We start from the raw sequence: 72089 nt of genomic DNA, 5'->3' as shown, positions 1-72089 counted from the left end.
TATAAGCTACTTCAAATAATTTTACACTAGAGTTGACCTAGTTCTATAAGCTAGTTCAAATAATTTTACACTATAGTTGACCTAGCTCTATAAGCTAGTTCAAATAATTTAACACTAGAGTTGAACTAGCTCTATAAGCTTGTACAAATAATTTTACACTAGAGTTGAACAAGCTCTATAGCCTAGTACAAATAATTTTACACTAGAGTTGAACTAGCTCTATAAGCTTGTACAAATAATTTTACACTAGAGTTGAACTAGCTCTATAAGCTACTTCAAATAATTTTACACTAGAGTTGACCTAGCTCTATAAGCTAGTTCAAATAATTTTACACTATAGTTGACCTAGCTCTATAAGCTAGTTCAAATAATTTTACACTAGAGTTGAACTAGCTCTATAGGCTTGTACAAATAATTTTACACTAGAGTTGAACAAGCTCTATAGCCTAGTACAAATAATTTTACACTAGAGTTGAACTAGCTCTATAATCTAGTTCAAATAATTTTACACTAGAGTTGAACTAGCTCTATAAGCTACTTCAAGTAATTTTACACTAGAGTTGACCTAGCTCTATAAGCTAGTTCAAATAATTTTACACTAGAGTTGAACTAGCTCTATAAGCTTGTACAAATAATTTTACACTAGAGTTGAACTTGCTCTATAGGCTAGTACAAATAATTTTACACTAGAGTTGAACTAGCTCTATAATCCAGTTCAAATAATTTTACACTAGAGTTGAACTAGCTCTATAAGCTACTTCAAGTAATTTTACACTAGAGTTGACCTAGCTCTATAAGCTACTTCAAATAATTTTACACTAGAGTTGACCTAGCTCTATAAGCTAGTTCAAATAATTTTACACTATAGTTGACCTAGCTCTATAAGCTAGTTCAAATAATTTAACACTAGAGTTGAACTAGCTCTATAATTTAGTTCAAATAATTTTAAAGTAGAGTTGAACTAGCTCTATAATCAAGTACAAATAATTTTACACTAGAGTTGAACTAGCTCTATAAGCTACTTCAAATAATTTTACACTAGAGTTGACCTAGCTCTATAAGCTAGTTCAAATAATTTTACACTAGAGTTGAACTAGCTCTATAAGCTTGTACAAATAATTTTACACTAGAGTTGAACTTGCTCTATAGGCTAGTACAAATAATTTTACACTAGAGTTGAACTAGCTCTATAATCTAGTTAAAATAATTTTACACTAGAGTTGAACTAGCTCTATAAGCTACTTCAAGTAATTTTACACTAGAGTTGACATAGCTCTATAAGCTAGTTCAAATAATTTTACACTATAGTTGACCTAGCTCTATAAGCTAGTTCAAATAATTTTACACTAGAGTTGAACTAGCTCTATAGGCTTGTACAAATAATTTTACACTAGAGTTGAACAAGCTCTATAGCCTAGTACAAATACTTTTACACTAGAGTTGAACTAGCTCTATAAGCTTGTACAAATAATTTTACACTAGAGTTGAACTAGCTCTATAAGCTACTTCAAATAATTTTACACTAGAGTTGACCTAGCTCTATAAGCTAGTTCAAATAATTTTACACTATAGTTGACCTAGCTCTATAAGCTAGTTCAAATAATTTAACACTAGAGTTGAACTAGCTCTATAATTTAGTTCAAATAATTTTAAAGTAGAGTTGAACTAGCTCTATAATCAAGTACAAATAATTTTACACTAGAGTTGAACTAGCTCTATAACCTACTTCAAATAATTTTACACTAGAGTTGACCTAGCTCTATAAGCTAGTTCAAATAATTTTACACTAGAGTTGAACTAGCTCTATAAGCTTGTACAAATAATTTTACACTAGAGTTGAACTTGCTCTATAGGCTAGTACAAATAATTTTACACTAGAGTTGTACTAGCTCTATAAGCTAGTTCAAATAATTTTACACTAGAGTTGAACTAGCTCTATAATCTAGTTCAAATAATTTTACACTAGAGTTGAACTAGCTCTATAAGCTACTTCAAATAATTTTACACTAGAGTTGACCTAGCTCTATAAGCTAGTTCAAATAATTTTACACTATAGTTGACCTAGCTCTATAAGCTAGTTCAAATAATTTTACACTAGAGTTGAACTAGCTCTATAGGCTTGTACAAATAATTTTACACTAGAGTTGAACAAGCTCTATAGCCTAGTACAAATAATTTTACACTAGAGTTGAACTAGCTCTATAATCTAGTTCAAATAATTTTACACTAGAGTTGGACTAGCTCTATAAGCTACTTCAAGTAATTTTACACTAGAGTTGACCTAGCTCTATAAGCTAGTTCAAATAATTTTACACTAGAGTTGAACTAGCTCTATAAGCTTGTACAAATAATTTTACACTAGAGTTGAACTTGCTCTATAGGCTAGTACAAATAATTTTACACTAGAGTTGAACTAGCTCTATAATCCAGTTCAAATAATTTTACACTAGAGTTGAACTAGCTCTATAAGCTACTTCAAGTAATTTTACACTAGAGTTGACCTAGCTCTATAAGCTACTTCAAATAATTTTACACTAGAGTTGACCTAGCTCTATAAGCTAGTTCAAATAATTTTACACTATAGTTGACCTAGCTCTATAAGCTAGTTCAAATAATTTAACACTAGAGTTGAACTAGCTCTATAATTTAGTTCAAATAATTTTAAAGTAGAGTTGAACTAGCTCTATAATCAAGTACAAATAATTTTACACTAGAGTTGAACTAGCTCTATAAGCTACTTCAAATAATTTTACACTAGAGTTGACCTAGCTCTATAAGCTAGTTCAAATAATTTTACACTAGAGTTGAACTAGCTCTATAAGCTTGTACAAATAATTTTACACTAGAGTTGAACTTGCTCTATAGGCTAGTACAAATAATTTTACACTAGAGTTGAACTAGCTCTATAATCTAGTTAAAATAATTTTACACTAGAGTTGAACTAGCTCTATAAGCTACTTCAAGTAATTTTACACTAGAGTTGACATAGCTCTATAAGCTAGTTCAAATAATTTTACACTATAGTTGACCTAGCTCTATAAGCTAGTTCAAATAATTTTACACTAGAGTTGAACTAGCTCTATAGGCTTGTACAAATAATTTTACACTAGAGTTGAACAAGCTCTATAGCCTAGTACAAATACTTTTACACTAGAGTTGAACTAGCTCTATAAGCTTGTACAAATAATTTTACACTAGAGTTGAACTAGCTCTATAAGCTACTTCAAATAATTTTACACTAGAGTTGACCTAGCTCTATAAGCTAGTTCAAATAATTTTACACTATAGTTGACCTAGCTCTATAAGCTAGTTCAAATAATTTAACACTAGAGTTGAACTAGCTCTATAATTTAGTTCAAATAATTTTAAAGTAGAGTTGAACTAGCTCTATAATCAAGTACAAATAATTTTACACTAGAGTTGAACTAGCTCTATAACCTGCTTCAAATAATTTTACACTAGAGTTGACCTAGCTCTATAAGCTAGTTCAAATAATTTTACACTAGAGTTGAACTAGCTCTATAAGCTTGTACAAATAATTTTACACTAGAGTTGAACTTGCTCTATAGGCTAGTACAAATAATTTTACACTAGAGTTGTACTAGCTCTATAAGCTAGTTCAAATAATTTTACACTAGAGTTGAACTAGCTCTATAATCTAGTTCAAATAATTTTACACTAGAGTTGAACTAGCTCTATAAGCTTCTTCAAATAATTTTACACTAGAGTTGACCTAGCTCTATAAGCTAGTTCAAGTAATTTTACACTAGAGTTGAACTAGCTCTATAAGCTTGTACAAATAATTTTACACTAGAGTTGAACTTGCTCTATAGGCTAGTACAAATAATTTTACACTAGAGTTGAACTAGCTCTGTAAGCTAGTTCAAATAATTTTACACTAGAGTTGAACTAGCTCTATAATCTAGTACAAATAATTTTACACTAGAGTTGAACTAGCTCTATAAGCTACTTCAAATAATTTTACACTAGAGTTGACCTAGCTCTATAAGCTAGTTCAAATAATTTTACACTAGAGTTGAACTAGCTCTATAATCTAGTTCGAATAATTTTACACTAGAGTTGAACTAGCTCTATAAGCTTCTTCAAATAATTATACACTAGAGTTGACCTAGCTCTATAAGCTAGTTCAAGTAATTTTACACTAGAGTTGAACTAGCTCTATAAGCTTGTACAAATAATTTTACACTAGAGTTGAACTTCCTCTATAGGCTAGTACAAATAATTTTACACTAGAGTTGAACTAGCTCTATAAGCTAGTTCAAATAATTTTACACTAGAGTTGAACTAGCTCTATAATCTAGTACAAATAATTTTACACTAGAGTTGAACTAGCTCTATAAGCTACTTCAAATAATTTTACACTAGAGTTGACCTAGCTCTATAAGCTAGTTCAAATAATTTTACACTATAGTTGACCTATCTCTATAAGCTAGTTCAAATAATTTTACACTATAGTTGACCTAGCTCTATAAGCTAGTTCAAATAATTTAACACTAGAGTTGAACTAGCTCTATAATCGAGTACAAATAATTTTAAAGTAGAGTTGAACTAGCTCTATAAGCTACTTCAAATAATTTTACACTAGAGTTGACCTAGCTCTATAAGCTAGTTCAAATAATTTTACACTAGAGTTGAACTAGCTCTATAAGATTGTACAAATAATTTTACACTAGAGTTGAACTAGCTCTATAAGATTGTACAAATAATTTTACACTAGAGTTGAACTTGCTCTATAAGCTTGTTCAAATAATTTTACACTAGAGTTGAACAAGCTCTATAACCTTGTACAAATAATTTTACACTAGAGTTGAACCTGCTCTATAGGCTAGTACAAATAATTTTACACTAGAGTTGAACTAGCTCTATAAGCTAGTTCAAATAATTTTACACTAGAGTAGAACTAGCTCTATAAGCTAGTTCAAATAATTTAACACTAGAGTTGAACTAGCTCTATAATTTAGTTCAAATAATTTTACACTAGAGTTGAACTAGCTCTATAGCCTAGTACAAATAATTTTACACTAGAGTTGAACTAGCTCTATAAGCTTGTACAAATAATTTTACACTAGAGTTGAACAAGCTCTATAGCCTAGTACAAATAATTTTACACTAGAGTTGAACTAGCTCTATAAGCTTGTACAAATAATTTTACACTAGAGTTGAACTAGCTCTATAGCCTAGTACAAATAATTTTACACTAGAGTTGAACTAGCTCTATAAGCTTGTACAAATAATTTTACACTAGAGTTGAACTAGCTCTATAAGCTACTTCAAATAATTTTACACTAGAGTTGACCTAGTTCTATAAGCTAGTTCAAATAATTTTACACTATAGTTGACCTAGCTCTATAAGCTAGTTCAAATAATTTAACACTAGAGTTGAACTAGCTCTATAAGCTTGTACAAATAATTTTACACTAGAGTTGAACAAGCTCTATAGCCTAGTACAAATAATTTTACACTAGAGTTGAACTAGCTCTATTAGCTTGTACAAATAATTTTACACTAGAGTTGAACTAGCTCTATAAGCTACTTCAAATAATTTTACACTAGAGTTGACCTAGCTCTATAAGCTAGTTCAAATAATTTTACACTATAGTTGACCTAGCTCTATAAGCTAGTTCAAATAATTTTACACTAGAGTTGAACTAGCTCTATAGGCTTGTACAAATAATTTTACACTAGAGTTGAACAAGCTCTATAGCCTAGTACAAATAATTTTACACTAGAGTTGAACTAGCTCTATAAGCTTGTACAAATAATTTTACACTAGAGTTGAACTAGCTCTATAAGCTACTTCAAATAATTTTACACTAGAGTTGACCTAGCTCTATAAGTTAGTTCAAATAATTTTACACTATAGTTGACCTAGCTCTATAAGCTAGTTCAAATAATTTAACACTAGAGTTGAACTAGCTCTATAATTTAGTTCAAATAATTTTAAAGTAGAGTTGAACTAGCTCTATAATCAAGTACAAATAATTTTACACTAGAGTTGAACTAGCTCTATAAGCTACTTCAAATAATTTTACACTAGAGTTGACCTAGCTCTATAAGCTAGTTCAAATAATTTTACACTAGAGTTGAACTAGCTCTATAAGCTTGTACAAATAATTTTACACTAGAGTTGAACTTGCTCTATAGGCTATTACAAATAATTTTACACTAGAGTTGTACTAGCTCTATAAGCTAGTTCAAATAATTTTACACTAGAGTTGAACTAGCTCTATAATCTAGTTCAAATAATTTTACACTAGAGTTGAACTAGCTCTATAAGCTTCTTCAAATAATTTTACACTAGAGTTGACCTAGCTCTATAAGCTAGTTCAAGTAATTTTACACTAGAGTTGAACTAGCTCTATAAGCTTGTACAAATAATTTTACACTAGAGTTGAACTTGCTCTATAGGCTAGTACAAATAATTTTACACTAGAGTTGAACTAGCTCTGTAAGCTAGTTCAAATAATTTTACACTAGAGTTGAACTAGCTCTATAATCTAGTACAAATAATTTTACACTAGAGTTGAACTAGCTCTATAAGCTACTTCAAATAATTTTACACTAGAGTTGACCTAGCTCTATAAGCTAGTTCAAATAATTTTACACTAGAGTTGAACTAGCTCTATAGTCTAGTTCAAATAATTTTACACTAGAGTTGAGCTAGCTCTATAAGCTTCTTCAAATAATTTTACACTAGAGTTGACCTAGCTCTATAAGCTAGTTCAAGTAATTTTACACTAGAGTTGAACTAGCTCTATAAGCTTGTACAAATAATTTTACACTAGAGTTGAACTTCCTCTATAGGCTAGTACAGATAATTTTACACTAGAGTTGAACTAGCTCTATAAGCTAGTTCAAATAATTTTACACTAGAGTTGAACTAGCTCTATAATCTAGTACAAATAATTTTACACTAGAGTTGAACTAGCTCTATAAGCTACTTCAAATAATTTTACACTAGAGTTGACCTAGCTCTATAAGCTAGTTCAAATAATTTTACACTATAGTTGACCTAGCTCTATAAGCTAGTTCAAATAATTTAACACTAGAGTTGAACTAGCTCTATAATTTAGTTCAAATAATTTTACAGTAGAGTTGAACTAGCTCTATAATCGAGTACAAATAATTTTACACTAGAGTTGAACTAGCTCTATAAGCTACTTCAAATAATTTTACACTAGAGTTGACCTAACTCTATAAGCTAGTTCAAATAATTTTACACTAGAGTTGAACTAGCTCTATAAGCTTGTACAAACAATTTTACACTAGAGTTGAACTTGCTCTATAAGCTAGTTCAAATAATTTTACACTAGAGTTGAACAAGCTCTATAACCTTGTACAAATAATTTTACACTAGAGTTGAACTTGCTCTATAGGCTAGTACAAATAATTTTACACTAGAGTTGAACTAGCTCTATAAGCTAGTTCAAATAATTTTACACTAGAGTAGAACTAGCTCTATAAGCTAGTTCAAATAATTTAACACTAGAGTTGAACTAGCTCTATAATTTAGTTCAAATAATTTTACACTAGAGTTGAACTAGCTCTATAGCCTAGTACAAATAATTTTACACTAGAGTTGAACTAGCTCTATAAGCTTGTACAAATAATTTTACACTAGAGTTGAACAAGCTCTATAGCCTAGTACAAATAATTTTACACTAGAGTTGACCTAGCTCTATAAGCTAGTTCAAATAATTTTACACTAGAGTTGAACTAGCTCTATAAGCTACTTCAAATAATTTTACACTAGAGTTGAACAAGCTCTATAGCCTAGTACAAATAATTTTACACTAGAGTTGACCTAGCTCTTTAAGCTAGTTCAAATAATTTTACACTATAGCTGACCTAGCTCTATAAGCTAGTTCAAATAATTTAACTCTAGAGTTGAACTAGCTCTATAAGCTTGTACAAATAATTTTACACTAGAGTTGAACAAGCTCTATAGCCTAGTACAAATAATTTTACACTAGAGTTGAACTAGCTCTATAAGCTTGTACAAATAATTTTACACTAGAGTGGAACTAGCTCTATAAGCTACTTCAAATAATTTTACACTAGAGTTGACCTAGCTCTATAAGCTAGTTCAAATAATTTTACACTATAGTTGACCTAGCTCTATAAGCTAGTTCAAATAATTTAACACTAGAGTTGAACTAGCTCTATAATTTAGTTCAAATAATTTTAAAGTAGAGTTGAACTAGCTCTATAATCAAGTACAAATAATTTTACACTAGAGTTGAACTAGCTCTATAAGCTACTTCAAATAATTTTACACTAGAGTTGACCTAGCTCTATAAGCTAGTTCAAATAATTTTACACTAGAGTTGAACTAGCTCTATAAGCTTGTACAAATAATTTTACACTAGAGTTGAACTTGCTCTATAGGCTAGTACAAATAATTTTACACTAGAGTTGTACTAGCTCTATAAGCTAGTTCAAATAATTTTACACTAGAGTTGAACTAGCTCTATAATCTAGTTCAAATAATTTTACACTAGAGTTGAACTAGCTCTATAAGCTTCTTCAAATAATTTTACACTAGAGTTGACCTAGCTCTATAAGCTAGTTCAAGTAATTTTACACTAGAGTTGAACTAGCTCTATAAGCTTGTACAAATAATTTTACACTAGAGTTGAACTTGCTCTATAGGCTAGTACAAATAATTTTACACTAGAGTTGAACTAGCTCTATAAGCTAGTTCAAATAATTTTACACTAGAGTTGAACTAGCTCTATAATCTAGTACAAATAATTTTAAACTAGAGTTGAACTAGCTCTATAAGCTACTTCAAATAATTTTACACTAGAGTTGACCTAGCTCTATAAGCTAGTTCAAATAATTTTACACTAGAGTTGAACTAGCTCTATAATCTAGTTCAAATAATTTTACACTAGAGTTGAACTAGCTCTATAAGCTTCTTCAAATAATTTTACACTAGAGTTGACCTAGCTCTATAAGCTAGTTCAAGTAATTTTACACTAGAGTTGAACTAGCTCTATAAGCTTGTACAAATAATTTTACACTAGAGTTGAACTTCCTCTATAGGCTAGTACAAATAATTTTACACTAGAGTTGAACTAGCTCGATAAACTAGTTCAAATAATTTTACACTAGAGTTGAACTAGCTCTATAGCCTAGTACAAATAATTTTACACTAGAGTTGAACTAGCAATATAAGCTTGTACAAATAATTGTACACTAGAGTTGAACTAGCTCTATAAGCTTGTACAAATAATTTTACACTAGAGTTGAACTAGCTCTATAAGCTACTTCAAATAATTTTACACTAGAGTTGACCTAGCTCTATAAGCTAGTTCAAATAATTTTACACTATAGTTGACCTAGCTCTATAAGCTAGTTCAAATAATTTAACACTAGAGTTGAACTAGCTCTATAATCAAGTACAAATAATTTTACACTAGAGTTGAACTAGCTCTATAAGCTACTTCAAATAATTTTACACTAGAGTTGACCTAGCTCTATAAGCTAGTTCAAATAATTTTACACTAGAGTTGAACTAGCTCTATAATCTAGTTCAAATAATTTTACACTAGAGTTGAACTAGCTCTATAAGCTTCTTCAAATAATTTTACACTAGAGTTGACCTAGCTCTATAAGCTAGTGCAAGTAATTTTACACTAGAGTTGAACTAGCTCTATAAGCTTGTACAAATAATTTTACACTAGAGTTGAACTTCCTCTATAGGCTAGTACAAATAATTTTACACTAGAGTTGAACTAGCTCTATAAGCTAGTTCAAATAATTTTACACTAGAGTTGAACTAGCTCTATAATCTAGTACAAATAATTTTACACTAGAGTTGAACTAGCTCTATAAGCTACTTCAAATAATTTTACACTAGAGTTGACCTAGCTCTATAAGCTAGTTCAAATAATTTTACACTATAGTTGACCTAGCTCTATAAGCTAGTTCAAATAATTTAACACTAGAGTTGAACTAGCTCTATAATTTAGTTCAAATAATTTTACAGTAGAGTTGAACTAGCTCTATAATCGAGTACAAATAATTTTACACTAGAGTTGAACTAGCTCTATAAGCTACTTCAAATAATTTTACACTAGAGTTGACCTAGCTCTATAAGCTAGTTCAAATAATTTTACACTAGAGTTGAACTAGCTCTATAAGCTTGTACAAATAATTTTACACTAGAGTTGAACTTGCTCTATAGGCTAGTACAAATAATTTTACACTAGAGTTGTACTAGCTCTATAAGCTAGTTCAAATAATTTTACACTAGAGTTGAACTAGCTCTATAATCTAGTTCAAATAATTTTACACTAGAGTTGAACTAGCTCTATAAGCTTCTTCAAATAATTTTACACTAGAGTTGACCTAGCTCTATAAGCTAGTTCAAGTAATTTTACACTAGAGTTGAACTAGCTCTATAAGCTTGTACAAATAATTTTACACTAGAGTTGAACTTGCTCTATAGGCTAGTACAAATAATTTTACACTAGAGTTGAACTAGCTCTATAAGCTAGTTCAAATAATTTTACACTAGAGTTGAACTAGCTCTATAATCTAGTACAAATAATTTTAAACTAGAGTTGAACTAGCTCTATAAGCTACTTCAAATAATTTTACACTAGAGTTGACCTAGCTCTATAAGCTAGTTCAAATAATTTTACACTAGAGTTGAACTAGCTCTATAATCTAGTTCAAATAATTTTACACTAGAGTTGAACTAGCTCTATAAGCTTCTTCAAATAATTTTACACTAGAGTTGACCTAGCTCTATAAGCTAGTTCAAGTAATTTTACACTAGAGTTGAACTAGCTCTATAAGCTTGTACAAATAATTTTACACTAGAGTTGAACTTCCTCTATAGGCTAGTACAAATAATTTTACACTAGAGTTGAACTAGCTCGATAAACTAGTTCAAATAATTTTACACTAGAGTTGAACTAGCTCTATAGCCTAGTACAAATAATTTTACACTAGAGTTGAACTAGCAATATAAGCTTGTACAAATAATTGTACACTAGAGTTGAACTAGCTCTATAAGCTTGTACAAATAATTTTACACTAGAGTTGAACTAGCTCTATAAGCTACTTCAAATAATTTTACACTAGAGTTGACCTAGCTCTATAAGCTAGTTCAAATAATTTTACACTATAGTTGACCTAGCTCTATAAGCTAGTTCAAATAATTTAACACTAGAGTTGAACTAGCTCTATAATCAAGTACAAATAATTTTACACTAGAGTTGAACTAGCTCTATAAGCTACTTCAAATAATTTTACACTAGAGTTGACCTAGCTCTATAAGCTAGTTCAAATAATTTTACACTAGAGTTGAACTAGCTCTATAATCTAGTTCAAATAATTTTACACTAGAGTTGAACTAGCTCTATAAGCTTCTTCAAATAATTTTACACTAGAGTTGACCTAGCTCTATAAGCTAGTGCAAGTAATTTTACACTAGAGTTGAACTAGCTCTATAAGCTTGTACAAATAATTTTACACTAGAGTTGAACTTCCTCTATAGGCTAGTACAAATAATTTTACACTAGAGTTGAACTAGCTCTATAAGCTAGTTCAAATAATTTTACACTAGAGTTGAACTAGCTCTATAATCTAGTACAAATAATTTTACACTAGAGTTGAACTAGCTCTATAAGCTACTTCAAATAATTTTACACTAGAGTTGACCTAGCTCTATAAGCTAGTTCAAATAATTTTACACTATAGTTGACCTAGCTCTATAAGCTAGTTCAAATAATTTAACACTAGAGTTGAACTAGCTCTATAATTTAGTTCAAATAATTTTACAGTAGAGTTGAACTAGCTCTATAATCGAGTACAAATAATTTTACACTAGAGTTGAACTAGCTCTATAAGCTACTTCAAATAATTTTACACTAGAGTTGACCTAGCTCTATAAGCTAGTTCAAATAATTTTACACTAGAGTTGAACTAGCTCTATAAGCTTGTACAAATAATTTTACACTAGAGTTCAACTTGCTCTATAAGCTAGTTCAAATAATTTTACACTAGAGTTGAACAAGCTCTATAACCTTGTACAAATAATTTTACACTAGAGTTGAACTTGCTCTATAGGCTAGTACAAATAATTTTACACTAGAGTTGAACTAGCTCTATAAGCTAGTTCAAATAATTTTACACTAGAGTAGAACTAGCTCTATAAGCTAGTTCAAATAATTTAACACTAGAGTTGAACTAGCTCTATAATTTAGTTCAAATAATTTTACACTAGAGTTGAACTAGCTCTATAGCCTAGTACAATTAATTTTACACTAGAGTTGAACTAGCTCTATAAGCTTGTACAAATAATTTTACACTAGAGTTGAACTAGCTCTATAGCCTAGTACAAATAATTTTACACTAGAGTTGAACTAGCTCTATAAGCTTGTACAAATAATTTTACACTAGAGTTGAACTAGCTCTATAAGCTACTTCAAATAATTTTACACTATAGTTGAACAAGCTCTATAGCCTAGTACAAATAATTTTACACTAGAGTTGAACTAGCTGCATAAGCTTGTACAAATAATTTTACACTAGAGTTGAACTAGCTCTATAAGCTACTTCAAATAATTTTATACTAGAGTTGACCTAGCTCTATAAGCTAGTTCAAATAATTTTACACTATAGTTGACCTAGCTCTATAAGCTAGTTCAAATAATTTAACACTAGAGTTGAACTAGCTCTATAAGCTTGTACAAATAATTTTACACTAGAGTTGAACAAGCTCTATAGCCTAGTACAAATAATTTTACACTAGAGTTGAACTAGCTCTATAAGCTTGTACAAATAATTTTACACTAGAGTTGAACTAGCTCTATAAGCTACTTCAAATAATTTTACACTAGAGTTGACCTAGCTCTATAAGCTAGTTCAAATAATTTTACACTATAGTTGACCTAGCTCTATAAGCTAGTTCAAATAATTTAACACTAGAGTTGAACTAGCTCTATAATTTAGTTCAAATAATTTTAGAGTAGAGTTGAACTAGCTCTATTATCCAGTACAAATAATTTTACACTAGAGTTGAACTAGCTCTATAAGCTACTATAAATAATTTTACACTAGAGTTGACCTAGCTCTATAAGCTAGTTCAAATAATTTTACACTAGAGTTGAACTAGCTCTATAAGCTTGTACAAATAATTTTACACTAGAGTTGAACAAGCTCTATAGCCTAGTACAAATAATTTTACACTAGAGTTGAACTAGCTCTATAAGCTTGTACAAATAATTTTACACTAGAGTTGAACTAGCTCTATAAGCTACTTCAAATAATTTTACACTAGAGTTGACCTAGCTCTATAAGTTAGTTCAAATAATTTTACACTATAGTTGACCTAGCTCTATAAGCTAGTTCAAATAATTTAACACTAGAGTTGAACTAGCTCTATAATTTAGTTCAAATAATTTTAAAGTAGAGTTGAACTAGCTCTATAATCAAGTACAAATAATTTTACACTAGAGTTGAACTAGCTCTATAAGCTACTTCAAATAATTTTACACTAGAGTTGACCTAGCTCTATAAGCTAGTTCAAATAATTTTACACTAGAGTTGAACTAGCTCTATAAGCTTGTACAAATAATTTTACACTAGAGTTGAACTTGCTCTATAGGCTATTACAAATAATTTTACACTAGAGTTGTACTAGCTCTATAAGCTAGTTCAAATAATTTTACACTAGAGTTGAACTAGCTCTATAATCTAGTTCAAATAATTTTACACTAGAGTTGAACTAGCTCTATAAGCTTCTTCAAATAATTTTACACTAGAGTTGACCTAGCTCTATAAGCTAGTTCAAGTAATTTTACACTAGAGTTGAACTAGCTCTATAAGCTTGTACAAATAATTTTACACTAGAGTTGAACTTGCTCTATAGGCTAGTACAAATAATTTTACACTAGAGTTGAACTAGCTCTGTAAGCTAGTTCAAATAATTTTACACTAGAGTTGAACTAGCTCTATAATCTAGTACAAATAATTTTACACTAGAGTTGAACTAGCTCTATAAGCTACTTCAAATAATTTTACACTAGAGTTGACCTAGCTCTATAAGCTAGTTCAAATAATTTTACACTAGAGTTGAACTAGCTCTATAGTCTAGTTCAAATAATTTTACACTAGAGTTGAGCTAGCTCTATAAGCTTCTTCAAATAATTTTACACTAGAGTTGACCTAGCTCTATAAGCTAGTTCAAGTAATTTTACACTAGAGTTGAACTAGCTCTATAAGCTTGTACAAATAATTTTACACTAGAGTTGAACTTCCTCTATAGGCTAGTACAGATAATTTTACACTAGAGTTGAACTAGCTCTATAAGCTAGTTCAAATAATTTTACACTAGAGTTGAACTAGCTCTATAATCTAGTACAAATAATTTTACACTAGAGTTGAACTAGCTCTATAAGCTACTTCAAATAATTTTACACTAGAGTTGACCTAGCTCTATAAGCTAGTTCAAATAATTTTACACTATAGTTGACCTAGCTCTATAAGCTAGTTCAAATAATTTAACACTAGAGTTGAACTAGCTCTATAATTTAGTTCAAATAATTTTACAGTAGAGTTGAACTAGCTCTATAATCGAGTACAAATAATTTTACACTAGAGTTGAACTAGCTCTATAAGCTACTTCAAATAATTTTACACTAGAGTTGACCTAACTCTATAAGCTAGTTCAAATAATTTTACACTAGAGTTGAACTAGCTCTATAAGCTTGTACAAACAATTTTACACTAGAGTTGAACTTGCTCTATAAGCTAGTTCAAATAATTTTACACTAGAGTTGAACAAGCTCTATAACCTTGTACAAATAATTTTACACTAGAGTTGAACTTGCTCTATAGGCTAGTACAAATAATTTTACACTAGAGTTGAACTAGCTCTATAAGCTAGTTCAAATAATTTTACACTAGAGTAGAACTAGCTCTATAAGCTAGTTCAAATAATTTAACACTAGAGTTGAACTAGCTCTATAATTTAGTTCAAATAATTTTACACAAGAGTTGAACTAGCTCTATAGCCTAGTACAAATAATTTTACACTAGAGTTGAACTAGCTCTATAAGCTTGTACAAATAATTTTACACTAGAGTTGAACAAGCTCTATAGCCTAGTACAAATAATTTTACACTAGAGTTGACCTAGCTCTATAAGCTAGTTCAAATAATTTTACACTAGAGTTGAACTAGCTCTATAAGCTACTTCAAATAATTTTACACTAGAGTTGAACAAGCTCTATAGCCTAGTACAAATAATTTTACACTAGATTTGACCTAGCTCTTTAAGCTAGTTCAAATAATTTTACACTATAGCTGACCTAGCTCTATAAGCTAGTTCAAATAATTTAACTCTAGAGTTGAACTAGCTCTATAAGCTTGTACAAATAATTTTACACTAGAGTTGAACAAGCTCTATAGCCTAGTACAAATAATTTTACACTAGAGTTGAACTAGCTCTATAAGCTTGTACAAATAATTTTACACTAGAGTGGAACTAGCTCTATAAGCTACTTCAAATAATTTTACACTAGAGTTGACCTAGCTCTATAAGCTAGTTCAAATAATTTTACACTATAGTTGACCTAGCTCTATAAGCTAGTTCAAATAATTTAACACTAGAGTTGAACTAGCTCTATAATTTAGTTCAAATAATTTTAAAGTAGAGTTGAACTAGCTCTATAATCAAGTACAAATAATTTTACACTAGAGTTGAACTAGCTCTATAAGCTACTTCAAATAATTTTACACTAGAGTTGACCTAGCTCTATAAGCTAGTTCAAATAATTTTACACTAGAGTTGAACTAGCTCTATAAGCTTGTACAAATAATTTTACACTAGAGTTGAACTTGCTCTATAGGCTAGTACAAATAATTTTACACTAGAGTTGTACTAGCTCTATAAGCTAGTTCAAATAATTTTACACTAGAGTTGAACTAGCTCTATCATCTAGTTCAAATAATTTTACACTAGAGTTGAACTAGCTCTATAAGCTTCTTCAAATAATTTTACACTAGAGTTGACCTAGCTCTATAAGCTAGTTCAAGTAATTTTACACTAGAGTTGAACTAGCTCTATAAGCTTGTACAAATAATTTTACACTAGAGTTGAACTTGCTCTATAGGCTAGTACAAATAATTTTACACTAGAGTTGAACTAGCTCTATAAGCTAGTTCAAATAATTTTACACTAGAGTTGAACTAGCTCTATAATCTAGTACAAATAATTTTAAACTAGAGTTGAACTAGCTCTATAAGCTACTTCAAATAATTTTACACTAGAGTTGACCTAGCTCTATAAGCTAGTTCAAATAATTTAACACTAGAGTTGAACTAGCTCTATAATTTAGTTCAAATAATTTTAAAGTAGAGTTGAACTAGCTCTATAATCAAGTACAAATAATTTTACACTAGAGTTGAACTAGCTCTATAAGCTACTTCAAATAATTTTACACTAGAGTTGACCTAGCTCTATAAGCTAGTTCAAATAATTTTACACTAGAGTTGAACTAGCTCTATAAGCTTGTACAAATAATTTTACACTAGAGTTGAACTTGCTCTATAGGCTAGTACAAATAATTTTACACTAGAGTTGTACTAGCTCTATAAGCTAGTTCAAATAATTTTACACTAGAGTTGAACTAGCTCTATAATCTAGTTCAAATAATTTTACACTAGAGTTGAACTAGCTCTATAAGCTTCTTCAAATAATTTTACACTAGAGTTGACCTAGCTCTATAAGCTAGTTCAAGTAATTTTACACTAGAGTTGAACTAGCTCTATAAGCTTGTACAAATAATTTTACACTAGAGTTGAACTTGCTCTATAGGCTAGTACAAATAATTTTACACTAGAGTTGAACTAGCTCTATAAGCTAGTTCAAATAATTTTACACTAGAGTTGAACTAGCTCTATAATCTAGTACAAATAATTTTAAACTAGAGTTGAACTAGCTCTATAAGCTACTTCAAATAATTTTACACTAGAGTTGACCTAGCTCTATAAGCTAGTTCAAATAATTTTACACTAGAGTTGAACTAGCTCTATAATCTAGTTCAAATAATTTTACACTAGAGTTGAACTAGCTCTATAAGCTTCTTCAAATAATTTTACACTAGAGTTGACCTAGCTCTATAAGCTAGTTCAAGTAATTTTACACTAGAGTTGAACTAGCTCTATAAGCTTGTACAAATAATTTTACACTAGAGTTGAACTTCCTCTATAGGCTAGTACAAATAATTTTACACTAGAGTTGAACTAGCTCTATAAGCTAGTTCAAATAATTTAACACTAGAGTTGAACTAGCTCTATAATTTAGTTCAAATAATTTTAAAGTAGAGTTGAACTAGCTCTATAATCAAGTACAAATAATTTTACACTAGAGTTGAACTAGCTCTATAAGCTACTTCAAATAATTTTACACTAGAGTTGACCTAGCTCTATAAGCTAGTTCAAATAATTTTACACTAGAGTTGAACTAGCTCTATAAGCTTGTACAAATAATTTTACACTAGAGTTGAACTTGCTCTATAGGCTAGTACAAATAATTTTACACTAGAGTTGTACTAGCTCTATAAGCTAGTTCAAATAATTTTACACTAGAGTTGAACTAGCTCTATAATCTAGTTCAAATAATTTTACACTAGAGTTGAACTAGCTCTATAAGCTTCTTCAAATAATTTTACACTAGAGTTGACCTAGCTCTATAAGCTAGTTCAAGTAATTTTACACTAGAGTTGAACTAGCTCTATAAGCTTGTACAAATAATTTTACACTAGAGTTGAACTTGCTCTATAGGCTAGTACAAATAATTTTACACTAGAGTTGAACTAGCTCTATAAGCTAGTTCAAATAATTTTACACTAGAGTTGAACTAGCTCTATAATCTAGTACAAATAATTTTAAACTAGAGTTGAACTAGCTCTATAAGCTACTTCAAATAATTTTACACTAGAGTTGACCTAGCTCTATAAGCTAGTTCAAATAATTTTACACTAGAGTTGAACTAGCTCTATAATCTAGTTGAAATAATTTTACACTAGAGTTGAACTAGCTCTATAAGCTTCTTCAAATAATTTTACACTAGAGTTGACCTAGCTCTATAAGCTAGTTCAAGTAATTTTACACTAGAGTTGAACTAGCTCTATAAGCTTGTACAAATAATTTTACACTAGAGTTGAACTTCCTCTATAGGCTAGTACAAATAATTTTACACTAGAGTTGAACTAGCTCTATAAGCTAGTTCAAATAATTTTACACTAGAGTTGAACTAGCTCTATAATCTAGTACAAATAATTTTACACTAGAGTTGAACTAGCTCTATAAGCTACTTCAAATAATTTTACACTAGAGTTGACCTAGCTCTATAAGCTAGTTCAAATAATTTTACACTATAGTTGACCTAGCTCTATAAGCTAGTTCAAATAATTTAACACTAGAGTTGAACTAGCTCTATAATTTTACAGTAGAGTTGAACTAGCTCTATAATCGAGTACAAATAATTTTACACTAGAGTTGAACTAGCTCTATAAGCTACTTCAAATAATTTTACACTAGAGTTGACCTAGCTCTATAAGCTAGTTCAAATAATTTTACACTAGAGTTGAACTAGCTCTATAAGCTTGTACAAATAATTTTACACTAGAGTTCAACTTGCTCTATAAGCTAGTTCAAATAATTTTACACTAGAGTTGAACAAGCTCTATAAGCTTGTACAAATAATTTTACACTAGAGTTGAACTTGCTCTATAGGCTAGTACAAATAATTTTACACTAGAGTTGAACTAGCTCTATAAGCTAGTTCAAATAATTTTACACTAGAGTAGAACTAGCTCTATAAGCTAGTTCAAATAATTTAACACTAGAGTTGAACTAGCTCTATAATTTAGTTCAAATAATTTTACACTAGAGTTGAACTAGCTCTATAGCCTAGTACAATTAATTTTACACTAGAGTTGAACTAGCTCTATAAGCTTGTACAAATAATTTTACACTAGAGTTGAACTAGCTCTATAGCCTAGTACAAATAATTTTACACTAGAGTTGAACTAGCTCTATAAGCTTGTACAAATAATTTTACACTAGAGTTGAACAAGCTCTATAGCCTAGTACAAATAATTTTACACTAGAGTTGACCTAGCTCTATAAGCTAGTTCAAATAATTTTACACTAGAGTTGAACTAGCTCTATAAGCTACTTCAAATAATTTTACACTAGAGTTGAACAAGCTCTATAGCCTAGTACAAATAATTTTACACTAGAGTTGACCTAGCTCTTTAAGCTAGTTCAAATAATTTTACACTATAGCTGACCTAGCTCTATAAGCTAGTTCAAATAATTTAACTCTAGAGTTGAACTAGCTCTATAAGCTTGTACAAATAATTTTACACTAGAGTTGAACAAGCTCTATAGCCTAGTACAAATAATTTTACACTAGAGTTGAACTAGCTCTATAAGCTTGTACAAATAATTTTACACTAGAGTGGAACTAGCTCTATAAGCTACTTCAAATAATTTTACACTAGAGTTGACCTAGCTCTATAAGCTAGTTCAAATAATTTTACACTATAGTTGACCTAGCTCTATAAGCTAGTTCAAATAATTTAACACTAGAGTTGAACTAGCTCTATAATTTAGTTCAAATAATTTTAAAGTAGAGTTGAACTAGCTCTATAATCAAGTACAAATAATTTTACACTAGAGTTGAACTAGCTCTATAAGCTACTTCAAATAATTTTACACTAGAGTTGACCTAGCTCTATAAGCTAGTTCAAATAATTTTACACTAGAGTTGAACTAGCTCTATAAGCTTGTACAAATAATTTTACACTAGAGTTGAACTTGCTCTATAGGCTAGTACAAATAATTTTACACTAGAGTTGTACTAGCTCTATAAGCTAGTTCAAATAATTTTACACTAGAGTTGAACTAGCTCTATAATCTAGTTCAAATAATTTTACACTAGAGTTGAACTAGCTCTATAAGCTTCTTCAAATAATTTTACACTAGAGTTGACCTAGCTCTATAAGCTAGTTCAAGTAATTTTACACTAGAGTTGAACTAGCTCTATAAGCTTGTACAAATAATTTTACACTAGAGTTGAACTTGCTCTATAGGCTAGTACAAATAATTTTACACTAGAGTTGAACTAGCTCTATAAGCTAGTTCAAATAATTTTACACTAGAGTTGAACTAGCTCTATAATCTAGTACAAATAATTTTAAACTAGAGTTGAACTAGCTCTATAAGCTACTTCAAATAATTTTACACTAGAGTTGACCTAGCTCTATAAGCTAGTTCAAATAATTTAACACTAGAGTTGAACTAGCTCTATAATTTAGTTCAAATAATTTTAAAGTAGAGTTGAACTAGCTCTATAATCAAGTACAAATAATTTTACACTAGAGTTGAACTAGCTCTATAAGCTACTTCAAATAATTTTACACTAGAGTTGACCTAGCTCTATAAGCTAGTTCAAATAATTTTACACTAGAGTTGAACTAGCTCTATAAGCTTGTACAAATAATTTTACACTAGAGTTGAACTTGCTCTATAGGCTAGTACAAATAATTTTACACTAGAGTTGTACTAGCTCTATAAGCTAGTTCAAATAATTTTACACTAGAGTTGAACTAGCTCTATAATCTAGTTCAAATAATTTTACACTAGAGTTGAACTAGCTCTATAAGCTTCTTCAAATAATTTTACACTAGAGTTGACCTAGCTCTATAAGCTAGTTCAAGTAATTTTACACTAGAGTTGAACTAGCTCTATAAGCTTGTACAAATAATTTTACACTAGAGTTGAACTTGCTCTATAGGCTAGTACAAATAATTTTACACTAGAGTTGAACTAGCTCTATAAGCTAGTTCAAATAATTTTACACTAGAGTTGAACTAGCTCTATAATCTAGTACAAATAATTTTAAACTAGAGTTGAACTAGCTCTATAAGCTACTTCAAATAATTTTACACTAGAGTTGACCTAGCTCTATAAGCTAGTTCAAATAATTTTACACTAGAGTTGAACTAGCTCTATAATCTAGTTCAAATAATTTTACACTAGAGTTGAACTAGCTCTATAAGCTTCTTCAAATAATTTTACACTAGAGTTGACCTAGCTCTATAAGCTAGTTCAAGTAATTTTACACTAGAGTTGAACTAGCTCTATAAGCTTGTACAAATAATTTTACACTAGAGTTGAACTTCCTCTATAGGCTAGTACAAATAATTTTACACTAGAGTTGAACTAGCTCTATAAGCTAGTTCAAATAATTTAACACTAGAGTTGAACTAGCTCTATAATTTAGTTCAAATAATTTTAAAGTAGAGTTGAACTAGCTCTATAATCAAGTACAAATAATTTTACACTAGAGTTGAACTAGCTCTATAAGCTACTTCAAATAATTTTACACTAGAGTTGACCTAGCTCTATAAGCTAGTTCAAATAATTTTACACTAGAGTTGAACTAGCTCTATAAGCTTGTACAAATAATTTTACACTAGAGTTGAACTTGCTCTATAGGCTAGTACAAATAATTTTACACTAGAGTTGTACTAGCTCTATAAGCTAGTTCAAATAATTTTACACTAGAGTTGAACTAGCTCTATAATCTAGTTCAAATAATTTTACACTAGAGTTGAACTAGCTCTATAAGCTTCTTCAAATAATTTTACACTAGAGTTGACCTAGCTCTATAAGCTAGTTCAAGTAATTTTACACTAGAGTTGAACTAGCTCTATAAGCTTGTACAAATAATTTTACACTAGAGTTGAACTTGCTCTATAGGCTAGTACAAATAATTTTACACTAGAGTTGAACTAGCTCTATAAGCTAGTTCAAATAATTTTACACTAGAGTTGAACTAGCTCTATAATCTAGTACAAATAATTTTAAACTAGAGTTGAACTAGCTCTATAAGCTACTTCAAATAATTTTACACTAGAGTTGACCTAGCTCTATAAGCTAGTTCAAATAATTTTACACTAGAGTTGAACTAGCTCTATAATCTAGTTGAAATAATTTTACACTAGAGTTGAACTAGCTCTATAAGCTTCTTCAAATAATTTTACACTAGAGTTGACCTAGCTCTATAAGCTAGTTCAAGTAATTTTACACTAGAGTTGAACTAGCTCTATAAGCTTGTACAAATAATTTTACACTAGAGTTGAACTTCCTCTATAGGCTAGTACAAATAATTTTACACTAGAGTTGAACTAGCTCTATAAGCTAGTTCAAATAATTTTACACTAGAGTTGAACTAGCTCTATAATCTAGTACAAATAATTTTACACTAGAGTTGAACTAGCTCTATAAGCTACTTCAAATAATTTTACACTAGAGTTGACCTAGCTCTATAAGCTAGTTCAAATAATTTTACACTATAGTTGACCTAGCTCTATAAGCTAGTTCAAATAATTTAACACTAGAGTTGAACTAGCTCTATAATTTTACAGTAGAGTTGAACTAGCTCTATAATCGAGTACAAATAATTTTACACTAGAGTTGAACTAGCTCTATAAGCTACTTCAAATAATTTTACACTAGAGTTGACCTAGCTCTATAAGCTAGTTCAAATAATTTTACACTAGAGTTGAACTAGCTCTATAAGCTTGTACAAATAATTTTACACTAGAGTTCAACTTGCTCTATAAGCTAGTTCAAATAATTTTACACTAGAGTTGAACAAGCTCTATAACCTTGTACAAATAATTTTACACTAGAGTTGAACTTGCTCTATAGGCTAGTACAAATAATTTTACACTAGAGTTGAACTAGCTCTATAAGCTAGTTCAAATAATTTTACACTAGAGTAGAACTAGCTCTATAAGCTAGTTCAAATAATTTAACACTAGAGTTGAACTAGCTCTATAATTTAGTTCAAATAATTTTACACTAGAGTTGAACTAGCTCTATAGCCTAGTACAATTAATTTTACACTAGAGTTGAACTAGCTCTATAAGCTTGTACAAATAATTTTACACTAGAGTTGAACTAGCTCTATAGCCTAGTACAAATAATTTTACACTAGAGTTGAACTAGCTCTATAAGCTTGTACAAATAATTTTACACTAGAGTTGAACTAGCTCTATAAGCTACTTCAAATAATTTTACACTATAGTTGAACAAGCTCTATAGCCTAGTACAAATAATTTTACACTAGAGTTGAACTAGCTGTATAAGCTTGTACAAATAATTTTACACTAGAGTTGAACTAGCTCTATAAGCTACTTCAAATAATTTTATACTAGAGTTGACCTAGCTCTATAAGCTAGTTCAAATAATTTTACACTATAGTTGACCTAGCTCTATAAGCTAGTTCAAATAATTTAACACTAGAGTTGAACTAGCTCTATAAGCTTGTACAAATAATTTTACACTAGAGTTGAACAAGCTCTATAGCCTAGTACAAATAATTTTACACTAGAGTTGAACTAGCTCTATAAGCTTGTACAAATAATTTTACACTAGAGTTGAACTAGCTCTATAAGCTACTTCAAATAATTTTACACTAGAGTTGACCTAGCTCTATAAGCTAGTTCAAATAATTTTACACTATAGTTGACCTAGCTCTATAAGCTAGTTCAAATAATTTAACACTAGAGTTGAACTAGCTCTATAATTTAGTTCAAATAATTTTACAGTAGAGTTGAACTAGCTCTATTATCCAGTACAAATAATTTTACACTAGAGTTGAACTAGCTCTATAAGCTACTATAAATAATTTTACACTAGAGTTGACCTAGCTCTATAAGCTAGTTCAAATAATTTTACACTAGAGTTGAACTAGCTCTATAAGCTTGTACAAATAATTTTACACTAGAGTTGAACTTGCTCTATAGGCTAGTACAAATAATTTTACACTAGAGTTGAACTAGCTCTATAAGCTAGTTCAAATAATTTTACACTAGAGTTGAACTAGCTCTATAATCTAGTTCAAATAATTTTACACTAGAGTTGAACTAGCTCTCTAAGCTTCTTCAAATAATTTTACACTAGAGTTGACCTAGCTCTATAAGCTAGTTCAAATAATTTTACACTAGAGTTGAACTAGCTCTATAAGCTTGTACAAATAATTTTACACTAGAGTTGAACTTGCTCTATAGGCTAGTACAAATAATTTTACACTAGAGTTGAACTAGCTCTATAAGCTTGTACAAATAATTTTACACTAGAGTTGAACTTGCTCTCTAGGCTAGTACAAATAATTTTACACTAGAGTTGAACTAGCTCTATAAGCTAGGTCAAATAATTTTACACTAGAGTTGAACTAGCTCTATAATCTAGTACAAATAATTCTACACTAGACTTGAACTAGCTCTATAAGCTTGTACAAATATTTTTACACTAGAGTTGAACTAGCTCTATAAGCTAGTTCAAATAATTTTACACCAGAGTTACACTAGCTTTATAAGGTTGTACAAATAATTTTACAGTAGAGTTGAACTAGCTCTATAGTCTAGTACAAATAATTTTACACTAGAGTTGAACTAGCTCTGTAAGCTACTTCAAATAATTTGACACTAGAGTTGAACTAGCTCTATAAGCTAGTTCAAATAAGTTTACACTAGAGTTGAACTAGCTCTATAACCTTGTACAAATAATTTTACACTAGAGTTGAACTTGGTCTATAGGCTAGTACAAATAATTTTACACTAGAGTTGAACTAGCTCTATAAGCTAGTTCAAATAATTTTACACTAGAGTTGAACTAGCTCTATAAGCTAGTTCAAATAATTTAACACTAGAGTTGAACTAGCTCTATAATTTAGTTCAAATAATTTTACACTAGAGTTGAACTAGCTCTATAGCCTAGTACAAATAATTTTACACTAGAGTTGAACTAGCTCTATAAGCTTGTACAAATAATTTTACACTAGAGTTGAACAAGCTCTATAGCCTAGTACAAATAATTTTACACTAGAGTTGAACTAGCTCTATAAGCTTGTACAAATAATTTTACACTAGAGTTGAACTAGCTCTATAAGCTACTTCAAATAATTTTACACTAGAGTTGAACAAGCTCTATAGCCTAGTACAAATAATTTTACACTAGAGTTGAACTAGCTCTATAAGCTACTTCAAGTAATTTTACACTAGAGTTGACCTAGCTCTATAAGCTAGTTCAAATAATTTTACACTATAGTTGACCTAGCTCTATAAGCTAGTTCAAATAATTTTACACTAGAGTTGAACTAGCTCTATAGGCTTGTACAAATAATTTTACACTAGAGTTGAACAAGCTCTATAGCCTAGTACAAATAATTTTACACTAGAGTTGAACTAGCTCTATAAGCTTTTAAAAATAATTTTACACTAGAGTTGAACTAGCTCTATAAGCTACTTCAAATAATTTTACACTAGAGTTGACCTAGCTCTATAAGCTAGTTCAAATAATTTTACACTATAGTTGACCTAGCTCTATAAGCTAATTCAAATAATTTAACACTAGAGTTGAACTAGCTCTATAATTTAGTTCAAATAATTTTACAGTAGAGTTGAACTAGCTCTATAATCAAGTACAAATAATTTTACACTAGAGTTGAACTAGCTCTATAAGCTACTTCAAATAATTTAACACTAGAGTTGACCTAGCTCTATAAGCTAGTTCAAATAATTTTACACTAGAGTTGAACTAGCTCTATAAGCTTGTACAAATAATTTTACACTAGAGTTGAACTTGCTCTATAGGCTAGTACAAATAATTTTACACTAGAGTTGTACTAGCTCTATAAGCTAGTTCAAATAATTTTACACTAGAGTTGAACTAGCTCTATAATCTAGTTCAAATAATTTTACACTAGAGTTGAACTAGCTCTATAAGCTTCTTCAAATAATTTTACACTAGAGTTGACCTAGCTCTATAAGCTAGTTCAAGTAATTTTACACTAGAGTTGAACTAGCTCTATAAGCTTGTACAAATAATTTTACACTAGAGTTGAACTTGCTCTATAGGCTAGTACAAATAATTTTACACTAGAGTTGAACTAGCTCTATAAGCTAGTTCAAATAATTTTACACTAGAGTTGAACTAGCTCTATAATCTAGTTCAAATAATTTTACACTAGAGTTGAACTAGCTCTATAAGCTACTTCAAGTAATTTTACACTAGAGTTGACCTAGCTCTATAAGCTAGTTCAAATAATTTTACACTATAGTTGACCTAGCTCTATAAGCTAGTTCAAATAATTTTACACTAGAGTTGAACTAGCTCTATAGCCTTGTACAAATAATTTTACACTAGAGTTGAACAAGCTCTATAGCCTAGTACAAATAATTTTACACTAGAGTTGAACTAGCTCTATAAGCTTGTACAAATAATTTTACACTAGAGTTGAACTAGCTCTATAAGCTACTTCAAATAATTTTACACTAGAGTTGACCTAGCTCTATAAGCTAGTTCAAATAATTTTACACTATAGTTGACCTAGCTCTATAAGCTAGTTCAAATAATTTAACACTAGAGTTTAACTAGCTCTATAATTTAGTTCAAATAATTTTAAAGTAGAGTTGAACTAGCTCTATAATCAAGTACAAATAATTTTACACTAGAGTTGAACTAGCTCTATAAGCTACTTCAAATAATTTTACACTAGAGTTGACCTAGCTCTATAAGCTAGTTCAAATAATTTTACACTAGAGTTGAACTAGCTCTATAAGCTTGTACAAATAATTTTACACTAGAGTTGAACTTGCTCTATAGGCTAGTACAAATAATTTTACACTAGAGTTGTACTAGCTCTATAAGCTAGTTCAAATAATTTTACACTAGAGTTGAACTAGCTCTATAATCTAGTTCAAATAATTTTACACTAGAGTTGAACTAGCTCTATAAGCTTCTTCAAATAATTTTACACTAGAGTTGACCTAGCTCTATAAGCTAGTTCAAGTAATTTTACACTAGAGTTGAACTAGCTCTATAAGCTTGTACAAATAATTTTACACTAGAGTTGAACTTGCTCTATAGGCTAGTACAAATAATTTTACACTAGAGTTGAACTAGCTCTGTAAGCTAGTTCAAATAATTTTACACTAGAGTTGAACTAGCTCTATAATCTAGTACAAATAATTTTACACTAGAGTTGAACTAGCTCTATAAGCTACTTCAAATAATTTTACACTAGAGTTGACCTAGCTCTATAAGCTAGTTCAAATAATTTTACACTAGAGTTGAACTAGCTCTATAATCTAGTTCAAATAATTTTACACTAGAGTTGAACTAGCTCTATAAGCTTCTTCAAATAATTTTACACTAGAGTTGACCTAGCTCTATAAGCTAGTTCAAATAATTTTACACTATAGTTGACCTAGCTCTATAAGCTAGTTCAAATAATTTAACACTAGAGTTGAACTAGCTCTATAATTTAGTTCAAATAATTTTACAGTAGAGTTGAACTAGCTCTATAATCGAGTACAAATTATTTTACACTAGAGTTGAACTAGCTCTATAAGCTACTTCAAATAATTTTACACTAGAGTTGACCTAGCTCTATAAGCTAGTTCAAATAATTTTACACTAGAGTTGAACTAGCTCTATAAGCTTGTACAAATAATTTTACACTAGAGTTGAACTTGCTCTATAAGCTAGTTCAAATAATTTTACACTAGAGTTGAACAAGCTCTATAACCTTGTACAAATAATTTTACACTAGAGTTGAACTTGCTTTATAGGCTAGTACAAATAATTTTACACTAGAGTTGAACTAGCTCTATAAGCTAGTTCAAATAATTTTACACTAGAGTTGAACTAGCTCTATAATCTAGTACAAATAATTTTACACTAGAGTTGAACTAGCTCTATAAGCTACTTCAAATAATTTTACACTAGAGTTGACCTAGCTCTATAAGCTAGTTCAAATAATTTTACACTATAGTTGACCTAGCTCTATAAGCTAGTTCAAATAATTTAACACTAGAGTTGAACTAGCTCTATAATTTTGTTCAAATAATTTTACAGTAGAGTTGAACTAGCTCTATAATCGAGTACACATAATTTTACACTAGAGTTGAACTAGCTCTATAAGCTACTTCAAGTAATTTTACACTAGAGTTGACCTAGCTCTATAAGCTAGTTCAAATAATTTTACACTATAGTTGACCTAGCTCTATAAGCTAGTTCAAATAATTTTACACTAGAGTTGAACTAGCTCTATAGGCTTGTACAAATAATTTTACACTAGAGTTGAACAAGCTCTATAGCCTAGTACAAATAATTTTACACTAGAGTTGAACTAGCTCTATAAGCTTTTAAAAATATATTTACACTAGAGTTGAACTAGCTCTATTAGCTACTTCAAATAATTTTACACTAGAGTTGACCTAGCTCTATAAGCTAGTTCAAATAATTTTACACTATAGTTGACCTAGCTCTATAAGCTAATTCAAATAATTTAACACTAGAGTTGAACTAGCTCTATAATTTAGTTCAAATAATTTTACAGTAGAGTTGAACTAGCTCTATAATCAAGTACAAATAATTTTACACTAGAGTTGAACTAGCTCTATAAGCTACTTCAAATAATTTTACACTAGAGTTGACCTAGCTCTATAAGCTAGTTCAAATAATTTTACACTAGAGTTGAACTAGCTCTATAAGCTTGTACAAATAATTTTACACTAGAGTTGAACTTGCTCTATAGGCTAGTACAAATAATTTTACACTAGAGTTGTACTAGCTCTATAAGCTAGTTCAAATAATTTTACACTAGAGTTGAACTAGCTCTATAATCTAGTTCAAATAATTTTACACTAGAGTTGAACTAGCTCTATAAGCTTCTTCAAATAATTTTACACTAGAGTTGACCTAGCTCTATAAGCTAGTTCAAGTAATTTTACACTAGAGTTGAACTAGCTCTATAAGCTTGTACAAATAATTTTACACTAGAGTTGAACTTGCTCTATAGGCTAGTACAAATAATTTAACACTAGAGTTGAACTAGCTCTATAAGCTAGTTCAAATAATTTTACACTAGAGTTGAACTAGCTCTATAATCTAGTACAAATGATTTTACACTAGAGTTGAACTAGCTCTATAAGCTACATCAAATAATTTTACACTAGAGTTGACCTAGCTCTATAAGCTAGTTCAAATAATTTTACACTAGAGTTGAACTAGCTCTATAATCTAGTTCAAATAATTTTACACTAGAGTTGAACTAGCTCTATAAGCTACTTCAAGTAATTTTACACTAGAGTTGACCTAGCTCTATAAGCTAGTTCAAATAATTTTACAGTATAGTTGACCTAGCTCTATAAGCTAGTTCAAATAATTTTACACTAGAGTTGAACTAGCTCTATAGGCTTGTACAAATAATTTTACACTAGAGTTGAACAAGCTCTATAGCCTAGTACAAATAATTTTACACTAGAGTTGAACTAGCTCTATAAGCTTGTACAAATAATTTTACACTAGAGTTGAACTAGCTCTATAAGCTACTTCAAATAATTTTACACTAGAGTTGACCTAGCTCTATAAGCTAGTTCAAATAATTTTACACTATAGTTGACCTAGCTCTATAAGCTAGTTCAAATAATTTAACACTAGAGTTTAACTAGCTCTATAATTTAGTTCAAATAATTTTAAAGTAGAGTTGAACTAGCTCTATAATCAAGTACAAATAATTTTACACTAGAGTTGAACTAGCTCTATAAGCTACTTCAAATAATTTTACACTAGAGTTGACCTAGCTCTATAAGCTAGTTCAAATAATTTTACACTAGAGTTGAACTAGCTCTATAAGCTTGTACAAATAATTTTACACTAGAGTTGAACTTGCTCTATAGGCTAGTACAAATAATTTTACACTAGAGTTGTACTAGCTCTATAAGCTAGTTCAAATAATTTTACACTAGAGTTGAACTAGCTCTATAATCTAGTTCAAATAATTTTACACTAGAGTTGAACTAGCTCTATAAGCTTCTTCAAATAATTTTACACTAGAGTTGACCTAGCTCTATAAGCTAGTTCAAGTAATTTTACACTAGAGTTGAACTAGCTCTATAAGCTTGTACAAATAATTTTACACTAGAGTTGAACTTGCTCTATAGGCTAGTACAAATAATTTAACACTAGAGTTGAACTAGCTCTATAAGCTAGTTCAAATAATTTTACACTAGAGTTGAACTAGCTCTATAATCTAGTACAAATGATTTTACACTAGAGTTGAACTAGCTCTATAAGCTACATCAAATAATTTTACACTAGAGTTGACCTAGCTCTATAAGCTAGTTCAAATAATTTTACACTAGAGTTGAACTAGCTCTATAATCTAGTTCAAATAATTTTACACTAGAGTTGAACTAGCTCTATAAGCTACTTCAAGTAATTTTACACTAGAGTTGACCTAGCTCTATAAGCTAGTTCAAATAATTTTACACTATAGTTGACCTAGCTCTATAAGCTAGTTCAAATAATTTTACACTAGAGTTGAACTAGCTCTATAGGCTTGTACAAATAATTTTACACTAGAGTTGAACAAGCTCTATAGCCTAGTACAAATAATTTTACACTAGAGTTGAACTAGCTCTATAAGCTTGTACAAATAATTTTACACTAGAGTTGAACTAGCTCTATAAGCTACTTCAAATAATTTTACACTAGAGTTGACCTAGCTCTATAAGCTAGTTCAAATAATTTTACACTATAGTTGACCTAGCTCTATAAGCTAGTTCAAATAATTTAACACTAGAGTTTAACTAGCTCTATAATTTAGTTCAAATAATTTTAAAGTAGAGTTGAACTAGCTCTATAATCAAGTACAAATAATTTTACACTAGAGTTGAACTAGCTCTATAAGCTACTTCAAATAATTTTACACTAGAGTTGACCTAGCTCTATAAGCTAGTTCAAATAATTTTACACTAGAGTTGAACTAGCTCTATAAGCTTGTACAAATAATTTTACACTAGAGTTGAACTTGCTCTATAGGCTAGTACAAATAATTTTACACTAGAGTTGTACTAGCTCTATAAGCTAGTTCAAATAATTTTACACTAGAGTTGAACTAGCTCTATAATCTAGTTCAAATAATTTTACACTAGAGTTGAACTAGCTCTATAAGCTTCTTCAAATAATTTTACACTAGAGTTGACCTAGCTCTATAAGCTAGTTCAAGTAATTTTACACTAGAGTTGAACTAGCTCTATAAGCTTGTACAAATAATTTTACACTAGAGTTGAACTTGCTCTATAGGCTAGTACAAATAATTTTACACTAGAGTTGAACTAGCTCTGTAAGCTAGTTCAAATAATTTTACACTAGAGTTGAACTAGCTCTATAATCTAGTACAAATAATTTTACACTAGAGTTGAACTAGCTCTATAAGCTACTTCAAATAATTTTACACTAGAGTTGACCTAGCTCTATAAGCTAGTTCAAATAATTTTACACTAGAGTTGAACTAGCTCTATAATCTAGTTCAAATAATTTTACACTAGAGTTGAACTAGCTCTATAAGCTTCTTCAAATAATTTTACACTAGAGTTGACCTAGCTCTATAAGCTAGTTCAAATAATTTTACACTATAGTTGACCTAGCTCTATAAGCTAGTTCAAATAATTTAACACTAGAGTTGAACTAGCTCTATAATTTAGTTCAAATAATTTTACAGTAGAGTTGAACTAGCTCTATAATCGAGTACAAATTATTTTACACTAGAGTTGAACTAGCTCTATAAGCTACTTCAAATAATTTTACACTAGAGTTGACCTAGCTCTATAAGCTAGTTCAAATAATTTTACACTAGAGTTGAACTAGCTCTATAAGCTTGTACAAATAATTTTACACTAGAGTTGAACTTGCTCTATAAGCTAGTTCAAATAATTTTACACTAGAGTTGAACAAGCTCTATAACCTTGTACAAATAATTTTACACTAGAGTTGAACTTGCTCTATAGGCTAGTACAAATAATTTTACACTAGAGTTGAACTAGCTCTATAAGCTAGTTCAAATAATTTTACACTAGAGTTGAACTAGCTCTATAATCTAGTACAAATAATTTTACACTAGAGTTGAACTAGCTCTATAAGCTACTTCAAATAATTTTACACTAGAGTTGACCTAGCTCTATAAGCTAGTTCAAATAATTTTACACTATAGTTGACCTAGCTCTATAAGCTAGTTCAAATAATTTAACACTAGAGTTGAACTAGCTCTATAATTTTGTTCAAATAATTTTACAGTAGAGTTGAACTAGCTCTATAATCGAGTACAAATAATTTTACACTAGAGTTGAACTAGCTCTATAAGCTACTTCAAATAATTTTACACTAGAGTTGACCTAGCTCTATAAGCTAGTTCAAATAATTTTACACTAGAGTTGAACTAGCTCTATAAGCTTGTACAAATAATTTTACACTAGATTTGAACTTGCTCTATAAGCTAGTTCAAATAATTTTACACTAGAGTTGAACAAGCTCTATAACCTTGTACAAATAATTTTACACTAGAGTTGAACTTGCTCTATAGGCTAGTACAAATAATTTTACACTAGAGTTGAACTAGCTCTATAAGCTAGTTCGAATAATTTAACACTAGAGTTGAACTAGCTCTATAATTTAGTTCAAATAATTTTACACTAGAGTTGAACTAGCTCTATAGCCTAGTACAAATAATTTTACACTAGAGTTGAACTAGCTCTATAAGCTTGTACAAATAATTTTACACTAGAGTTGAACAAGCTCTATAGCCTAGTACAAAATAATTTTACACTAGAGTTGAACTAGCTCTATAAGCTTGTACAAATAATTTTACACTAGAGTTGAACTTGCTCTATAGGCTAGTACAAATAATTTTACACTAGAGTTGAACTTGCTCTATAGGCTAGTACAAATAATTTTACACTAGAGTTGAACTAGCTCTATAAGCTTGTACAAATAATTTTACACTAGAGTTGAACTAGCTCTATAAGCTACTTCAAATAATTTTACACTAGAGTTGACCTAGTTCTATAAGCTAGTTCAAATAATTTTACACTATAGTTGACCTAGCTCTATAAGCTAGTTCAAATAATTTAACACTAGAGTTGAACTAGCTCTATAAGCTTGTACAAATAATTTTACACTAGAGTTGAACAAGCTCTATAGCCTAGTACAAATAATTTATACTAGAGTTGAACTAGCTCTATAAGCTTGTACAAATAATTTTACACTAGAGTTGAACTAGCTCTATAAGCTACTTCAAATAATTTTACACTAGAGTTGAACTAGCTCTATAATCTAGTACAAATAATTTTACACTAGAGTTGAACTAGCTCTATAAGCTACTTCAAATAATTTTACACTAGAGTTGACCTAGCTCTATAAGCTAGTTCAAATAATTTTACACTATAGTTGACCTAGCTCTATAAGCTAGTTCAAATAATTTAACACTAGAGTTGAACTAGGTCTATAATTTAGTTCAAATAATTTTACAGTAGAGTTGAACTTGCTCTATAATCGAGTACAAATAATTTTACACTAGAGTTGAACTAGCTCTATAATTTTGTTCAAATAATTTTACAGTAGAGTTGAACTAGCTCTATAATCGAGTACAAATAATTTTACACTAGAGTTGAACTAGCTCTATAAGCTACTTCAAATAATTTTACACTAGAGTTGACCTAGCTCTATAAGCTAGTTCAAATAATTTTACACTAGAGTTGAACTAGCTCTATAAGCTTGTACAAATAATTTTACACTAGATTTGAACTTGCTCTATAAGCTAGTTCAAATAATTTTACACTAGAGTTGAACAAGCTCTATAACCTTGTACAAATAATTTTACACTAGAGTTGAACTTGCTCTATAGGCTAGTACAAATAATTTTACACTAGAGTTGAACTAGCTCTATAAGCTAGTTCGAATAATTTAACACTAGAGTTGAACTAGCTCTATAATTTAGTTCAAATAATTTTACACTAGAGTTGAACTAGCTCTATAGCCTAGTACAAATAATTTTACACTAGAGTTGAACTAGCTCTATAAGCTTGTACAAATAATTTTACACTAGAGTTGAACAAGCTCTATAGCCTAGTACAAAATAATTTTACACTAGAGTTGAACTAGCTCTATAAGCTTGTACAAATAATTTTACACTAGAGTTGAACTTGCTCTATAGGCTAGTACAAATAATTTTACACTAGAGTTGAACTTGCTCTATAGGCTAGTACAAATAATTTTACACTAGAGTTGAACTAGCTCTATAAGCTTGTACAAATAATTTTACACTAGAGTTGAACTAGCTCTATAAGCTACTTCAAATAATTTTACACTAGAGTTGACCTAGTTCTATAAGCTAGTTCAAATAATTTTACACTATAGTTGACCTAGCTCTATAAGCTAGTTCAAATAATTTAACACTAGAGTTGAACTAGCTCTATAAGCTTGTACAAATAATTTTACACTAGAGTTGAACAAGCTCTATAGCCTAGTACAAATAATTTATACTAGAGTTGAACTAGCTCTATAAGCTTGTACAAATAATTTTACACTAGAGTTGAACTAGCTCTATAAGCTACTTCAAATAATTTTACACTAGAGTTGAACTAGCTCTATAATCTAGTACAAATAATTTTACACTAGAGTTGAACTAGCTCTATAAGCTACTTCAAATAATTTTACACTAGAGTTGACCTAGCTCTATAAGCTAGTTCAAATAATTTTACACTATAGTTGACCTAGCTCTATAAGCTAGTTCAAATAATTTAACACTAGAGTTGAACTAGCTCTATAATTTAGTTCAAATAATTTTACAGTAGAGTTGAACTAGCTCTATAAGCTTCTTCAAATAATTTTACACTAGAGTTGACCTAGCTCTATAAGCTAGTTCAAATAATTTTACACTAGAGTTGAACTAGCTCTATAAGCTAGTTCAAATAATTTAACACTAGAGTTGAACTAGGTCTATAATTTAGTTCAAATAATTTTACAGTAGAGTTGAACTTGCTCTATAATCGAGTACAAATAATTTTACACTAGAGTTGAACTAGCTCTATAAGCTACTTCAAATAATTTTACACTAGAGTTGACCTAGCTCTATAAGCTAGTTCAAATAATTTTACACTAGAGTTGAACTAGCTCTATAAGCTTGTACAAATAATTTTACACCAGAGTTGAACTTGCTCTATAAGCTAGTTCAAATAATTTTACACTAGAGTTGAACAAGCGCTATAACCTTGTACAAATAATTTTACACTAGAGTTGAACTTGCTCTATAGGCTAGTACAAATAATTTTACACTAGAGTTGAACTAGCTCTATAAGCTAGTTCAAATAATTTTACACTAGAGTAGAACTAGCTCTATAAGCTAGTTCAAATAATTTAACACTAGAGTTGAACTAGCTCTATAATTTAGTTCAAATAATTTTACACTAGAGTTGAACTAGCTCTATAGCCTAGTACAAATAATTTTACACTAGAGTTGAACTAGCTCTATAAGCTTGTACAAATAATTTTACACTAGAGTTGAACAAGCTCTATAGCCTAGTACAAATAATTTTACACTAGAGTTGAACTAGCTCTATAAGCTTGTACAAATAATTTTACACTAGAGTTGAACTAGCTCTATAAGCTACTTCAAATAATTTTACACTAGAGTTGAACAAGCTCTATAGCCTAGTACAAATAATTTTACACTAGAGTTGAACTAGCTCTATAAGCTTGTACAAATAATTTTACACTAGAGTTGACCTAGTTCTATAAGCTAGTTCAAATAATTTTACACTATAGTTGACCTAGCTCTATAAGCTAGTTCAAATAATTTAACACTAGAGTTGAACTATCTCTATAAGCTTGTACAAATAATTTTACACTAGAGTTGAACCAGCTCTATAGCCTAGTACAAATAATTTATACTAGAGTTGAACTAGCTCTATAAGCTTGTACAAATAATTTTACACTAGAGTTGAACTAGCTCTATAAGCTACTTCAAATAATTTTACACTAGAGTTGAACTAGCTCAATAATCTAGTACAAATAATTTTACACTAGAGTTGAACTAGCTCTATAAGCTACTTCAAATAATTTTACACTAGAGTTGACCTAGCTCTATAAGCTAGTTCAAATAATTTTACACTATAGTTGACCTAGCTCTATAAGCTAGTACAAATAATTTAACACTAGAGTTGAACTAGGTCTATAATTTAGTTCAAATAATTTTACAGTAGAGTTGAACTTGCTCTATAATCGAGTACAAATAATTTTACACTAGAGTTGAACTAGCTCTATAAGCTACTTCAAATAATTTTACACTAGAGTTGACCTAGCTCTATAAGCTAGTTCAAATAATTTTACACTAGAGTTGAACTAGCTCTATAATTTAGTTCAAATAATTTTAAAGTAGAGTTGAACTAGCTCTATAATCAAGTACAAATAATTTTACACTAGAGTTGAACTAGCTCTATAAGCTACTTCAAATAATTTTACACTAGAGTTGACCTAGCTCTATAAGCTAGTTCAAATAATTTTACACTAGAGTTGAACTAGCTCTATAAGCTTGTACAAATAATTTTACACTAGAGTTGAACTTGCTCTATAGGCTAGTACAAATAATTTTACACTAGAGTTGTACTAGCTCTATAAGCTAGTTCAAATAATTTTACACTAGAGTTGAACTAGCTCTATAATCTAGTTCAAATAATTTTACACTAGAGTTGAACTAGCTCTATAAGCTTCTTCAAATAATTTTACACTAGAGTTGACCTAGCTCTATAAGCTAGTTCAAGTAATTTTACACTAGAGTTGAACTAGCTCTATAAGCTTGTACAAATAATTTTACACTAGAGTTGAACTTGCTCTATAGGCTAGTACAAATAATTTTACACTAGAGTTGAACTAGCTCTGTAAGCTAGTTCAAATAATTTTACACTAGAGTTGAACTAGCTCTATAATCTAGTACAAATAATTTTACACTAGAGTTGAACTAGCTCTATAAGCTACTTCAAATAATTTTACACTAGAGTTGACCTAGCTCTATAAGCTAGTTCAAATAATTATACACTAGAGTTGAACTAGCTCTATAGTCTAGTTCAAATAATTTTACACTAGAGTTGAGCTAGCTCTATAAGCTTCTTCAAATAATTTTACACTAGAGTTGACCTAGCTCTATAAGCTAGTTCAAGTAATTTTACACTAGAGTTGAACTAGCTCTATAAGCTTGTACAAATAATTTTACACTAGAGTTGAACTTCCTCTATAGGCTAGTACAAATAATTTTACACTAGAGTTGAACTAGCTCTATAAGCTAGTTCAAATAATTTTACACTAGAGTTGAACTAGCTCTATAATCTAGTACAAATAATTTTACACTAGAGTTGAACTAGCTCTATAAGCTACTTCAAATAATTTTACACTAGAGTTGACCTAGCTCTATAAGCTAGTTCAAATAATTTTACACTATAGTTGACCTAGCTCTATAAGCTAGTTCAAATAATTTAACACTAGAGTTGAACTAGCTCTATAATTTAGTTCAAATAATTTTACAGTAGAGTTGAACTAGCTCTATAATCGAGTACAAATAATTTTACACTAGAGTTGAACTAGCTCTATAAGCTACTTCAAATAATTTTACACTAGAGTTGACCTAGCTCTATAAGCTAGTTCAAATAATTTTACACTAGAGTTGAACTAGCTCTATAAGCTTGTACAAATAATTTTACACTAGAGTTGAACTTGCTCTATAAGCTAGTTCAAATAATTTTACACTAGAGTTGAACAAGCTCTATAACCTTGTACAAATAATTTTACACTAGAGTTGAACTTGCTCTATAGGCTAGTACAAATAATTTTACACTAGAGTTGAACTAGCTCTATAAGCTAGTTCAAATAATTTTACACTAGAGTATAACTAGCTCTATAAGCTAGCTCAAATAATTTAACACTAGAGTTGAACTAGCTCTATAATTTAGTTCAAATAATTTTACACTAGAGTTGAACTAGCTCTATAGCCTAGTACAAATAATTTTACACTAGAGTTGAACTAGCTCTATAAGCTTGTACAAATAATTTTACACTAGAGTTGAACAAGCTCTATAGCCTAGTACAAATAATTTTACACTAGAGTTGACCTAGCTCTATAAACTAGTTCAAATAATTTTACACTAGAGTTGAACTAGCTCTATAAGCTACTTCAAATAATTTTACACTAGAGTTGAACAAGCTCTATAGCCTAGTACAAATAATTTTACACTAGAGTTGACCTAGCTCTATAAGCTAGTTCAAATAATTTTACACTATAGTTGACCTAGCTCTATAAGCTAGTTCAAATAATTTAACACTAGAGTTGAACTAGCTCTATAAGCTTGTACAAATAATTTTACACTAGAGTTGAACAAGCTCTATAGCCTAGTACAAATAATTTTACACTAGAGTTGAACTAGCTCTATAAGCTTGTACAAATAATTTTACACTAGAGTTGAACTAGCTCTATAAGCTACTTCAAATAATTTTACACTAGAGTTGACCTAGCTCTATAAGCTAGTTCAAATAATTTTACACTATAGTTGACCTAGCTCTATAAGCTAGTTCAAATAATTTAACACTAGAGTTGAACTAGCTCTATAATTTAGTTCAAATAATTTTAAAGTAGAGTTGAACTAGCTCTATAATCAAGTACAAATAATTTTACACTAGAGTTGAACTAGCTCTATAAGCTACTTCAAATAATTTTACACTAGAGTTGACCTAGCTCTATAAGCTAGTTCAAATAATTTTACACTATAGTTGACCTAGCTCTATAAGCTAGTTCAAATAATTTAACACTAGAGTTGAACTAGCTCTATAATTTAGTTCAAATAATTTTACAGTAGAGTTGAACTAGCTCTATAATCGAGTACAAATAATTTTACACTAGAGTTGAACTAGCTCTATAAGCTACTTCAAATAATTTTACACTAGAGTTGACCTAGCTCTATAAGCTAGTTCAAATAATTTTACACTAGAGTTGAACTAGCTCTATAAGCTTGTACAAATAATTTTACACTAGAGTTGAACTTGCTCTATAAGCTAGTTCAAATAATTTTACACTAGAGTTGAACAAGCTCTATAACCTTGTACAAATAATTTTACACTAGAGTTGAACTTGCTCTATAGGCTAGTACAAATAATTTTACACTAGAGTTGAACTAGCTCTATAAGCTAGTTCAAATAATTTTACACTAGAGTATAACTAGCTCTATAAGCTAGCTCAAATAATTTAACACTAGAGTTGAACTAGCTCTATAATTTAGTTCAAATAATTTTACACTAGAGTTGAACTAGCTCTATAGCCTAGTACAAATAATTTTACACTAGAGTTGAACTAGCTCTATAAGCTTGTACAAATAATTTTACACTAGAGTTGAACAAGCTCTATAGCCTAGTACAAATAATTTTACACTAGAGTTGACCTAGCTCTATAAACTAGTTCAAATAATTTTACACTAGAGTTGAACTAGCTCTATAAGCTACTTCAAATAATTTTACACTAGAGTTGAACAAGCTCTATAGCCTAGTACAAATAATTTTACACTAGAGTTGACCTAGCTCTATAAGCTAGTTCAAATAATTTTACACTATAGTTGACCTAGCTCTATAAGCTAGTTCAAATAATTTAACACTAGAGTTGAACTAGCTCTATAAACTTGTACAAATAATTTTACACTAGAGTTGAACAAGCTCTATAGCCTAGTACAAATAATTTTACACTAGAGTTGAACTAGCTCTATAAGCTTGTACAAATAATTTTACACTAGAGTTGAACTAGCTCTATAAGCTACTTCAAATAATTTTACACTAGAGTTGACCTAGCTCTATAAGCTAGTTCAAATAATTTTACACTATAGTTGACCTAGCTCTATAAGCTAGTTCAAATAATTTAACACTAGAGTTGAACTAGCTCTATAATTTAGTTCAAATAATTTTAAAGTAGAGTTGAACTAGCTCTATAATCAAGTACAAATAATTTTACACTAGAGTTGAACTAGCTCTATAAGCTACTTCAAATAATTTTACACTAGAGTTGACCTAGCTCTATAAGCTAGTTCAAATAATTTTACACTAGAGTTGAACTAGCTCTATAAGCTTGTACAAATAATTTTACACTAGAGTTGAACTTGCTCTATAGGCTAGTACAAATAATTTTACACAAGAGTTGTACTAGCTCTATAAGCTAGTTCAAATAATTTTACACTAGAGTTGAACTAGCTCTATAATCTAGTTCAAATAATTTTACACTAGAGTTGAACTAGCTCTATAAGCTTCTTCAAATAATTTTACACTAGAGTTGACCTAGCTCTATAAGCTAGTTCAAGTAATTTTACACTAGAGTTGAACTAGCTCTATAAGCTTGTACAAATAATTTTACACTAGAGTTGAACTTGCTCTATAGGCTAGTACAAATAATTTTACACTAGAGTTGAACTAGCTTATAGCTCTATAAGCTAGTTCAAATAATTTTACACTAGAGTTGAACTAGCTCTATAATCTAGTACAAATAATTTTAAACTAGAGTTGAACTAGCTCTATAAGCTACTTCAAATAATTTTACACTAGAGTTGACCTAGCTCTATAAGCTAGTTCAAATAATTTTACACTAGAGTTGAACTAGCTCTATAATCTAGTTCAAATAACTTTACACTAGAGTTGAACTAGCTCTATAAGCTTCTTCAAATAATTTTACACTAGAGTTGACCTAGCTCTATAAGCTAGTTCAAGTAATTTTACACTAGAGTTGAACTAGCTCTATAAGCTTGTACAAATAATTTTACACTAGAGTTGAACTTCCTCTATAGGCTAGTACAAATAATTTTACACTAGAGTTGAACTAGCTCTATAAGCTTGTACAAATAATTTTACACTAGAGTTGAACTAGCTCTATAAGCTACTTCAAATAATTTTACACTAGAGTTGACCTAGTTCTATAAGCTAGTTCAAATAATTTTACACTATAGTTGACCTAGCTCTATAAGCTAGTTCAAATAATTTAACACTAGAGTTGAACTATCTCTATAAGCTTGTACAAATAATTTTACACTAGAGTTGAACAAGCTCTATAGCCTAGTACAAATAATTTATACTAGAGTTGAACTAGCTCTATAAGCTTGTACAAATAATTTTACACTAGAGTTGAACTAGCTCTATAAGCTACTTCAAATAATTTTACACTAGAGTTGAACTAGCTCAATAATCTAGTACAAATAATTTTACACTAGAGTTGAACTAGCTCTATAAGCTACTTCAAATAATTTTACACTAGAGTTGACCTAGCTCTATAAGCTAGTTCAAATAATTTTACACTATAGTTGACCTAGCTCTATAAGCTAGTACAAATAATTTAACACTAGAGTTGAACTAGGTCTATAATTTAGTTCAAATAATTTTACAGTAGAGTTGAACTTGCTCTATAATCGAGTACAAATAATTTTACACTAGAGTTGAACTAGCTCTATAAGCTACTTCAAATAATTTTACACTAGAGTTGACCTAGCTCTATAAGCTAGTTCAAATAATTTTACACTAGAGTTGAACTAGCTCTATAATTTAGTTCAAATAATTTTAAAGTAGAGTTGAACTAGCTCTATAATCAAGTACAAATAATTTTACACTAGAGTTGAACTAGCTCTATAAGCTACTTCAAATAATTTTACACTAGAGTTGACCTAGCTCTATAAGCTAGTTCAAATAATTTTACACTAGAGTTGAACTAGCTCTATAAGCTTGTACAAATAATTTTACACTAGAGTTGAACTTGCTCTATAGGCTAGTACAAATAATTTTACACTAGAGTTGTACTAGCTCTATAAGCTAGTTCAAATAATTTTACACTAGAGTTGAACTAGCTCTATAATCTAGTTCAAATAATTTTACACTAGAGTTGAACTAGCTCTATAAGCTTCTTCAAATAATTTTACACTAGAGTTGACCTAGCTCTATAAGCTAGTTCAAGTAATTTTACACTAGAGTTGAACTAGCTCTATAAGCTTGTACAAATAATTTTACACTAGAGTTGAACTTGCTCTATAGGCTAGTACAAATAATTTTACACTAGAGTTGAACTAGCTCTGTAAGCTAGTTCAAATAATTTTACACTAGAGTTGAACTAGCTCTATAATCTAGTAGAAATAATTTTACACTAGAGTTGAACTAGCTCTATAAGCTACTTCAAATAATTTTACACTAGAGTTGACCTAGCTCTATAAGCTAGTTCAAATAATTTTACACTAGAGTTGAACTAGCTCTATAGTCTAGTTCAAATAATTTTACACTAGAGTTGAGCTAGCTCTATAAGCTTCTTCAAATAATTTTACACTAGAGTTGACCTAGCTCTATAAGCTAGTTCAAGTAATTTTACACTAGAGTTGAACTAGCTCTATAAGCTTGTACAAATAATTTTACACTAGAGTTGAACTTCCTCTATAGGCTAGTACAAATAATTTTACACTAGAGTTGAACTAGCTCTATAAGCTAGTTCAAATAATTTTACACTAGAGTTGAACTAGCTCTATAATCTAGTACAAATAATTTTACACTAGAGTTGAACTAGCTCTATAAGCTACTTCAAATAATTTTACACTAGAGTTGACCTAGCTCTATAAGCTAGTTCAAATAATTTTACACTATAGTTGACCTAGCTCTATAAGCTAGTTCAAATAATTTAACACTAGAGTTGAACTAGCTCTATAATTTAGTTCAAATAATTTTACAGTAGAGTTGAACTAGCTCTATAAGCTTCTTCAAATAATTTTACACTAGAGTTGACCTAGCTCTATAAGCTAGTTCAAGTAATTTTACACTAGAGTTGAACTAGCTCTATAATCGAGTACAAATAATTTTACACTAGAGTTGAACTAGCTCTATAAGCTACTTCAAATAATTTTACACTAGAGTTGACCTAGCTCTATAAGCTAGTTCAAATAATTTTACACTAGAGTTGAACTAGCTCTATAAGCTTGTACAAATAATTTTACACTAGAGTTGAACTTGCTCTATAAGCTAGTTCAAATAATTTTACACTAGAGTTGAACAAGCTCTATAACCTTGTACAAATAATTTTACACTAGAGTTGAACTTGCTCTATAGGCTAGTACAAATAATTTTACACTAGAGTTGAACTAGCTCTATAAGCTAGTTCAAATAATTTTACACTAGAGTATAACTAGCTCTATAAGCTAGCTCAAATAATTTAACACTAGAGTTGAACTAGCTCTATAATTTAGTTCAAATAATTTTACACTAGAGTTGAACTAGCTCTATAGCCTAGTACAAATAATTTTACACTAGAGTTGAACTAGCTCTATAAGCTTGTACAAATAATTTTACACTAGAGTTGAACAAGCTCTATAGCCTAGTACAAATAATTTTACACTAGAGTTGACCTAGCTCTATAAACTAGTTCAAATAATTTTACACTAGAGTTGAACTAGCTCTATAAGCTACTTCAAATAATTTTACACTAGAGTTGAACAAGCTCTATAGCCTAGTACAAATAATTTTACACTAGAGTTGACCTAGCTCTATAAGCTAGTTCAAATAATTTTACACTATAGTTGACCTAGCTCTATAAGCTAGTTCAAATAATTTAACACTAGAGTTGAACTAGCTCTATAAGCTTGTACAAATAATTTTACACTAGAGTTGAACAAGCTCTATAGCCTAGTACAAATAATTTTACACTAGAGTTGAACTAGCTCTATAAGCTTGTACAAATAATTTTACACTAGAGTTGAAATAGCTCTATAAGCTACTTCAAATAATTTTACACTAGAGTTGACCTAGCTCTATAAGCTAGTTCAAATAATTTTACACTATAGTTGACCTAGCTCTATAAGCTAGTTCAAATAATTTAACACTAGAGTTGAACTAGCTCCATAATTTAGTTCAAATAATTTTAAAGTAGAGTTGAACTAGCTCTATAATCAAGTACAAATAATTTTACACTAGAGTTGAACTAGCTCTATAAGCTACTTCAAATAATTTTACACTAGAGTTGACCTAGCTCTATAAGCTAGTTCAAATAATTTTACACTAGAGTTGAACTAGCTCTATAAGCTTGTACAAATAATTTTACACTAGAGTTGAACTTGCTCTATAGGCTAGTACAAATAATTTTACACTAGAGTTGTACTAGCTCTATAAGCTAGTTCAAATAATTTTACACTAGAGTTGAACTAGCTCTATAATCTAGTTCAAATAATTTTACACTAGAGTTGAACTAGCTCTATAAGCTTCTTCAAATAATTTTACACTAGAGTTGACCTAGCTCTATAAGCTAGTTCAAGTAATTTTACACTAGAGTTGAACTAGCTCTATAAGCTTGTACAAATAATTTTACACTAGAGTTGAACTTGCTCTATAGGCTAGTACAAATAATTTTACACTAGAGTTGAACTAGCTCTATAAGCTAGTTCAAATAATTTTACACTAGAGTTGAACTAGCTCTATAATCTAGTACAAATAATTTTAAACTAGAGTTGAACTAGCTCTATAAGCTACTTCAAATAATTTTACACTAGAGTTGACCTAGCTCTATAAGCTAGTTCAAATAATTTTACACTAGAGTTGAACTAGCTCTATAATCTAGTTCAAATAATTTTACACTAGAGTTGAACTAGCTCTATAAGCTTCTTCAAATAATTTTACACTAGAGTTGACCTAGCTCTATAAGCTAGTTCAAGTAATTTTACACTAGAGTTGAACTAGCTCTATAAGCTTGTACAAATAATTTTACACTAGAGTTGAACTTCCTCTATAGGCTAGTACAAATAATTTTACACTAGAGTTGAACTAGCTCTATAAGCTAGTTCAAATAATTTTACACTAGAGTTGAACTAGCTCTATAATCTAGTACAAATAATTTTACACTAGAGTTGAACTAGCTCTATAAGCTACTTCAAATAATTTTACACTAGAGTTGACCTAGCTCTATAAGCTAGTTCAAATAATTTTACACTATAGTTGACCTAGCTCTATAAGCTAGTTCAAATAATTTAACACTAGAGTTGAACTAGCTCTATAATTTAGTTCAAATAATTTTACAGTAGAGTTGAACTAGCTCGATAATCGAGTACAAATAATTTTACACTAGAGTTGAACTAGCTCTATAAGCTACTTCAAATAATTTTACACTAGAGTTGACCTAGCTCTATAAGCTAGTTCAAATAATTTTACACTAGAGTTGAACTAGCTCTATAAGCTTGTACAAATAATTTTACACTAGAGTTGAACTTGCTCTATAAGCTAGTTCAAATAATTTTACACTAGAGTTGAACAAGCTCTATAACCTTGTACAAATAATTTTACACTAGAGTTGAACTTGCTCTATAGGCTAGTACAAATAATTTTACACTAGAGTTGAACTAGCTCTATAAGCTAGTTCAAATAATTTTACACTAGAGTAGAACTATCTCTATAAGCTAGTTCAAATAATTTAACACTAGAGTTGAACTAGCTCTATAATTTAGTTCAAATAATTTTACACTAGAGTTGAACTAGCTCTATAGCCTAGTACAAATAATTTTACACTAGAGTTGAACTAGCTCTATAAGCTTGTACAAATAATTTTACACTAGAGTTGAACAAGCTCTATAGCCTAGTACAAATAATTTTACACTAGAGTTGAACTAGCTCTATAAGCTTGTACAAATAATTTTACACTAGAGTTGAACTAGCTCTATAAGCTACTTCAAATAATTTTACACTAGAGTTGAACAAGCTCTATAGCCTAGTACAAATAATTTTACACTAGAGTTGAACTAGCTCTATAAGCTTGTACAAATAATTTTACACTAGAGTTGAACTAGCTCTATAAGCTACTTCAAATAATTTTACACTAGAGTTGACCTAGTTCTATAAGCTAGTTCAAATAATTTTACACTATAGTTGACCTAGCTCTATAAGCTAGTTCAAATAATTTAACACTAGAGTTGAACTAGCTCTATAAGCTTGTACAAATAATTTTACACTAGAGTTGAACAAGCTCTATAGCCTAGTACAAATAATTTTACACTAGAGTTGAACAAGCTCTATAAGCTTGTACAAACAATTTTACACTAGAGTTGAACTAGCTCTATAAGCTACTTCAAATAATTTTACACTAGAGTTGACCTAGCTCTATAAGCTAGTTCAAATAATTTTACACTATAGTTGACCTAGCTCTATAAGCTAGTTCAAATAATTTAACACTAGAGTTGAACTAGCTCTATAATTTAGTTCAAATAATTTTACAGTAGAGTTGAACTAGCTCTATAATCGAGTACAAATAATTTTACACTATAGTTGAACTAGCTCTATAAGCTACTATAAATAATTTTACACTAGAGTTGACCTAGCTCTATAAGCTAGTTCAAATAATTTTACACTAGAGTTGAACTAGCTCTATAAGCTTGTACAAATAATTTTACACTAGAGTTGAACTTGCTCTATAGGCTAGTACAAATAATTTTACACTAGAGTTGAACTAGCTCTATAAGCGAGTTCAAATAATTTTACACTAGGGTTGAACTAGCTCTATAATCTAGTACAAATAATTTTACACTAGAGTTGAACTAGCTCTATAAGCTTGTACAAATAATTTTACACTAGATTTGAACTAGCTCTATAAGCTACTTCAAATAATTTTACACTAGAGTTGACCTAGCTCTATAAGCTAGTTCAAATAATTTTACACTATAGTTGACCTAGCTGTATAAGCTAGTTCAAATAATTTAACACTAGAGTTGAACTAGCTCTATAATTTAGTTCAAATAATTTTAAAGTAGAGTTGAACTAGCTCTATAATCAAGTACAAATAATTTTACACTAGAGTTGAACTAGCTCTATAAGCTACTTCAAATAATTTTACACTAGAGTTGACCTAGCTCTATAAGCTAGTTCAAATAATTTTACACTAGAGTTGAACTAGCTCTATAAGCTTGTACAAATAATTTTACACTAGAGTTGAACTTGCTTTATAGGCTAGTACAAATAATTTTACACTAGAGTTGTACTAGCTCTATAAGCTAGTTCAAATAATTTTACACTAGAGTTGAACTAGCTATATAATCTAGTTCAAATAATTTTACACTAGAGTTGAACTAGCTCTATAAGCTTCTTCAAATAATTTTACACTAGAGTTGACCTAGCTCTATAAGCTAGTTCAAGTAATTTTACACTAGAGTTGAACTAGCTCTATAAGCTTGTACAAATAATTTTACACTAGAGTTGAACTTGCTCTATAGGCTAGTACAAATAATTTTACACTAGAGTTGAACTAGCTCTATAAGCTAGTTCAAATAATTTAACACTAGAGTTGAACTAGCTCTATAATTTAGTTCAAATAATTTTACAGTAGAGTTGGACTAGCTCTATAATCGAGTACAAATAATTTTACACTAGAGTTGAACTTGCTCTATAGGCTAGTACAAATAATTTTACACTAGAGTTGAACTAGCTCTATAAGCTAGTTCAAATAATTTTACACTAGAGTAGAACTAGCTCTATAAGCTAGTTCAAATAATTTAACACTAGAGTTGAACTAGCTCTATAATTTAGTTCAAATAATTTTACACTAGAGTTGGACTAGCTCTATAGCCTAGTACAAATAATTTTACACTAGAGTTGAACTAGCTCTATAAGCTTGTACAAATAATTTTACACTAGAGTTGAACAAGCTCTATAGCCTAGTACAAATAATTTTACACTAGAGTTGAACTAGCTCTATAAGCTTGTACAAATAATTTTACACTAGAGTTGAACTAGCTCTATAAGCTACTTCAAATAATTTTACACTAGAGTTGAACAAGCTCTATAGCCTAGTACAAATAATTTTACACTAGAGTTGACCTAGTTCTATAAGCTAGTTCAAATAATTTTACACTATAGTTGACCTAGCTCTATAAGCTAGTTCAAATAATTTAACACTAGAGTTGAACTAGCTCTATAATTTAGTTCAAATAATTTTAAAGTAGAGTTGAACTAGCTCTATAATCAAGTACAAATAATTTTACACTAGAGTTGAACTAGCTCTATAAGCTACTTCAAATAATTTTACACTAGAGTTGACCTAGCTCTATAAGCTAGTTCAAATAATTTTACACTAGAGTTGAACTAGCTCTATAAGCTTGTACAAATAATTTTACACTAGAGTTGAACTTGCTCTATAGGCTAGTACAAATAATTTTACACTAGAGTTGTACTAGCTCTATAAGCTAGTTCAAATAATTTTACACTAGAGTTGAACTAGCTCTATAATCTAGTTCAAATAATTTTACACTAGAGTTGAACTAGCTCTATAAGCTTCTTCAAATAATTTTACACTAGAGTTGACCTAGCTCTATAAGCTAGTTCAAGTAATTTTACACTAGAGTTGAACTAGCTCTATAAGCTTGTACAAATAATTTTACACTAGAGTTGAACTTGCTCTATAGGCTAGTACAAATAATTTTACACTAGAGTTGAACTAGCTCTATAAGCTAGTTCAAATAATTTTACACTAGAGTTGAACTAGCTCTATAATCTAGTACAAATAATTTTAAACTAGAGTTGAACTAGCTCTATAAGCTACTTCAAATAATTTTACACTAGAGTTGACCTAGCTCTATAAGCTAGTTCAAATAATTTTACACTAGAGTTGAACTAGCTCTATAATCTAGTTCAAATAATTTTACACTAGAGTTGAACTAGCTCTATAAGCTTCTTCAAATAATTTTACACTAGAGTTGACCTAGCTCTATAAGCTAGTTCAAGTAATTTTACACTAGAGTTGAACTAGCTCTATAAGCTTGTACAAATAATTTTACACTAGAGTTGAACTTCCTCTATAGGCTAGTACAAATAATTTTACACTAGAGTTGAACAAGCTCTATAAGCTAGTTCAAATAATTTTACACTAGAGTTGAACTAGCTCTATAATCTAGTACAAATAATTTTACACTAGAGTTGAACTAGCTCTATAAGCTACTTCAAATAATTTTACACTAGAGTTGACCTAGCTCTATAAGCTAGTTCAAATAATTTTACACTATAGTTGACCTAGCTCTATAAGCTAGTTCAAATAATTTAACACTAGAGTTGAACTAGCTCTATAATTTAGTTCAAATAATTTTACAGTAGAGTTGAACTAGCTCGATAATCGAGTACAAATAATTTTACACTAGAGTTGAACTAGCTCTATAAGCTACTTCAAATAATTTTACACTAGAGTTGACCTAGCTCTATAAGCTAGTTCAAATAATTTTACACTAGAGTTGAACTAGCTCTATAAGCTTGTACAAATAATTTTACACTAGAGTTGAACTTGCTCTATAAGCTAGTTCAAATAATTTTACACTAGAGTTGAACAAGCTCTATAACCTTGTACAAATAATTTTACACTAGAGTTGAACTTGCTCTATAGGCTAGTACAAATAATTTTACACTAGAGTTGAACTAGCTCTATAAGCTAGTTCAAATAATTTTACACTAGAGTAGAACTATCTCTATAAGCTAGTTCAAATAATTTAACACTAGAGTTGAACTAGCTCTATAATTTAGTTCAAATAATTTTACACTAGAGTTGAACTAGCTCTATAGCCTAGTACAAATAATTTTACACTAGAGTTGAACTAGCTCTATAAGCTTGTACAAATAATTTTACACTAGAGTTGAACAAGCTCTATAGCCTAGTACAAATAATTTTACACTAGAGTTGAACTAGCTCTATAAGCTTGTACAAATAATTTTACACTAGAGTTGAACTAGCTCTATAAGCTACTTCAAATAATTTTACTCTAGAGTTGAACAAGCTCTATAGCCTAGTACAAATAATTTTACACTAGAGTTGAACTAGCTCTATAAGCTTGTACAAATAATTTTACACTAGAGTTGAACTAGCTCTATAAGCTACTTCAAATAATTTTACACTAGAGTTGACCTAGTTCTATAAGCTAGTTCAAATAATTTTACACTATAGTTGACCTAGCTCTATAAGCTAGTTCAAATAATTTAACACTAGAGTTGAACTAGCTCTATAAGCTTGTACAAATAATTTTACACTAGAGTTGAACAAGCTCTATAGCCAAGTACAAATAATTTTACACTAGAGTTGAACAAGCTCTATAAGCTTGTACAAACAATTTTACACTAGAGTTGAACTAGCTCTATAAGCTACTTCAAATAATTTTACACTAGAGTTGACCTAGCTCTATAAGCTAGTTCAAATAATTTTACACTATAGTTGACCTAGCTCTATAAGCTAGTTCAAATAATTTAACACTAGAGTTGAACTAGCTCTATAATTTAGTTCAAATAATTTTACAGTAGAGTTGAACTAGCTCTATAATCGAGTACAAATAATTTTACACTATAGTTGAACTAGCTCTATAAGCTACTATAAATAATTTTACACTAGAGTTGACCTAGCTCTATAAGCTAGTTCAAATAATTTTACACTAGAGTTGAACTAGCTCTATAAGCTTGTACAAATAATTTTACACTAGAGTTGAACTTGCTCTATAGGCTAGTACAAATAATTTTACACTAGAGTTGAACTAGCTCTATAAGCGAGTTCAAATAATTTTACACTAGGGTTGAACTAGCTCTATAATCTAGTACAAATAATTTTACACTAGAGTTGAACTAGCTCTATAAGCTTGTACAAATAATTTTACACTAGATTTGAACTAGCTCTATAAGCTACTTCAAATAATTTTACACTAGAGTTGACCTAGCTCTATAAGCTAGTTCAAATAATTTTACACTATAGTTGACCTAGCTCTATAAGCTAGTTCAAATAATTTAACACTAGAGTTGAACTAGCTCTATAATTTAGTTCAAATAATTTTAAAGTAGAGTTGAACTAGCTCTATAATCAAGTACAAATAATTTTACACTAGAGTTGAACTAGCTCTATAAGCTACTTCAAATAATTTTACACTAGAGTTGACCTAGCTCTATAAGCTAGTTCAAATAATTTTACACTAGAGTTGAACTAGCTCTATAAGCTTGTACAAATAATTTTACACTAGAGTTGAACTTGCTCTATAGGCTAGTACAAATAATTTTACACTAGAGTTGTACTAGCTCTATAAGCTAGTTCAAATAATTTTACACTAGAGTTGAACTAGCTATATAATCTAGTTCAAATAATTTTACACTAGAGTTGAACTAGGTCTATAAGCTTCTTCAAATAATTTTACACTAGAGTTGACCTAGCTCTATAAGCTAGTTCAAGTAATTTTACACTAGAGTTGAACTAGCTCTATAAGCTTGTACAAATAATTTTACACTAGAGTTGAACTTGCTCTATAGGCTAGTACAAATAATTTTACACTAGAGTTGAACTAGCTCTATAAGCTAGTTCAAATAATTTAACACTAGAGTTGAACTAGCTCTATAATTTAGTTCAAATAATTTTACAGTAGAGTTGGACTAGCTCTATAATCGAGTACAAATAATTTTACACTAGAGTTGAACTTGCTCTATAGGCTAGTACAAATAATTTTACACTAGAGTTGAACTAGCTCTATAAGCTAGTTCAAATAATTTTACACTAGAGTAGAACTAGCTCTATAAGCTAGTTCAAATAATTTAACACTAGAGTTGAACTAGCTCTATAATTTAGTTCAAATAATTTTACACTAGAGTTGGACTAGCTCTATAGCCTAGTACAAATAATTTTACACTAGAGTTGAACTAGCTCTATAAGCTTGTACAAATAATTTTACACTAGAGTTGAACAAGCTCTATAGCCTAGTACAAATAATTTTACACTAGAGTTGAACTAGCTCTATAAGCTTGTACAAATAATTTTACACTAGAGTTGAACTAGCTCTATAAGCTACTTCAAATAATTTTACACTAGAGTTGAACAAGCTCTATAGCCTAGTACAAATAATTTTACACTAGAGTTGAACTAGCTCTATAAGCTTGTACAAATAATTTTACACTAGAGTTGAACTAGCTCTATAAGCTACTTCAAATAATTTTACACTAGAGTTGACCTAGTTCTATAAGCTAGTTCAAATAATTTTACACTATAGTTGACCTAGCTCTATAAGCTAGTTCAAATAATTTAACACTAGAGTTGAACTAGCTCTATAAGCTTGTACAAATAATTTTACACTAGAGTTGAACAAGCTCCATAGCCTAGTACAAATAATTTTACACTAGAGTTGAACTAGCTCTATAAGCTTGTACAAATAATTTTACACTAGAGTTGAACTAGCTCTATAAGCTACTTCAAATAATTTTACACTAGAGTTGACCTAGCTCTATAAGCTAGTTCAAATAATTTTACACTATAGTTGACCTAGCTCTATAAGCTAGTTCAAATAATTTAACACTAGAGTTGAACTAGCTCTATAATTTAGTTCAAATAATTTTACAGTAGAGTTGAACTAGCTCTATAATCGAGTACAAATAATTTTACACTAGAGTTGAACTAGCTCTATAAGCTACTATAAATAATTTTACACTAGAGTTGACCTAGCTCTATAAGCTAGTTCAAATAATTTTACACTAGAGTTGAACTAGCTCTATAAGCTTGTACAAATAATTTTACACTAGAGTTGAACTTGCTCTATAGGCTAGTACAAATAATTTTACACTAGAGTTGAACTAGCTCTATAAGCGAGTTCAAATAATTTTACACTAGAGTTGAACTAGCTCTATAATCTAGTACAAATAATTTTACACTAGAGTTGAACTAGCTCTATAAGCTTGTACAAATAATTTTACACTAGAGTTGAACTAGCTCTATAAGCTACTTCAAATAATTTTACACTAGAGTTGACCTAGCTCTATAAGCTAGTTCAAATAATTTTACACTATAGTTGACCTAGCTCTATAAGCTAGTTCAAATAATTTAACACTAGAGTTGAACTAGCTCTATAATTTAGTTCAAATAATTTTAAAGTAGAGTTGAACTAGCTCTATAATCAAGTACAAATAATTTTACACTAGAGTTGAACTAGCTCTATAAGCTACTTCAAATAATTTTACACTAGAGTTGACCTAGCTCAATAAGCTAGTTCAAATAATTTTACACTAGAGTTGAACTAGCTCTATAAGCTTGTACAAATAATTTTACACTAGAGTTGAACTTGCTCTATAGGCTAGTACAAATAATTTTACACTAGAGTTGTACTAGCTCTATAAGCTAGTTCAAATAATTTTACACTAGAGTTGAACTAGCTCTATAATCTAGTTCAAATAATTTTACACTAGAGTTGAACTAGCTCTATAAGCTACTTCAAATAATTTTACACTAGAGTTGACCTAGTTCTATAAGCTAGTTCAAATAATTTTACACAATAGTTGACCTAGCTCTATAAGCTAGTTCAAATAATTTAACACTAGAGTTGAACTAGCTCTATAAGCTTGTACAAATAATTTTACACTAGAGTTGAACAAGCTCTATAGCCTAGTACAAATAATTTTACACTAGAGTTGAACTAGCTCTATAAGCTTGTACAAATAATTTTACACTAGAGTTGAACTAGCTCTATAAGCTACTTCAAATAATTTTACACTAGAGTTGACCTAGCTCTATAAGCTAGTTCAAATAATTTTACACTATAGTTGACCTAGCTCTATAAGCTAGTTCAAATAATTTAACACTAGAGTTGAACTAGCTGTATAATTTAGTTCAAATAATTTTACAGTAGAGTTGAACTAGCTCTATAATCGAGTACAAATAATTTTACACTAGAGTTGAACTAGCTCTATAAGCTACTATAAATAATTTTACACTAGAGTTGACCTAGCTCTATAGCCTAGTACAAATAATTTTACACTAGAGTTGAACTAGCTCTATAGCCTAGTACAAATAATTTTACACTAGAGTTGAACTAGCTCAATAAGCTTGTACAAATAATTTTACACTAGAGTTGAACTAGCTCTATATCCTAGTACAAATAATTTTACACTAGAGTTGAACTAGCTCTATAAGCTTGTACAAATAATTTTACACTAGAGTTGAACTAGCTCTATAATCTAGTACAAATAAATTTACACTAGAGTTGAACTAGCTCTTTAAGCTATTGCAAATATTTTTACACTAGAGTTGAACTATCTCTATAAGCTAGTTCAAATAATTTTACACCAGAGTTAAACTAGCTTTATAAGGTTGTACAAACAATTTTACACTAGAGTTGACCCGACTCTATAGGCTAGTACAAATAATTTTACAGTAGAGTTGAACTAGCTCTATAATCGAGTACAAATAATTTAACACTAGAGTTGAACTAGCTCTATAAGCTACTTCAAATAATTTTACACTAGAGTTGACCTAGCTCTATAAGCTAGTTCAAATAATTTTACACTAGAGTTGAACTAGCTCTATAAGCTTGTACAAATAATTTTACACTAGAGTTGAACTAGCTCTATAAGCTTCTTCAAATAATTTTACACTAGAGTTGACCTAGCTCTATAAGCTTGTACAAATAATTTTACACTAGAGTTGAACTAGCTCTATAAGCTTGTACAAATAATTTTACACTAGAGTTGAACTTGCTCTATAGGCTAGTACAAATAATTTTACACTAAAGTTGAACTAGCTCTTTAAGCTAGTTCAAATAATTTTACAGTAGAGTTGAACTAGCTCTATAATCTAGTTCAAATAATTTTACACTAGAGTTGAACTAGCTCTATAAGCTTCTTCAAATAATTACACTAGAGTTAACCTAGCTTTATAAGCTAGTTCAAATAATTTTACACTAGAGTTGAACTAGCTCTATAAGCTTGTACAAATAATTTTACACTAGAGTTGAACTTGCTCTATAGGCTAGTACAAATAATTTTACACTAGAGTTGAACTAGCTCTATAAGCTAGTTCAAATAATTTTACACTAGAGTTGAACTAGCTCTATAATCTAGTAAAAATAATTTTACACTAGAGTTGAACTAGCTCTATAAGCTTGTTCAAATAATTTTACACTAGAGTTGAACTAGCTCTATAAGCTTGTACAAATAATTTTACACTAGAGTTGAACTTGCTCTATAGGCTAGTACAAATAATTTTACACTAGAGTTGAACTAGCTCTATAAGCTAGTTCAAATAATTTTACAGTAGAGTTCAACTAGCTCTATAATCTAGTTCAAATAATTTTACACTAGAGTTGAACTAGCTCTATAAGCTTCTTCAAATAATTTTACACTAGAGTTGACCTAGCTCTATAAGCTAGTTCAAATAATTTTACACTAGAGTTGAACTAGCTCTATAAGCTTGTACAAATAGGTTTACACTAGAGTTGAACTTGCTCTATAGGCTAGTACAAATAATTTTACACTAGAGTTGTACTAGCTCTATAAGCTAGTTCAAATAATTTTACACTAGAGTTGAACTAGCTCTATAAGCTTCTTCAAATAATTACACTAGAGTTAACCTAGCTTTATAAGCTAGTTCAAATAATTTTACACTAGAGTTGAACTAGCTCTATAAGCTTGTACAAATAATTTTACACTAGAGTTGAACTTGCCCTATAGGCTAGTACAAATAATTTTACACTACAGTTGAACTAGCTCTATAAGCTAGTTCAAATAATTTTACAGTAGAGTTGAACTAGCTCTATAATCGAGTACAAATAATTTTACACTAGAGTTGAACTAGCTCTATAAGCTACTATAAATAATTTTACACTAGAGTTGACCTAGCTCTATAAGCTAGTTCAAATAATTTTACACTAGAGTTGAACTAGCTCTATAAGCTTGTACAAATAATTTTACACTAGAGTTGAACTTGCTCTATAGGCTAGTACAAATAATTTTACACTAGAGTTGAACTAGCTCTATAAGCGAGTTCAAATAATTTTACACTAGAGTTGAACTAGCTCTATAAGCTTCTTCAAATAATTACACTAGAGTTAACCTAGCTTTATAAGCTAGTTCAAATAATTTTACACTAGAGTTGAACTAGCTCTATAAGCTTGTACAAATAATTTTACACTAGAGTTGAACTTGCTCTATAGGCTAGTACAAACAATTTTACACTAGAGTTGAACTAGCTCTATAAGCTAGTTCAAATAATTTTACACTAGAGTTGAACTAGCTCTATAATCGAGTACAAATAATTTTACACTAGAGTTGAACTAGCTCTATAAGCTACTATAAATAATTTTACACTAGAGTTGACCTAGCTCTATAAGCTAGTTCAAATAATTTTACACTAGAGTTGAACTAGCTCTATAAGCTTGTACAAATAATTTTACACTAGAGTTGAACTTGCTCTATAGGCTAGTACAAATAATTTTACACTAGAGTTGAACTAGCTCTATAAGCGAGTTCAAATAATTTTACACTAGAGTTGAACTAGCTCTATAATCTAGTACAAATAATTTTACACTAGAGTTGAACTAGCTCTATAAGCTTGTACAAATAATTTTACACTAGAGTTGAACTAGCTCTATAAGCTACTTCAAATAATTTTACACTAGAGTTGACCTAGCTCTATAAGATAGTTCAAATAATTTTACACTATAGTTGACCTAGCTCTATAAGCTAGTTCAAATAATTTAACACTAGAGTTGAACTAGCTCTATAATTTAGTTCAAATAATTTTAAAGTAGAGTTGAACTAGCTCTATAATCAAGTACAAATAATTTTACACTAGAGTTGAACTAGCTCTATAAGCTACTTCAAATAATTTTACACTAGAGTTGACCTAGCTCTATAAGCTAGTTCAAATAATTTTACACTAGAGTTGAACTAGCTCTATAAGCTTGTACAAATAATTTTACACTAGAGTTGAACTTGCTCTATAGGCTAGTACAAATAATTTTACACTAGAGTTGTACTAGCTCTATAAGCTAGTTCAAATAATTTTACACTAGAGTTGAACTAGCTCTATAAGCTTCTTCAAATAATTACACTAGAGTTAACCTAGCTTTATAAGCTAGTTCAAATAATTTTACACTAGAGTTGAACTAGCTCTATAAGCTTGTACAAATAATTTTACACTAGAGTTGAACTTGCTCTATAGGCTAGTACAAATAATTTTACACTAGAGTTGAACTAGCTCTATAAGCTAGTTCAAATAATTTTACAGTAGAGTTGAACTAGCTCTATAATCGAGTACAAATAATTTTACACTAGAGTTGAACTAGCTCTATAAGCTACTATAAATAATTTTACACTAGAGTTGACCTAGCTCTATAAGCTAGTTCAAATAATTTTACACTAGAGTTGAACTAGCTCTATAAGCTTGTACAAATAATTTTACACTAGAGTTGAACTTGCTCTATAGGCTAGTACAAATAATTTTACACTAGAGTTGAACTAGCTCTATAAGCGAGTTCAAATAATTTTACACTAGAGTTGAACTAGCTCTATAATCTAGTACAAATAATTTTACACTAGAGTTGAACTAGCTCTATAAGCTTGTACAAATAATTTTACACTAGAGTTGAACTAGCTCTATAAGCTACTTCAAATAATTTTACACTAGAGTTGACCTAGCTCTATAAGATAGTTCAAATAATTTTACACTATAGTTGACCTAGCTCTATAAGCTAGTTCAAATAATTTAACACTAGAGTTGAACTAGCTCTATAATTTAGTTCAAATAATTTTAAAGTAGAGTTGAACTAGCTCTATAATCAAGTACAAATAATTTTACACTAGAGTTGAACTAGCTCTATAAGCTACTTCAAATAATTTTACACTAGAGTTGACCTAGCTCTATAAGCTAGTTCAAATAATTTTACACTAGAGTTGAACTAGCTCTATAAGCTTGTACAAATAATTTTACACTAGAGTTGAACTTGCTCTATAGGCTAGTACAAATAATTTTACACTAGAGTTGTACTAGCTCTATAAGCTAGTTCAAATAATTTTACACTAGAGTTGAACTAGCTCTATAAGCTTCTTCAAATAATTACACTAGAGTTAACCTAGCTTTATAAGCTAGTTCAAATAATTTTACACTAGAGTTGAACTAGCTCTATAAGCTTGTACAAATAATTTTACACTAGAGTTGAACTTGCTCTATAGGCTAGTACAAATAATTTTACACTAGAGTTGAACTAGCTCTATAAGCTAGTTCAAATAATTTTACAGTAGAGTTGAACTAGCTCTATAATCGAGTACAAATAATTTTACACTAGAGTTGAACTAGCTCTATAAGCTACTATAAATAATTTTACACTAGAGTTGACCTAGCTCTATAAGCTAGTTCAAATAATTTTACACTAGAGTTGAACTAGCTCTATAAGCTTGTACAAATAATTTTACACTAGAGTTGAACTTGCTCTATAGGCTAGTACAAATAATTTTACACTAGAGTTGAACTAGCTCTATAAGCGAGTTCAAATAATTTTACACTAGAGTTGAACTAGCTCTATAATCTAGTACAAATAATTTTACACTAGAGTTGAACTAGCTCTATAAGCTTGTACAAATAATTTTACACTAGAGTTGAACTAGCTCTATAAGCTACTTCAAATAATTTTACACTAGAGTTGACCTAGCTCTATAAGATAGTTCAAATAATTTTACACTATAGTTGACCTAGCTCTATAAGCTAGTTCAAATAATTTAACACTAGAGTTGAACTAGCTCTATAATTTAGTTCAAATAATTTTAAAGTAGAGTTGAACTAGCTCTATAATCAAGTACAAATAATTTTACACTAGAGTTGAACTAGCTCTATAAGCTACTTCAAATAATTTTACACTAGAGTTGACCTAGCTCTATAAGCTAGTTCAAATAATTTTACAGTAGAGTTGAACTAGCTCTATAAGCTTGTACAAATAGGTTTACACTAGAGTTGAACTTGCTCTATAGGCTAGTACAAATAATTTTACACTAGAGTTGTACTAGCTCTATAAGCTAGTTCAAATAATTTTACAATAGAGTTGAACTAGCTCTATAATCTAGTTCAAATAATTTTACACTAGAGTTGAACTAGCTCTATAAGCTACTTCAAATAATTTTACACTAGAGTTGACCTAGTTCTATAAGCTAGTTCAAATAATTTTACACTATAGTTGACCTAGCTCTATAAGCTAGTTCAAATAATTTAACACTAGAGTTGAACTAGCTCTATAAGCTTGTACAAATAATTTTACACTAGAGTTGAACAAGCTCTATAGCCTAGTACAAATAATTTTACACTAGAGTTGAACTAGCTCTATAAGCTTGTACAAATAATTTTACACTAGAGTTGACCTAGCTCTATAAGCTAGTTCAAATAATTTTACACTATAGTTGACATAGCTCTATAAGCTAGTTCAAATAATTTAACACTAGAGTTGAACTAGCTCTATAATTTAGTTCAAATAATTTTACAGTAGAGTTGAACTAGCTCTATAATCGAGTACAAATAATTTTACACTAGAGTTGAACTAGCTCTATAAGCTACTATAAATAATTTTACACTAGAGTTGACCTAGCTCTATAAGCTAGTTCAAATAATTTTACACTAGAGTTGAACTAGCTTTATAAGCTTGTACAAATAATTTTACACTAGAGTTGAACTTGCTCTATAGGCTAGTACAAATAATTTTACACTAGAGTTGAACTAGCTCTATAAGCGAGTTCAAATAATTTTACACTAGGGTTGAACTAGCTCTATAAGCTTGTACGAATAATTTTACACTAGAGTTGAACTTGCTCTATAGCCTAGTACAAATAATTTTACACTAGAGTTGAACTAGCTCTATAAGCTTGTACAAATAATTTTACACTACAGTTGAACTAGCTCTATAAGCTACTTCAAATAATTTTACACTAGAGTTGACCTAGCTCTATAAGCTAGTTCAAATAATTTTACACTATAGTTGACCTAGCTCTATAAGCTTGTTCAAATAATTTAACACTAGAGTTGAACTAGCTCTATAATTTAGTTCAAATAATTTTAAAGTAGAGTTGAACTAGCTCTATAATCAAGTACAAATAATTTTACACTAGAGTTGAACTAGCTCTATAAGCTACTTCAAATAATTTTACACTAGAGTTGACCTAGCTCTATAAGCTAGTTCAAATAATTTTACACTAGAGTTGAACTAGCTCTATAAGCTTGTACAAATAATTTTACACTAGAGTTGAACTTGCTCTATAGGCTAGTACAAATAATTTTACACTAGAGTTGTACTAGCTCTATAAGCTAGTTCAAATAATTTTACACTAGAGTTGAACTAGCTCTATAAGCTTCTTCAAATAATTACACTAGAGTTAACCTAGATTTATAAGCTAGTTCAAATAATTTTACACTAGAGTTGAACTAGCTCTATAAGCTTGTACAAATAATTTTACACTAGAGTTGAACTTGCTCTATAGGCTAGTACAAATAATTTTACACTAGAGTTGAACTAGCTCTATAAGCTAGTTCAAATAATTTTACACTAGAGTTGAACTAGCTCTATAATCGAGTACAAATAATTTTACACTAGAGTTGAACTAGCTCTATAAGCTTGTTCAAATAATTTTACACTAGAGTTGAACTAGCTCTATAAGCGAGTTCAAATAATTTTACACTAGAGTTGAACAAGCTCTATAGCCTAGTACAAATAATTTTACACTAGAGTTGAACTAGCTCTATAAGCTTGTACAAATAATTTTACACTAGAGTTGACCTAGCTCTATAAGCTAGTTCAAATAATTTTACACTATAGTTGACATAGCTCTATAAGCTAGTTCAAATAATTTAACACTAGAGTTGAACTAGCTCTATAATTTAGTTCAAATAATTTTACAGTAGAGTTGAACTAGCTCTATAATCGAGTACAAATAATTTTACACTAGAGTTGAACTAGCTCTATAAGCTACTATAAATAATTTTACACTAGAGTTGAACTAGCTCTATAAGCTAGTTCAAATAATTTTACACTAGAGTTGAACTAGCTTTATAAGCTTGTACAAATAATTTTACACTAGAGTTGAACTTGCTCTATAGGCTAGTACAAATAATTTTACACTAGAGTTGAACTAGCTCTATAAGCGAGTTCAAATAATTTTACACTAGGGTTGAACTAGCTCTATAAGCTTGTACGAATAATTTTACACTAGAGTTGAACTTGCTCTATAGCCTAGTACAAATAATTTTACACTAGAGTTGAACTAGCTCTATAAGCTTGTACAAATAATTTTACACTACAGTTGAACTAGCTCTATAAGCTACTTCAAATAATTTTACACTAGAGTTGACCTAGCTCTATAAGCTAGTTCAAATAATTTTACACTATAGTTGACCTAGCTCTATAAGCTTGTTCAAATAATTTAACACTAGAGTTGAACTAGCTCTATAATTTAGTTCAAATAATTTTAAAGTAGAGTTGAACTAGCTCTATAATCAAGTACAAATAATTTTACACTAGAGTTGAACTAGCTCTATAAGCTACTTCAAATAATTTTACACTAGAGTTGACCTAGCTCTATAAGCTAGTTCAAATAATTTTACACTAGAGTTGAACTAGCTCTATAAGCTTGTACAAATAATTTTACACTAGAGTTGAACTTGCTCTATAGGCTAGTACAAATAATTTTACACTAGAGTTGTACTAGCTCTATAAGCTAGTTCAAATAATTTTACACTAGAGTTGAACTAGCTCTATAAGCTTCTTCAAATAATTACACTAGAGTTAACCTAGATTTATAAGCTAGTTCAAATAATTTTACACTAGAGTTGAACTAGCTCTATAAGCTTGTACAAATAATTTTACACTAGAGTTGAACTTGCTCTATAGGCTAGTACAAATAATTTTACACTAGTGTTGAACTAGCTCTATAAGCTAGTTCAAATAATTTTACACTAGAGTTGAACTAGCTCTATAATCGAGTACAAATAATTTTACACTAGAGTTGAACTAGCTCTATAAGCTTGTTCAAATAATTTTACACTAGAGTTGAACTAGCTCTATAAGCGAGTTCAAATAATTTTACACTAGGGTTGAACTAGCTCTATAAGCTTGTACGAATAATTTTACACTAGAGTTGAACTTGCTCTATAGCCTAGTACAAATAATTTTACACTAGAGTTGAACTAGCTCTATAAGCTTGTACAAATAATTTTACACTACAGTTGAACTAGCTCTATAAGCTACTTCAAATAATTTTACACTAGAGTTGACCTAGCTCTATAAGCTAGTTCAAATAATTTTACACTATAGTTGACCTAGCTCTATAAGCTTGTTCAAATAATTTAACACTAGAGTTGAACTAGCTCTATAATTTAGTTCAAATAATTTTAAAGTAGAGTTGAACTAGCTCTATAATCAAGTACAAATAATTTTACACTAGAGTTGAACTAGCTCTATAAGCTACTTCAAATAATTTTACACTAGAGTTGACCTAGCTCTATAAGCTAGTTCAAATAATTTTACACTAGAGTTGAACTAGCTCTATAAGCTTGTACAAATAATTTTACACTAGAGTTGAACTTGCTCTATAGGCTAGTACAAATAATTTTACACTAGAGTTGAACTAGCTCTATAAGCGAGTTCAAATAATTTTACACTAGAGTTGAACTAGCTCTATAATCTAGTACAAATAATTTTACACTAGAGTTGAACTAGCTCTATAAGCTTGTACAAATAATTTTACACTAGAGTTGAACTAGCTCTATAAGCTACTTCAAATAATTTTACACTAGAGTTGACCTAGCTCTATAAGATAGTTCAAATAATTTTACACTATAGTTGACCTAGCTCTATAAGCTAGTTCAAATAATTTAACACTAGAGTTGAACTAGCTCTATAATTTAGTTCAAATAATTTTAAAGTAGAGTTGAACTAGCTCTATAATCAAGTACAAATAATTTTACACTAGAGTTGAACTAGCTCTATAAGCTACTTCAAATAATTTTACACTATAGTTGACCTAGCTCTATAAGCTAGTTCAAATAATTTTACACTAGAGTTGAACTAGCTCTATAAGCTTGTACAAATAGGTTTACACTAGAGTTGAACTTGCTCTATAGGCTAGTACAAATAATTTTACACTAGAGTTGTACTAGCTCTATAAGCTAGTTCAAATAATTTTACAATAGAGTTGAACTAGCTCTATAATCTAGTTCAAATAATTTTACACTAGAGTTGAACTAGCTCTATAAGCTACTTCAAATAATTTTACACTAGAGTTGACCTAGTTCTATAAGCTAGTTCAAATAATTTTACACTATAGTTGACCTAGCTCTATAAGCTAGTTCAAATAATTTAACACTAGAGTTGAACTAGCTCTATAAGCTTGTACAAATAATTTTACACTAGAGTTGAACAAGCTCTATAGCCTAGTACAAATAATTTTACACTAGAGTTGAACTAGCTCTATAAGCTTGTACAAATAATTTTACACTAGAGTTGACCTAGCTCTATAAGCTAGTTCAAATAATTTTACACTATAGTTGACATAGCTCTATAAGCTAGTTCAAATAATTTAACACTAGAGTTGAACTAGCTCTATAATTTAGTTCAAATAATTTTACAGTAGAGTTGAACTAGCTCTATAATCGAGTACAAATAATTTTACACTAGAGTTGAACTAGCTCTATAAGCTACTATAAATAATTTTACACTAGAGTTGACCTAGCTCTATAAGCTAGTTCAAATAATTTTACACTAGAGTTGAACTAGCTTTATAAGCTTGTACAAATAATTTTACACTAGAGTTGAACTTGCTCTATAGGCTAGTACAAATAATTTTACACTAGAGTTGAACTAGCTCTATAAGCGAGTTCAAATAATTTTACACTAGGGTTGAACTAGCTCTATAAGCTTGTACGAATAATTTTACACTAGAGTTGAACTTGCTCTATAGCCTAGTACAAATAATTTTACACTAGAGTTGAACTAGCTCTATAAGCTTGTACAAATAATTTTACACTACAGTTGAACTAGCTCTATAAGCTACTTCAAATAATTTTACACTAGAGTTGACCTAGCTCTATAAGCTAGTTCAAATAATTTTACACTATAGTTGACCTAGCTCTATAAGCTTGTTCAAATAATTTAACACTAGAGTTGAACTAGCTCTATAATTTAGTTCAAATAATTTTAAAGTAGAGTTGAACTAGCTCTATAATCAAGTACAAATAATTTTACACTAGAGTTGAACTAGCTCTATAAGCTACTTCAAATAATTTTACACTAGAGTTGACCTAGCTCTATAAGCTAGTTCAAATAATTTTACACTAGAGTTGAACTAGCTCTATAAGCTTGTACAAATAATTTTACACTAGAGTTGAACTTGCTCTATAGGCTAGTACAAATAATTTTACACTAGAGTTGTACTAGCTCTATAAGCTAGTTCAAATAATTTTACACTAGAGTTGAACTAGCTCTATAAGCTTCTTCAAATAATTACACTAGAGTTAACCTAGATTTATAAGCTAGTTCAAATAATTTTACACTAGAGTTGAACTAGCTCTATAAGCTTGTACAAATAATTTTACACTAGAGTTGAACTTGCTCTATAGGCTAGTACAAATAATTTTACACTAGAGTTGAACTAGCTCTATAAGCTAGTTCAAATAATTTTACACTAGAGTTGAACTAGCTCTATAATCGAGTACAAATAATTTTACACTAGAGTTGAACTAGCTCTATAAGCTTGTTCAAATAATTTTACACTAGAGTTGAACTAGCTCTATAAGCTTGTACAAATAATTTTACACTAGAGTTGAACTTGCTCTATAGGCTAGTACAAATAATTTTACACTAGAGTTGAACTAGCTCTATAAGCTAGTTCAAATAATTTTACAGTTGAGTTGAACTAGCTCTATAATCTAGTTCAAATAATTTTACACTAGAGTTGAACTAGCTCTATAAGCTTCTTCAAATAATTACACTAGAGTTAACCTAGCTCTATAAGCTAGTTCAAATAATTTAACACTAGAGTTGAACTAGCTCTATAAGCTACTTGAAATAATTTTACACTAGAGTTGAACAAGCTCCATAGCCTAGTACAAATAATTTTACACTAGAGTTGAACTAGCTCTATAAGCTTGTACAAATAATTTTACACTAGAGTTGAACTAGCTCTATAAGCTACTTCAAATAATTTTACACTAGAGTTGACCTAGCTCTATAAGCTAGTTCAAATAATTTTACACTATAGTTGACCTAGCTCTATAAGCTAGTTCAAATAATTTAACACTAGAGTTGAACTAGCTCTATAATTTAGTTCAAATAATTTTACAGTAGAGTTGAACTAGCTCTATAATCGAGTACAAATAATTTTACACTAGAGTTGAACTAGCTCTATAAGCTACTATAAATAATTTTACACTAGAGTTGACCTAGCTCTATAAGCTAGTTCAAATAATTTTACACTAGAGTTGAACTAGCTCTATAAGCTTGTACAAATAATTTTACACTAGAGTTGAACTTGCTCTATAGGCTAGTACAAATAATTTTACACTAGAGTTGAACTAGCTCTATAAGCGAGTTCAAATAATTTTACACTAGAGTTGAACTAGCTCTATAATCTAGTACAAATAATTTTACACTAGAGTTGAACTAGCTCTATAAGCTTGTACAAATAATTTTACACTAGAGTTGAACTAGCTCTATAAGCTACTTCAAATAATTTTACACTAGAGTTGACCTAGCTCTATAAGATAGTTCAAATAATTTTACACTATAGTTGACCTAGCTCTATAAGCTAGTTCAAATAATTTAACACTAGAGTTGAACTAGCTCTATAATTTAGTTCAAATAATTTTAAAGTAGAGTTGAACTAGCTCTATAATCAAGTACAAATAATTTTACACTAGAGTTGAACTAGCTCTATAAGCTACTTCAAATAATTTTACACTAGAGTTGACCTAGCTCTATAAGCTAGTTCAAATAATTTTACACTAGAGTTGAACTAGCTCTATAAGCTTGTACAAATAGGTTTACACTAGAGTTGAACTTGCTCTATAGGCTAGTACAAATAATTTTACACTAGAGTTGTACTAGCTCTATAAGCTAGTTCAAATAATTTTACACTAGAGTTGAACTAGCTCTATAATCTAGTTCAAATAATTTTACACTAGAGTTGAACTAGCTCTATAAGCTACTTCAAATAATTTTACACTAGAGTTGACCTAGTTCTATAAGCTAGTTCAAATAATTTTACACTATAGTTGACCTAGCTCTATAAGCTAGTTCAAATAATTTAACACTAGAGTTGAACTAGCTCTATAAGCTTGTACAAATAATTTTACACTAGAGTTGAACAAGCTCTATAGCCTACTACAAATAATTTTACACTAGAGTTGAACTAGCTCTATAAGCTTGTACAAATAATTTTACACTAGAGTTGACCTAGCTCTATAAGCTAGTTCAAATAATTTTACACTATAGTTGAAATAGCTCTATAAGCTCGTTCAAATAATTTAACACTAGAGTTGAACTAGCTCTATAATTTAGTTCAAATAATTTTACAGTAGAGTTGAACTAGCTCTATAATCGAGTACAAATAATTTTACACTAGAGTTGAACTAGCTCTATAAGCTACTATAAATAATTTTACACTAGAGTTGACCTAGCTCTATAAGCTAGTTCAAATAATTTTACACTAGAGTTGAACTAGCTCTATAAGCTTGTACAAATAATTTTACACTAGAGTTGAACTTGCTCTATAGGCTAGTACAAATAATTTTAAACTAGAGTTGAACTAGCTCTATAAGCGAGTTCAAATAATTTTACACTAGGGTTGAATTAGCTCTATAATCTAGTACAAATAATTTTACACTAGAGTTGAACTAGCTCTATAAGCTTGTACAAATAATTTTACACTACAGTTGAACTAGCTCTATAAGCTACTTCAAATAATTTTACACTAGAGTTGACCTAGCTCTATAAGCTAGTTCAAATAATTTTACACTATAGTTGACCTAGCTCTATAAGCTAGTTCAAATAATTTAACACTAGAGTTGAACTAGCTCTATAATTTAGTTCAAATAATTTTAAAGTAGAGTTGAACTAGCTCTATAATCAAGTACAAATAATTTTACACTAGAGTTGAACTAGCTCTATAAGCTACTTCAAATAATTTTACACTAGAGTTGACCTAGCTCTATAAGCTAGTTCAAATAATTTTACACTAGAGTTGAACTAGCTCTATAAGCTTGTACAAATAATTTTACACTAGAGTTGAACTTGCTATATAGGCTAGTACAAATAATTTTACACTAGAGTTGTACTAGCTCTATAAGCTAGTTCAAATAATTTTACACTAGAGTTGAACTAGCTATATAATCTAGTTCAAATAATTTTACACTAGAGTTGAACTAGCTCTATAAGCTTCTTCAAATAATTTTACACTAGAGTTGACCTAGCTCTATAAGCTAGTTCAAGTAATTTTACACTAGAGTTGAACTTGCTCTATAGGCTAGTACAAATAATTTTACACTAGAGTTGAACTAGCTCTATAAGCTACTTCAAATAATTTTACACTAGAGTTGACCTAGCTCTATAAGCTAGTTCAAATAAATTTACACTAGAGTTGAACTAGCTCTATAATCTAGTTCAAATAATTTTACACTAGAGTTGAACTAGCTCTATAAGCTTCTTCAAATAATTTTACACTAGAGTTGACCTAGCTCTATAAGCTAGTTCAAGTAATTTTACACTAGAGTTGAACTAGCTCTATAAGCTTGTACAAATAATTTTACACTAGAGTTGAACTTCCTCTATAGGCTAGTACAAATAATTTTACACTAGAGTTGAACTAGCTCTATAAGCTAGTTCAAATAATTTTACACTAGAGTTGAACTAGCTCTATAATCTAGTACAAATAATTTTACACTAGAGTTGAACTAGCTCTATAAGCTACTTCAAATAATTTTACACTAGAGTTGACCTAGCTCTATAAGCTAGTTCAAATAAATTTACACTAGAGTTGAACTAGCTCTATAATCTAGTTCAAATAATTTTACACTAGAGTTGAACTAGCTCTATAAGCTTCTTCAAATAATTTTACACTAGAGTTGACCTAGCTCTATAAGCTAGTTCAAGTAATTTTACACTAGAGTTGAACTAGCTCTATAAGCTTGTACAAATAATTTTACACTAGAGTTGAACTTCCTCTATAGGCTAGTACAAATAATTTTACACTAGAGTTGAACTAGCTCTATAAGCTAGTTCAAATAATTTAACACTAGAGTTGAACTAGCTCTATAATTTAGTTCAAATAATTTTACAGTAGAGTTGGACTAGCTCTATAATCGATTACAAATAATTTTACACTAGAGTTGAACTAGCTCTATAAGCTACTTCAAATAATTTTACACTAGAGTTGACCTAGCTCTATAAGCTAGTTCAAATAATTTTACACTAGAGTTGAACTAGCTCTATAAGCTTGTACAAATAATTTTACACTAGAGTTGAACTTGCTCTATAAGCTAGTTCAAATAATTTTACACTAGAGTTGAACAAGCTCTATAACCTTGTACAAATAATTTTACACTAGAGTTGAACTTGCTCTATAGGCTAGTACAAATAATTTTACACTAGAGTTGAACTAGCTCTATAAGCTAGTTCAAATAATTTTACACTAGAGTAGAACTAGCTCTATAAGCTAGTTCAAATAATTTAACACTAGAGTTGAACTAGCTCTATAATTTAGTTCAAATAATTTTACACTAGAGTTGAACTAGCTCTATAGCCTAGTACAAATAATTTTACACTAGAGTTGAACTAGCTCTATAAGCTTGTACAAATAATTTTACACTAGAGTTGAACAAGCTCTATAGCCTAGTACAAATAATTTTACACTAGAGTTGAACTAGCTCTATAAGCTTGTACAAATAATTTTACACTAGAGTTGAACTAGCTCTATAAGCTACTTCAAATAATTTTACACTAGAGTTGAACAAGCTCTATAGCCTAGTACAAATAATTTTACACTAGAGTTGAACTAGCTCTATAAGCTTGTACAAATAATTTTACACTAGAGTTGAACTAGCTCTATAAGCTACTTCAAATAATTTTACACTAGAGTTGACCTAGTTCTATAAGATAGTTCAAATAATTTTACACTATAGTTGACCTAGCTCTATAAGCTAGTTCAAATAATTTAACACTAGAGTTGAACTAGCTCTATAAGCTTGTACAAATAATTTTACACTAGAGTTGAACAAGCTCCATAGCCTAGTACAAATAATTTTACACTAGAGTTGAACTAGCTCTATAAGCTTGTACAAATAATTTTACACTAGAGTTGAACTAGCTCTATAAGCTACTTCAAATAATTTTACACTAGAGTTGACCTAGCTCTATAAGCTAGTTCAAATAATTTTACACTATAGTTGACCTAGCTCTATAAGCTAGTTCAAATAATTTAACACTAGAGTTGAACTAGCTCTATAATTTAGTTCAAATAATTTTACAGTAGAGTTGAACTAGCTCTATAATCGAGTACAAATAATTTTACACTAGAGTTGAACTAGCTCTATAAGCTACTATAAATAAGTTTACACTAGAGTTGACCTAGCTCTATAAGCTAGTTCAAATAATTTTACACTAGAGTTGAACTAGCTCTATAAGCTTGTACAAATAATTTTACACTAGAGTTGAACTTGCTCTATAGGCTAGTACAAATAATTTTACACTAGAGTTGAACTAGCTCTATAAGCGAGTTCAAATAATTTTACACTAGAGTTGAACTAGCTCTATAATCTAGTACAAATAATTTTACACTAGAGTTGAACTAGCTCTATAAGCTTGTACAAATAATTTTACACTAGAGTTGAACTAGCTCTATAAGCTACTTCAAATAATTTTACACTAGAGTTGACCTAGCTCTATAAGCTAGTTCAAATAATTTTACACTATAGTTGACCTAGCTCTATAAGCTAGTTCAAATAATTTAACACTAGAGTTGAACTAGCTCTATAATCAAGTACAAATAATTTTACACTAGAGTTGAACTAGCTCTATAAGCTACTTCAAATAATTTTACACTAGAGTTGACCTAGCTCTATAAGCTAGTTCAAATAATTTTACACTAGAGTTGAACTAGCTCTATAAGCTTGTACAAATAATTTTACACTAGAGTTGAACTTGCTCTATAGGCTAGTACAAATAATTTTACACTAGAGTTGTACTAGCTCTATAAGCTAGTTCAAATAATTTTACACTAGAGTTGAACTAGCTCTATAATCTAGTTCAAATAATTTTAAACTAGAGTTGAACTAGCTCTATAAGCTTCTTCAAATAATTTTACACTAGAGTTGACCTAGCTCTATAAGCTAGTTCAAGTAATTTTACACAAGAGTTGAACTAGCTCTATAAGCTTGTACAAATAATTTTACACTAGAGTTGAACTTGCTCTATAGGCTAGTACAAATAATTTTACACTAGAGTTGAACTAGCTCTATAAGCTTGTTCAAATAATTTTACACTAGAGTTGAACTAGCTCTATAATCTAGTTCAAATAATTTTACACTAGAGTTGAACTAGCTCTATAAGCTTGTACAAATAATTTTACACTAGAGTTGAACTAGCTCTATAAGCTACTTCAAATAATTTTACACTAGAGTTGACCTAGTTCTATAAGATAGTTCAAGTAATTTTACACTATAGTTGACCTAGCCTTATAAGCTAGTTCAAATAATTTAACACTAGAGTTGAACTAGCTCTATAAGCTTGTACAAATAATTTTACACTAGAGTTGAACAAGCTCCATAGCCTAGTACAAATAATTTTACACTAGAGTTGAACTAGCTCTATAAGCTTGTACAAATAATTTTACACTAGAGTTGAACTAGCTCTATAAGCTACTTCAAATAATTTTACACTAGAGTTGACCTAGCTCTATAAGCTAGTTCAAATAATTTTACACTATAGTTGACCTAGCTCTATAAGCTAGTTCAAATAATTTAACACTAGAGTTGAACTAGCTCTATAATTTAGTTCAAATAATTTTACAGTAGAGTTGAACTAGCTCTATAATCGAGTACAAATAATTTTACACTAGAGTTGAACTAGCTCTATAAGCTACTATAAATAAGTTTACACTAGAGTTGACCTAGCTCTATAAGCTAGTTCAAATAATTTTACACTAGAGTTGAACTAGCTCTATAAGCTTGTACAAATAATTTTACACTAGAGTTGAACTTGCTCTATAGGCTAGTACAAATAATTTTACACTAGAGTTGAACTAGCTCTATAAGCGAGTTCAAATAATTTTACACTAGAGTTGAACTAGCTCTATAATCTAGTTCAAATAATTTTACACTAGAGTTGAACTAGCTCTATAAGCTTGCACAAATAATTTTACACTAGAGTTGAACTAGCTCTATAAGCTACTTCAAATAATTTTACACTAGAGTTGACCTAGTTCTATAAGATAGTTCAAATAATTTTACACTATAGTTGACCTAGCTCTATAAGCTAGTTCAAATAATTTAACACTAGAGTTGAACTAGCTCTATAAGCTTGTACAAATAATTTTACACTAGAGTTGAACAAGCTCCATAGCCTAGTACAAATAATTTTACACTAGAGTTGAACTAGCTCTATAAGCTTGTACAAATAATTTTACACTAGAGTTGAACTAGCTCTATAAGCTACTTCAAATAATTTTACACTAGAGTTGACCTAGCTCTATAAGCTAGTTCAAATAATTTTACACTATAGTTGACCTAGCTCTATAAGCTAGTTCAAATAATTTAACACTAGAGTTGAACTAGCTCTATAATTTAGTTCAAATAATTTTACAGTAGAGTTGAACTAGCTCTATAATCGAGTACAAATAATTTTACACTAGAGTTGAACTAGCTCTATAAGCTACTATAAATAAGTTTACACTAGAGTTGACCTAGCTCTATAAGCTAGTTCAAATAATTTTACACTAGAGTTGAACTAGCTCTATAAGCTTGTACAAATAATTTTACACTAGAGTTGAACTTGCTCTATAGGCTAGTACAAATAATTTTACACTAGAGTTGAACTAGCTCTATAAGCGAGTTCAAATAATTTTACACTAGAGTTGAACTAGCTCTATAATCTAGTACAAATAATTTTACACTAGAGATGAACTAGCTCTATAAGCTTGTACAAATAATTTTACACTAGAGTTGAACTAGCTCTATAAGCTACTTCAAATAATTTTACACTAGAGTTGACCTAGCTCTATAAGCTAGTTCAAATAATTTTACACTATAGTTGACCTAGCTCTATAAGCTAGTTCAAATAATTTCACACTAGAGTTGAACTAGCTCTATAATCAAGTACA

The sequence above is a fragment of the Aegilops tauschii genome, chromosome 5 (assembly GCF_002575655.3).
Source record: "Aegilops tauschii subsp. strangulata cultivar AL8/78 chromosome 5, Aet v6.0, whole genome shotgun sequence".
NCBI classification, from domain to species: Eukaryota; Viridiplantae; Streptophyta; class Magnoliopsida; order Poales; family Poaceae; genus Aegilops; species Aegilops tauschii.
The sequence above is the reverse complement of the archived record's forward strand: the minus strand, read 5'-3'. Positions refer to the sequence as shown.